The 65,102-nt window shown below is 59.1% G+C and overlaps 3 protein-coding genes across 7 annotated transcripts; 1 reads left to right on the plus strand and 2 right to left on the minus strand.

Annotated features, from left to right (window-relative positions):
- Positions 1-11,834: 11,834 nt before the first annotated feature.
- On the plus strand, positions 11,835-17,428 carry GPR37L1 (G protein-coupled receptor 37 like 1). The gene is given in 4 exon segments (XM_010404635.2): positions 11,835-11,989; positions 11,991-12,639; positions 16,136-16,778; positions 16,781-17,428. Coding segments are annotated over 4 exon segments (1,479 nt in total). The 5' UTR covers positions 11,835-11,969; the 3' UTR covers positions 16,948-17,428.
- A 1,705-nt stretch (positions 17,429-19,133) lies between these two features.
- Positions 19,134-34,757, minus strand: ARL8A (ADP ribosylation factor like GTPase 8A). Its single transcript, XM_039565331.1, has 7 exons — positions 34,292-34,757; positions 26,391-26,471; positions 25,374-25,447; positions 23,054-23,147; positions 21,813-21,880; positions 21,056-21,126; positions 19,134-20,932 (listed from the first exon to the last, which is right to left on the minus strand). The coding sequence occupies exons 1-7, from the start codon at positions 34,412-34,414 to the stop codon at positions 20,883-20,885; spliced, it is 561 nt and encodes a 186-aa protein (XP_039421265.1). The 5' UTR covers positions 34,415-34,757; the 3' UTR covers positions 19,134-20,882.
- Positions 34,758-41,783: 7,026 nt separating this feature from the next.
- Positions 41,784-56,856, minus strand: PTPN7 (protein tyrosine phosphatase non-receptor type 7). 5 transcript variants are annotated; one of them, XM_010404496.3, is made up of 11 exons: positions 56,485-56,856; positions 54,537-54,602; positions 50,137-50,365; positions 49,605-49,788; positions 49,106-49,190; positions 48,508-48,584; positions 46,164-46,301; positions 45,309-45,419; positions 44,621-44,778; positions 43,107-43,220; positions 41,784-42,576 (listed from the first exon to the last, which is right to left on the minus strand). In XM_010404496.3, the coding sequence occupies exons 3-11, from the start codon at positions 50,265-50,267 to the stop codon at positions 42,483-42,485; spliced, it is 1,092 nt and encodes a 363-aa protein (XP_010402798.1). In that variant the 5' UTR covers positions 50,268-50,365; positions 54,537-54,602; positions 56,485-56,856; the 3' UTR covers positions 41,784-42,482. The 5 variants fall into 5 exon arrangements, with proteins under 5 accessions (XP_010402798.1, XP_019144343.1, XP_010402799.1 ...); XM_019288798.2 differs by lacking the exon at positions 54,537-54,602 and having other exon boundaries at positions 56,485-56,665; positions 56,758-56,841; XM_010404497.3 differs by lacking the exon at positions 54,537-54,602 and having other exon boundaries at positions 56,451-56,856.
- Between the last annotated feature and the right edge of the window lie 8,246 nt (positions 56,857-65,102).

Genomic DNA, 65,102 nt, shown 5'->3' on the forward strand with positions numbered 1-65,102 from the left:
GCGCTCCTCAAACCTGCCCAGACTCAAGGAGGTCCAGGGAGAGGGGGTCTCCTGAGGGCAGCCAGGGCCGTGGTTCTGTGCTGCGGTTCCTCTCTGGAGGGCAGCACTGCTTCTGTGCCCCGGAGCCAGGGAGGGCTCTCCTCATTCTGGCTCCAACACTGTAGGAGGAGAATAACAGGATCAGTGCTGGTGATCACCCTGACCCTGCTGAAACCCTACAGATCCGTGGCTGGAGAGGCTTCACCCAGGAGAAGATCCCTGTGGTGTCAGCCCAGCGCAGGGAACTCTGGCTGCCTGGGAAAGGGGCAGCTCAGGGGATGCCGCTACCCCAGCAGAGATGGGGCGTGTGCTCACAGCAAGGTGCAGGTGTGGGCATGAGGGCTTGTGGCCATGCCACCTGCAGGGAAAGACATCACCCACAGACTCGGAGATCCCCTGCACCGTGGGTCGTGTTGTTGTCCTTTAGTTGTCCTTCCCTGCCACCCCATCCCGACTGCATTCCTGCAGCCTGACTCAGGGTTTGCAGATACTGCCTACGCCTGCCCAGCCACCCGGGAGGGCTCAGCCCCTCCTCCTGGCAGAGCAGGTTGGCAGAACTCGGTCAGTCAAGGTCAGAAAGGTGTTTGGAATCAGGGAAAAGGGGAGGGAGGAGTGTGGGTACCATCATGGGAGATTTGGAGCTACAGTAGATGCATCTTGCAGGGCTCCTTGCTCCTGTGGGAGGAGACCTGCTCCCTCTGCAGCGACCCATCAGCATGATCCTGTCAGGATATCCCAGGCTCAGCACCCCTCCAAAGCAGACTCCAAGGAAACCGCAGGAACACTGAGTGATGGCACCAGCAGTTAATGCTCCTTGTCACTTCTCAGTCACTGAGTGGGAAAAGACCAGTGGGATTAGAAGGGTCCTTCCATCTTTCAGGCTGAGGTTAGAAAACCTCAGCATCTGCAAATACTGGACGAGAAGAAGAGTGAGAAAATGGTGATAGGGAAAAGAGAAAAGTCATTTCAGCAAATCAGTCCATTTCAACAAAGCTTGGAGGAAGAGATGCCCAAAGATGGGTCCCAAACCTGAACATGGATGAGAGACCAGAGGTGTCTCTGCCAGTGGCAGAGGAGATGAGATGGGAAGAGTGACACTGTAGGCTAAAAACCATGTGGGACAGCAGAAATTGCAGACCTTTCCTCAAGTTCCAGGGACTGTTTGTGTCTGAAACTCTACCTGAAAGCAGGTATTGTCCCCAGTGAACTGGTGACCTCCTAACTGGGGCCATGGCATTGATCAAATTAGGCTGGTGAAGATCGGAGCAGGAGTGCAGGAGGAGCAATGACTTCCTTCCAAGCACGTACCAAAACTCAGGGCCAGACCTTGTTGACGGGATTTCTATTTTAAATGGAACTGACTCAGTCTCTCACTCTTCTTGCTGGTCTCTGTCACCCTCACAGCCGCCCCCACCCTGAGGTGTTTGCACAAGGGGCATGGCTGGGCCTTCAGGCTGAGACATAGGACAGGGCTGCCACGTCAGGTCTCCTCTGCATGGGGTTCTCTCAACTGGCAGTGACAAAACAGTTTTGGGGCAGGTTTTGGGTGCATCAGCAGTTATGCGGGATCTTTCACCTCCAAACATTGCTCTCTTCACCTTCCACAAGACTCAGGCAGAGCTACTGCTTTTTAGCTGTTCATTCTCATTCTGGGTGTCTTTTTTGACTGCAATCTGTCAAAGCGTTGGGAAAGGAGGAAGACATGGGGTATCTGCTGGCATCACCTCGCGCTACAGCAGTGGGCTGGCACTCTGGGCTGGCAGCAGCGTCCTTGCACCGCCTGGCAGCACTGCCACCTGCCTGGCAGCCCGTCCTCTCCCCGGTCCCGGCACCTGACACGGCACTAACTGAAATACCTGCCTGTGGTGTCTTATCTGCCAGCCTGCTGCACACTGGGAGTGGGGAGATGGCCCAGATATTCCATTTCATGGGTTTCCTGTGTCCACAGCCACGAGTTCGCCAGAGCACAGACACACAGGGCAGGAGCACCCTGGCTGTGCCCCACTGGCTCTGCTCAGCACTGGCCCTCTGCTCTCCCAGCCCTTCTTTGGGGCTCACTCAGCACCCCACAGACAATGGGATGGCAGGTCCTGAGGTGCTGGAAATCCTCCAGAGCTTTGTCGCGTGATGCTCATGGAGTATTGCCACTTGGATCCTACCCTCCTGCTGCCCCCTCTGGCCTTGCTCCCTGCTGGCAGCCCCAGGATTGCTCCTACAGAGAGAGAGCAGAGAAATTTTTTAGTATTCTGAGCATCCCAGACAGGAGAGAGAGAGACCTGCCAGACTGGGCAGGACATGGTCCCCTGCATGACCACGATTAGGAGTTAAGACAGCCTGGTAGGACCAAGGGACCATCTGCCCCGAATACAAATAGTCCCCAGGAGTGTGCTGGGGTTGCAGCCAGCCCTGGACCCCTGCTCCATTACACAATCAGAGATCATGGAATCTCCTGTGTTGGAAGGGACCCACAGGGATCATCCAGTCCAACCCCTGGCCCTGCACAGACACCCCAACCATCCCACCCTGTGCACCCCTGGGAGCGGTGTCCAAACACTCCTGGAGCTCTGGCAGCCCTGGGGCCATGCCCATTCATTCCCTGGGGAGCCTGGGCAGTGCCCAGCACCCTCTGGGGGAAGAACCTTTCCTGGTATCCAGCCTAACCCTCCCCTGGCACACCTTCATGCCATTCCCTCAGGTCCTATCACAAGTTAGGTCCTATCACAAGTTAGGTCCTATCACAGAAGAGGATGTGGGGCCCTGGCTTTGTTCCCAGGTGCTGCATCTGACTCTGTGGAGCGGGCAGGAAAGGTCCCAGTGTGATGGTCAGGACATGTGGGCAGCGGCCCATGCCCATGGCTGCGCTGTCAGGGACAGGGACAGAGGGGTGAGGTGGCTTCCTTGGAGCTCAATAGCTTCTCCCAGGGAAGAAGAGCCCAAATCCTGGCAGGCATTGGACATCTGCCAGCCAAGTGAACTGTCTCACCAGCTCCTCAGCAATTGCCCAAAGCTGTGAATAGCAGAGAGACATCCCCCACCTACAGTCACGAGCGCTATCAGCACCAAGCTGCAGTTGCTGCCTTGCCTCACATCACCCGTGGTGCTGCCACACCTGAGAGATACCAGCAGGATGTCGTCACCTGGTGACTCAGGGCCGCTGGCTTTGGCCCTAAGCTGGAGCCTCTCACCTGAGCCTAGAGCAAGCTGCTGGCCCTGCCTTACTGTGGCACTGAGGAGTTCCAGGCCTCTGCGGGTCGCTGGCTGAAGGCCGTGTGGGTCAGAGGGTCAGTGCTGAGCAATTCGCTGCGTAGGACAGAGTCACTGGAGACTGGGGAAGACTGCACAGGGAGCCTGGAGATTTCTCCATCCTCTCCCTCTTGCTCTTCTGCTGCCACAGCCGTAGCTGTGTCCTGCAGGTGGCAGGGCTTGGAGCCTGGGATGGGTGGTGGATGGTGCTAGCAGCCTCAGGAATCCCACTTGCACCTCTGTGCTTGTGACTGGCCTTGCTGATACTGCGGGTGTTGAGGTAGAGCAGTTCTGACACAGGTGAGCACATCCTGCCCACCCGTGGACGTGTCCTCGTGGCTGCAAAGTGGGTATCCCAAGGTGCTGAGAGTCTGCAAGGTAATCATCTTGGTAGGGAGGTTTTTCCCTTCCTGCATCACCCTTCAACATCCCAGGCAGCACTGTGGGAAACAGGACTTCTAAGGTAAAGGCTTAGGAGATTCCTGTTCTGTCCTCTGCCCTTCCCTGAGCCTGCTCTGTAGGTATCCTCAGAGCACACGATGCTGATGGGGTGCAGCTCTGCGCCCTTGGGGGCTCCTGTCCCCCAGTCCACGCAGCATCAGCACAGCGCCAGCACTGCAGTGCCCTGCAGTGGGCACAGGTACCAAACTTACAGGGCAGAGCACGGATGGATGCCTGTCTCCTCCCACGACCTCCTACCTCCAAGGACCCTGGCATATCCTTTTTCCCCGCTTGTGCACAGCAGTGGGGATGGGACCTGCTCCGTGGGACACCCCTGGTCCCTGGGCCCTCAGTATGGCCCTGGCTGTATGTGGCTTCAGCAAAGGCTTCTCTGGCTCCAGAGCAAGGGTCCAGTGGAACCGCAGTCTGTATGGCAGGGCAGGGGCACAGCCCACCCCAGGTGCATAGACAGGCTGTGGGCAGTGAGAGCTGCCCTGGGGACACAGCCATGCCCTGTGACCAGGACATCTCCAGGAGGAAAGACAGGTTTTGAGGGGCCAAGATATGTGATGGTGACCTTAGTGGGGACAGTATGGAAACCCCCAGCCTGGCTGGGGCGTGGAGAAGGGAGTGCAGTGGCAGGGGCGTGGGCACAGGATTCCCAGCTCTCATTTGCATGTGTGCAAAGCAGGGAATTTTCCATCCGCAAGCAGCTGAAATTTCTGCACAGTGACCTTTGTCCCCAGCTGGGCTGGGGAGCCCACGGCAGCTGACAAATGTCACTGCGGTGCCCTGCTCCCCCTGGTGCGGTGGGACAGCCTGAGCTGCGGGCAGCCAGGGGACAGCGTCCTGCCCCCACACCCTCGCACTGCCAGCTCGGTGCTAAACCAGCAGGACCCCCCAGAGCTCCCCCAGGGACGGCAGGGACTCTGGTCCCAGCCACCGCTGGGCATCAGAGGCCCCCAGTCCCCCCTGCCCCAGCCCCTGGTGCTGACCCGGCCCCACAGGAGGGGCTGAGCTGTGGCACAGGCTCTGTGGAGTCTGCTGGCAGATGATGGACAGACACATTTCTGGGCTCACTCAGCACATCACAGCATCAGACTCTGACCGCAGTGGTCAGGTGCTGCCCGTGGGTGCAGGATGGGCAGTATCCGGTCAGGATGGAGTGGGTGAACTGTCTGTTTGAGGGCAAGAAGTGGGGCAGCCGGAAGAGGCCACTCAGGAGACAAAGAATATGGGTTGGAGGTCTCTGAATAGAACCCCTGCAGCTGGGAGACCTGTGCTCACCACCCCCAAGGGTCTGACAGCCCGTGCAGGCAGGGCTGACGGCACACACGGAGCTCTGGATGCACCGCAGCCTCTCCCAAAGCTCCCAGCCCGCCTGGCTCTGCGCTGGGCACAGATCCCACAGGAGGGGGTGGCACTGGTCCACCCGCTGCCAGCCTTGAAGCCCCGCAGCCTTTGGGGTGTGTCCGTGGCCCTGAGAAGCACACAAAGCACAGTCTGCCCACACAGCACCTCCCTCCTCGCAGCGTTCTGAGGAAGCACAAACACAAACGGCAGTATTCCTGGGAAGCACAAATCACCTTGACTTTTGCTCAGAGCCCTGGAACACCTGGGGCAGAGCATGGCCAGGCACCAGCTCTGTGCCTGGCTCAGGGCTCCACAGCTCTGTGTGCAGGTTGCTTTCCACAGGTGCTTCCCCAGCCAGTGCCTTGGCCAGCAGCCACAGGTCACCCAGTCTGCCACCCCCAGCTGAATGGCAGCCCCAGCACGAGTCACCCAGCACAGACTCTCTGCTCTCAGAGCTCCCCCAGACCCCTCTGGTGTTTCTCTGGAGCCTCAGTGTGCACTATGGCCAGCTGGGCTTGGACCCCCGTGGCTGCAGGAGGTGCTGGGGTTCACTGAGAGCAGCCAGGGATGCCAAAGCACCCTGAGAGTGTGCTAGAAACAGAGGGAGCGTATCACCTTCACCAGGGTGGCTCCAGGGCTTAGGGGAGCTGCTGCTGCACCCCCGTGCAGCTGTGAGCCAAACCCAAGCTCCACAAAGTGCTGGAGCCCCTGGGCACAGTGTGTGATGGCCAGAGGGGGGGGGACACAGCAGCAAGGGAACATGAGGTTTACCCACAGCAGGATGAAGGATTTCTTGCTAGAGCCAGAGGGACTGAATGGAGACAAATGGAGAAACCAAATACTCATCCCAGAGGAAAGGTAGTGGACTTGAGGATGGTTTGTTTTCTACACTTAACTTAGGAGAGCTTTTGCTCCAAGTCCCATTTTTGCATTTGTGACTTTTCCCTGGCATTTACAGGGAACTTGGAGGTAAATCACCAAGGGGGACCCACCAAAGGGGAGAGCTCAGGGCCTGTCCCAATGGCCTTTTGCTGTTTCCAGACCATTCCTTGTTTAATTCCACAGGAAAATACTGCCTGTGCCCTAAGCTGGCCTTGCTGTGGGTTCTCAGTTCCTCTTGGAGCCCTACGTGACCACCCCAACGAGCCAAAAGAGCAGCCCCTGCTCACAGAGCTGGGAACGCTCCCCTGCACACCCGTGATACCGACCCACGGAGTGCCTGGATGTCCCTGGGTTGTTCCCTGGAGGCAGCCCCGGCAACTCACCTCCTGCTGTGGCTCAAGGACAATCCCACTGTGCTTTTGGTTCTACCGCTGTGGACTGGGTTTGAGTGTTCCTGTCGTGCCTTACACCCGTGGCTCCTGGGGAACCTGCTCATGGGAGCAGAGCTGGGATCCCACAGGAGACCACGGAGGCCACGGGCTGCAAGTTCACTCCAGCAGCGCTGGCAGCAGTGAGCTCAGTGCACTGGGGCATGGTCGGATGGGAGCAGCTTTTCATTACCTCCAGGGAGCAGGGCAGGAGAAACTGCAGCTCCAGAGCCTGTCCTGGCTCCTGGTTGGCACCGTGGTGTGCAGGTCAAACACTGAGGGTGCTTCACTCCCCAAAGCCCCAACTTCCATTGCACACCATCCCCGCAGGGAGCAATGACAGAGCCTGGGACTGGAGTGGACGAGTTCCTCTGAGTCCGTCCTTGCCTCTGCAGGAAGCCCCTGTGGTCCCCTCTCATGTTCCATCGCCACCGCCCGGAGGAGCCCGGCAGGGTGCGAGATCGGTGCCACGGGGACGCTGAGGGGAACCCCCAGGCTGAGTGGGGCAGGCTCAGCTTTGTGCACCTCTAACACGGGGGCTGGCACACACACTGGGCTGGCCTCAGCCCCCTGTGGCAGGGCTAGAAAATCACTGGGGAGTATTGTCCCTCGGGACCAGGGGGGACAGCAGCCCTGGGGATCTCCTCGGTGGTGCTGCCCTCCAGCACCAGCCGTCTGTGTTTACCGTGTCCCCTCCCTGCCCTGTCCCTCCTTTCCCGGGCAAACAGGCGTGTACCAGCCTGGTTATTGCTTTGTTCCCGAGGCCGGACTGTTTGGTGGAAACAAAAGGGAACTTTTCCTCCTCCCACGGGGTATTTGGGCCTCACGTGCCCTGACTCTCTCCAGCAGGAGAGGTGCCATGGGGTGAGGGGCTCACGCAGTAGCAGGGGGTGGAGAGGGTCTCGAGCAGTGTCCCCCGCCACCTCTGCAAGGCTACCGGGACAGGTCTGCTGTGTGCTGTCAGAGACAGCTCGTGGCAGCCCTGGCAGCTCACCAAAGCTCTCCAGAAGGCCAGCTGAAGCCTCACAGGGTTCTGACATGGATTCTGATTTAAGAAAAAAAGACGTTTTCGTTAACAGAGCAGGGGTGAAAGGGTCTGAGCCCTGCAGGGCTCTGGGGAGCTGAGCTACGCTGGGCCTGCTCTCGCTGTCAGGGTCTGATAAGGGACGTGCTTCTGCCAAGAGCAGAGGAGCTGGACAGCTCTGACATCCCCAGAGCTCGGTGTGAGGATGCTCTGTATGATGGCCATGCAAAGAGGAGCCTGAGGTCATGGACAAGAGCCTCAGTGCCAGGGTGTCGGGGTGCTGCACGCCGTGGGGGACAGGGTGGCTTGTCCCTGCCACCCTGCTGCCCTCCCAGCCTAAGGCAAACAGCTCAGCATCACTGGCAAAGGCACCTCCTGGCAAAGATGCTCCTCCTCCTGCACACAGGCAGCCCCATGTGCCTTCAGGTGACCCACCCCACTGTCCATCCCCACAGCCCACCCCACTGTCCATCCCCACAGCCCACCCCACTCTCCATCTCCACAGCCCACCCCACTGGCCATCCCCACAGTCCACCCCACTGGCCATCCCTCCAGCCCACCCCACTGGCCATCTCAGCACAAGCATCACTCTTGCAGGCACTGCTGCCTTATTGCTGCCCAGACTTTCTCCATCTCAGCCACTCTTCTGGGCTTGGACTGGAACAAGTGGCATGGAGAAATTCTCCTTCCCCCCAGAAATCCCCAAGTCAGTGAGCAGTGGCAGAGGGACCAGGCACAGCTCACCCCACTGGGATCCTCCACGAGGGAGATGCTGGAGCAGGAGAACACAGAGGCAAGGAGGGAGTCTGAGAAACTCATCAGAGAGACCGGGGGTCCCAGCTGTGCCCACCCCCTCCCCCTGGTGTTTTGGTGCTGGCACCCTCGCTATCCCCTCCAGGCAGGGAGAAAGAGCCCACCAGTGGGATCACACGTGTCCCTGTTCCACCACCCCCAGCACCTGGGGAGCTGTGGGGGTACATGGACATGGGGGATGGGGTGAGCCATTGCCAGGTGGTTTTGTATCTGCCCTTGGCTACAGCAGAGCTGCCCTGCCCCAGAGGAACAGCTTTAAAAAGCCTCAGAGTGGGGCAGACAGTTGGTGTGGTGCAGTGCAGGCTCAGGAACGCTCCTGACCTTGTGTCCCTGTTCTGTCAGAGTGTTTGGGATGTGTTCCTGAGGGGATGTACCTGTGGGCCACGGACTGGGGGATGGATGGAGGTAGTGTATGATTTTTATGCAGGCTTGTCCAAAACACAGAGGGTTGAGTGAAATATCTGGAAGGGGGGATGTAGGAAGAAACCTCTCCTGGGTCACAGTGGAATACTTGGGCTCTGAGGAGGCACCTCCCAGGAGACATCTGCAAAACACACACTCATCTCCCCGGAAACAGCCTCACCCCGCTGTGAATTCGGGCTGGAGAAGATAAATGTGCCCTTCCCAAACAGTGTCCAGGGCTGCTGTCTGGCCCCCGGTTTGGTGACAGCCAGGGAGCCTCACTGGCTGGGAGCTTCTGGAAAGAGGGAGGGAAGGAAGAGGAGAATCTCGAAGAGGCAGTGATTCCGTGGGTTACAGAGCCAGCCCAAGGTCGCTCCTGTGCCACTGAAGTGTCACCTTGCCCCAGTGAACTCTGCTGTTGTCTTCAGGCAGCTCCATGACAACGCCTGGCCTTTGTGCAACGACCACGAAATGAAACTAAAAATAGCTGCGGCTCCTTGCAGAACACCTGGCTGCAGCACCTGCCACAGCTGCGCTCCAAGGGCTCCCTCCTCCGAGCTGATGTGGGCACTGAGGGAAGACCTCAGCCTGCTGCTCTCCTGCCCCAGGCCTTGCCTGGCCTCTGCTCATCCCTTGCTCAGCAGTCTGGGGCGTGTTGGAAGGATGCTGGAGGATGCTGTGGGATGCTGGGACGTGTTAGGTGGATGCTGGGGATGTTAGGGTGTTGCTGGAGATTTTGGGGGAAAGGTGGGAGATGCTGGGGGATGTTGGAGGATGTCCAGGGGATGTTGGGGGCTGCCAAGCTGCCCATCCTGGCTCCTGGCACAGTGTGTTTTTTGCCCAAGCCTCGCCAAGGTGCAGTGTCATCACTCCCTGAGCCGAATATGGGGACTGATGCCACCCCCTCTCCTGCCTGACCTTTGCAGAGGGAGCTGGGGCCAGCACTGGGGGTTTGCTGAGGAGCAAGTTCAAGTTATTCATCTTTCAGTGAACCTGACTTTGTGCTTGGCTGGCCAAGCTGCCCCTGCCCTGCCTCTCCTGGCACCCCCACACCTGGGCACAGCACTGTGCCCTGTTCAAACTGGGCACAGTTCAGCTCTTTTGGGCATTTGTTCTCCACTAGGGAAGATCCTTGGCTCATTTTAGGTATGGGGCAGTGGACCAAGGCCGGAGCAGTCATGAACCTTGAGGTTGTCACGTGAACTTTTACAGATGCCCTGCAGTCCTTGCAGCCAGAGCACCTGAAGTACACAGGAGTCCTGTGAGATCCTTGGGCTGGCAGTGAGCTCAAGCTGAGCTGTCCTTCCTCTGTTGCAGTCAGGCTCGTCCAGCATCAGGCCAGGGATCCCTTGGAGGCAGCAGTGCCTCCCCCACCCGGGCCAGACCTCGAGCATTGCCACCGTCTGCTCCCATGGAGCCCAGCGAGAGCTAAAACCCTCCTCTTCTCATGGAAAGTTTCCAAATGATGCTCCAAAGTCCAAATGTTACTGAGAGTCAGGGAGCAGCACCTGGCTGCAGAAGCAGTGTGGGGAGGGAGAGCAGCTGGGCACAGCTGGGCACAGCTGGGCATGGCCGGGGCTGCCGCGGTGCCTCCGAGCTCTGTGGCCGCGGCTGACCCGCGCTGTCCCACACCGAGGGACGGCTCCAGCGCAGGGGTGGTGAAGGGCTTGTGCTTCACTGAGCCCATTGATCTGGGAGCAGACACTCACTCCTTCTGCCCCTGCCAGAGCTTCTGCCAGCCCAGCTGCAGTGGCCAAGCACCAAGTGCCAGCTGAGCACGACGTGACTGCAGTAGAGCAGGAGGCATCCCACCACCAAAGCACCTGTCAGCAACGTCCCACATCCCTCCACAAAAGCCCTGTCAGTGATGTCCTGCCATCTGGAGCCACCCACTCCCCTGGAAGGAGCACCCTCTGAGTCCCAGGACTCAGATTCCCTGCTCTGGCTTCAGTGGCATTGTCTGTCGCAGTTCCCAGGGACACAGCAGGAGGCCCCTGTCCCCCAGTGCTCTGGGATGCCAGCCCATTGTCCCTTCTGGCTCAGGCAGGGGCAGCCCCAGGTGGGGAGGAGCTGGGGTTTGCTGGCTGCCAGGGTTGAGGTGTCCTGGCCCTTGCCACTGCCCTGGGCAGGACAGGGACACACTCCTGGAGCTCCCCTGGCGTGGGGCAGCTCTGCAGCTCCAAGCCTGGCAGACATCCACCCCCACAGGCTGTCTGCATGCCACGGGGCGAGTCCCCAGAGGGATCCCCTGGGCCCTCCAGTCCCACAGGCAGAGAAAAAAGGGGTGACAGCGCAGGGAGGGATAACAGGTAGGGGAGCAGGAGACGAGGACAGAGGAGAGGAGGTGGATAAGGGGATAGGAGCGGGAGACGGAGAGATGATGGGTGAGGGAGAGAGCTTATGGGTCTGGGGAGGAGTCACAGATACAGGGGTCAGGCACCCCAGTTCTGTTCAAACCCGCTGTCCCGAGGGCGAGTCAGGAGGAAAAGCAGCAGCAAACCCTGGGAGAACCAGGCCAGCAGATCTGACCCCGCGCTGCCGCCAGAAGCATCACCTGGAGTCACTCGTCCTTCCTCCTGCCAAGGGCAGCCCTGCCAGCCCCCCATCCCCAGGGAGGTGGTTTGGCCATTTGAGGGTGTCCTGAGCCCAGGCTGAGTGTGCAGGGGATGTGCCACATCGTGTCCAGTGCCGGCCCTCAGGCTCCTGAGTGCCGCCTGCTCCAGGGAGAGAGTGGAACACCTGCCATGGGAAAAGCTGAGCTCAGCAGGCCATGGCCAGTGCCAGGCTGTGGGCATCCCTCACCCCTGGCCTGGTCTCAGGGGCTGTTGGGGGATGCTTGAGGCTGTTGGGGAATATTGGAGAAACTTGGGGAATGCTGGGGGATGTCGAAGGGTGGTGGGGTATTCTGGGGGGAGGATGCTGAAGGGACGTTTGGGGATGTTGGAGGATTTTTTTGGGATGCTGGGGGGATATTGGGGAATGTTTGGGGATACTGGGGGATTTGCGAGGATGCTGGGGAGAGCTTTGAGGATGTTTGGGCAATGCTGGGGGATGTTGGGGGGGTGTTGGGGGATGTTGAGGGAAATGCTGGGGTGGGCGTTGGGGGATGTGGACCTGCCCAGTCTGGCCGCTGTCCCATCTTCTGGGCGGTGGGTGACCAGCAGAGGGCTCGGCTCCCCTCCCGCCACCGCTTTATCCTGCCCAGCGCTCCCCGAGCGCCCAGAGCCGCGGCCGGAGCCGGACCGAGCGGCTGCGCCCGCACACAGCTCCCGAGCAGCCCCGGGGGCTGCGCCGCCTCCGCCGCACGCGCTCCCGGAGGGTGCGGGGACCATCGCGGGGGCACAATGCCTTCGCCACCGCTTCTTCCTGCTGCTGCTGCTGCTGGCCCCGGGGGCCGCGGGGATGCGAGGCACCGGCAGCACTCCCCACGGCCAGGGTGCGGACAGGGGCAGGACGCTGCCCACGGCTGCCCGGGACATCCCGGAGGTGCAGGGGATGAAGGAGCGGCTGCGCCGGGGCACGGAGGAGGACTCCAAGTCGGTGCAGCAGTACGTGCCGGGGGTGCGCGTGGAGTTCCCGCGGCCCCTCAACTCCGCCAGCCTGCACCCCACCAGGGCCCTGCTGCCATCCAGCACGGACCCGTCGGAGCAGCAGCCGGGGGTCCCCACGGACAGGGACAGGTCAGAGCCCCGAGCCAACCTCACCACGGTGTCTGACAAGCGGCTGCAAATCCACAACCCGCTGTACCCGGTGACAGAGAGCTCCTACAGCGCCTACGCTGTCATGTTCCTGTCCCTCATCGTCTTCACGGTGGGGATCATCGGGAACCTGTCCGTGATGTGCATCGTGTGGCACAACTACTACATGAAGAGTGCCTGGAACTCCATCCTGGCCAGTCTGGCTTTCTGGGACTTCCTCATCCTCTTCTTCTGCCTGCCTGTGGTCATCTTCAACGAGATCACCAAGAAGAGGCTGCTGGGGGACATGTCCTGTCGCATCGTGCCCTTCATGGAGGTAAGGGGCTGCACAGGTCCCTGCAGGGATCAAGAACTCAACTCCTCTCTGCCCTCTTGCTCCGGGGCAGTCCCTGCTGCTGGTGGCCTGGTGGCCAGACACCCGACTGGGGGGCACAGCAAGGAGTCGAGGGACAGTCCCCATAGTGATCTTCCCTTGGTCCCAGGCCATTGCTCAGGCTCGGCACCCACCACTGATGCTGCCAGGGCTGGGAAAAGCCATTAGACCCTCCTCCAGCCCGCACAGGGACTCCCTCCATTTGTCTGTTCCTGTCCCAGCCTGATGCCCCAAAGCCTGGGGGCTCAGCCCTGCAGTGTGCTGGCCCAGAAACTGGCCACTGGGGGCTGCTGAGGATGGTCCAGGGGCAGGGGGCTGCAGGTGGACAGTGCTGGTCAGCACTGGAATGGGACCAGCCCAGGAATTAGGTGTGGAAACCTGAAATCTGTGTTTGTCCTCAAACCCCACGTGTGACAGGTTGGCCACACTCGGGGAGAGCCAGGTACCCACTGAGAAGGCCAGAGGGACTGTGGTGACAGGGGATGGCAGAACGAGCAAAAATGCCCCAGATGGCAGGATTTGGCCTGATGCTGCTCTGGTGCTGGAAACCAACCCTTGCTGTGCTCATCTCCCATCCTCAGGGGAACCTTGGGGTCCAGCTGTGCCCCTCCGTGCCCTGGTGGGACAGACAGACCAAGCCTGGCTGTTCTCTGAGGTCAGCACCCCGTCTATCAAAGGGTGGAAGAGCTTAGAGACAGTGCCAGGTCGCTGAAGACCCTCTCAGGCTTGGTCAGACCAGACGGGGTTCAGAACCTGCCCCTCCCCCTGAGCACCCACGCCAGTGTTCAGGGGTCCCGGCTGCTGTGTGCCCTGCTGGCACCAGAACATCACCTGTGCGTGCCCCAGAACATCACCTGTGCATGCCCCGGTGCCCCTGTGCAGGGTCTGCAGCTGTGCAGGGGTCCCTGGCTGCTCACGGGGTCCCCACCTGTGCACAGCCCTAGAAGCCCCAGCAATGCCTGGGTCCTCTGGGTGCAGGGTGGTGGACCGGGGTGTCCCACTGAGCACAGCCCCAAAGCAGCCCAGCCCAGCCCAGCACGGGGATGTGGTGTTTGCTGGGGGAGCCCTGCAGCCCCCCTGCAGCCCCCCTGCTCCCCTGTGTCCCTGCCCAGGAGGCAAGAGCTGCTCCTTTCCACGGGTGTCCCACCCCATCCTCTCACTAAATGGAGAGTTTACCCCATCCCTGGCCTCCACCTCAGGCCTCCAACGCTGCATCTGGGTGGATTCAGAGAGGGGCAGGAATTTGCCCAAGCTGGCTCAGTGTCCCAGGGAGGGAAGGGGAAGAGAAGGGAAGAGAAGGGAAGAGAAGGGAAGGGAAGGGAAGGGAAGGGAAGGGAAGGGAAGGGAAGGGAAGGGAAGGGAAGGGAAGGGAAGGGAAGGGAAGGGAAGGGAAGGGAAGGGAAGGGAAGGGAAGGGAAGGGAAGGGAAGGGAAGGGAAGGGAAGGGAAGGGAAGGAGGAAGGGAAGGGAAGGGAAGGGAAGGGAAGGAAGGGAAAGGGAAGGGAAGGGAAGGGAAGGGAAGGGAAGGGAAGGGAAGGGAAGGGAAGGGAAGGGAAGGGAAGGGAAGGAAGGAAGGGAAGGGAAGGGAAGGGAAGGAAGGAAGGGAAGGGAAGGGAAGGGAAGGGAAGGGAAGGGAAGGGAAGGGAAGGGAAGGGAAGGGGAAGGGAAGGGAAGATGTCCCCAAAACAGACCCTGTCTTGAGGAAGATCTGCTGCTCATGGGCTCCCTGTCCCCGTGAGAGAACCCTGAGGGTGGCAGCACCAGGTGCAGGGATTCAGCAGCACCAGGGCGCCCTGGGACAGCTCGGTCCCAGAGGAGTCAGGAGGGAACAGGGTCGGTGGGATGTTGGTGCTGCAGAAGGACGAGCGTGCCACAGACGGGAAGCACAGTCCCGGTGTGGGGCTACCCTTGCTCTGCCCCCCAGCACCCAGCCCTACACTGCCCTCCTGCCCCCCAAGGCATGGGCAGAGAGAGGCTCCAGGGCTTCACCTGGGACCCAGCTGCAGGGAGCCTGGCTGGGAGCCACAGCCAGGCCAGAGCCAAATCCCCAGCAGAGGGTCAGCGATGAGAGGGGAACCAAGGGTTCGTGTCTGGTGGGACTGTGAGTGGCTCGAGCCACTGGATGGATGCAGTGAGAAGCAGATCTATCCTCTGGAGCTGCTCAGTGCTCTGGCACAGAGCCAGGTTTTGGGAGCAAAGCTGGTTACAGGGGCTGCTTGGGGACAGGCCCTGTGCAGGGATGTGCTGGGCTGACTGATGCCACCAGCTACATCCCTGCCAGGGCACTGGAGATGGGTGTTCTGCAGGACCAAGGGTGCCCAGAGAGACACCCTGTGAAGGCTGTAGGGGGAGGAGGCAGCAGCACAGCAGTGCCGAGGGCTGCAGGTGCCAGCCAGGGAACAGGTCCAGTGTGCTGGGTGCTGGCTGTGGGGCAGAGCAGGGTGCTGGGTGCCCAGGCTGGCTCTGGGCTTTGGGCAGAGGAGCTGGGACACGCTGGGAGGTGGTGCTGGGTGCAGAATTCTGGTGCTGGGCCGGTGTCCTGATTCTGTGTCTGGGGCGATGCTGCTGGGCATAAGCGATGGTGCTGCTGAGGGCTGGCACTGCTCTGGTCATCAGCTGCTGGAGTGACCAGCCCAGGGCCAAGGAAATGGCTGGGGGACCGGGGGGGCAGTGTTCCAGGCTGTTCCCCACGCACCACGTGGAGCCCTGGGAAGTTTCCTGAGAGCTGGGAAGGTCTTTCAGCACAGGGTGATGTTTGATGGCTTCGTGAGCCAGGAATGGCCACAGCACTGGGGGCACCAGCATGTGACTCTGCCATCATTTTGGCCAAGGGCTGTGGGACTTGGCTCCCAGCTCTGGGGCTGGGACTGGGAATGCTGACCAGTGCCTGGCCAGCCCTCCCAGAGCCACAGCGATTCCTGTCCCTCCTTTGGCCTCCTCCTTTGGCAGAGGGGATGTTTTTCTTGCTATTCTCAATGCAGCGGAAATTGCCCCAAGCTGATTTGGGACAAGAGTGCCTTCAACTCACTTGGCCTGTCCAGGCAGGCCTTGGGAACCCTGGGAAGGTGCTGGTGGGTGTGATGGCCCCTGCTTCTCCTCTGCAAGAGCCATCCAGAATAGAGGAAGAGCCTGAAAGACAATCCTGCTGTTCCCACCTTAGCTGGATGGACAGACAGACATCCAGCTAAACTTCTCCCTTCCTCAGAAAAGGGAGCTGGGCAGGGACTGAGGGTCGGGGGACATTTTTCAAAACCTTTCAGGAGTCACAGAAAAGTGGCTCTAAACCCTGGGATGCAGCCACAGGCTGTGACCTCCCTACAAGCTTTGAAGGAGAGGTTGTGATCTTAGGTAGCCAGGGGTTTGCCCCAAGCCTGGTAGAGCCCAGCCCCCTGTGATGTCCCTGCAGCAGGGCCCACCTGTTCTTCCTCCTCCCTCACCAGGTATCGTCACTGGGAGTTACCACCTTCAGCCTCTGTGCCCTGGGCATCGACAGGTTCCACGCAGCCACCAGCCCCCAGGCCAGCACGCGGCCCATCGAGCAGTGCCAGTCCATCATCGCCAAGCTGGCCGTCATCTGGGTGGGCTCCATGACTCTGTCGGTGCCAGAGATCCTGCTCTGGCAGCTGGCACAGGACACGTCGCCCGTGTCCGGTGGGGTGACGGAGTTTTGCACCATGAAGCCCTCGTCCAACCTGCCCGAGTCCATCTACTCCCTGGTGCTCACCTACCAGAATGCTCGCATGTGGTGGTATTTCGGCTGCTACTTCTGCCTGCCCATCCTCTTCACCGTCAGCTGCCAGCTGGTGACGCGGCGCATCCGCGGCACCGAGAAGAAGAGCGAGTGCCGGGGCACCAAGCACGGCCAGTGCGAGAGCCACCTGAACTGCACCATCATCGCGCTGACCGTCATCTACGGGCTCTGCACCACCCCCGAGAACGTCTGCAACATCGTGGTGGCCTACATGTCCCCTGACATGTCTAAGCAGACCTTGGATCTGCTCAACCTCATCAACCAGTTCTTCCTGTTCTTCAAGTGCTCCGTGACGCCTGTTCTGCTCCTGTGCCTCTGTCGTCCCCTGGGCCAGCCTTCATGGACTGCTGCTGCTGCTGCTGTGAGGGCTGCGGCCCCGACACCACCTCCAGCGAGGGCAGCGCCGACAGCAAGCTCAAAACGGAGATGTCCTCCTCCATCTTCTTCGACAAGCCCCGGGAGACTCCCCCACCCCTCCTGGCCCTGGGCACCCCATGCTAAGTGCCACTGGGGAGCTGTAGCGATCGTTTCACCACCTCCTCCCAAGACCAAACGTTGTTTTGCCATTAGTACTCATGTCTGGACATGGAGCAAGCAGAAGAGACAGATCAGGGGGCTGTGCTGTGGGCTTCAAACCCAGCACTGGGCAGGTGGGGCTTGAAATCCCAGTCCCCGTGGCTACACTGGTGACCCTCTTGCCTCTGCCCAAAGGTCAGTGAGGACAGCAGCACCCTCCTGTCCCGGCTGCCTGGTCGGGCTCCGTGGGGCTGCTGCTCTGGAGATGGTGTTGTGCCAGGAAGGTCTTACCTGAAACCACAGAGGCTGGCCATGATGGCTCACAGAGGACACAGCAAACACAAACTGCCCTCCTCCTGCCCCCTCCCCTCCTGCCAGCCCCTCCCCAAGAGGAGAAGGTCCAACTGCCCGTATCCCACGGGTTCAAGCCGTGCCCTGTATGAGCTCAATAAACCAGTAACCTAGAGCACGTCGTGCTTGCAGCCACTGGCACTGCTGGGCTGAGCCCTGTATGAGCACCTTGGATGGCTCTTCCCTAAACCTGGGGGGCTCTGGGGTGGGCATGGGCAGCTGGGGGGCAGGAGGGCAGGGAAGCAGCTGTGCCAGGGTGGGCAGCGGTGAGGGGAGATGGGGAAAGGCCCCCAGCCCCTGTGCTCCCTCCCTCTGGAGTGATGCTGAGCAGTGCCGGTGAGAGGGTGCCCTCTGAAGCGCTGGGCTTGGGGTGATTTGTAGGACTTGAACTGGTCTCAGTAAAGCCCAGCCAGCCCAGCCCAGGGCTGAGGTGCCCCACAGCCTGCTGGTTCCCCCATGTGTGCTGTGCACCACGGCGCGGTGCTGCTGCACAGTGCTGGGGGAAGATGTGGGACCACCACCCCCAGCACCCCTCAGGGAGCCTCGGGGTGAGTGCACCTCACCCAAACTGCCCCCCAGGGCTCCTGGCCCTCATCCCCCTGCCCGCTGCAGGGACAGCATTGTCCCAGGAGGATGCTTTCAGGGCTTCAGGGTTTCCAACCGCACACCCACCCCCTGGCCACGGCCCCTGCATGGGGCAGGGCGGGTCAAGGAGCAGGCGGGACGGATCTGCCTGAGGGCAGCCCGCCGTGGCAGCCCATCCACCGGAGCTGTTAGAGCTCCTTGTCCCAGCTGCTGGCAGCCGCCCCAGCCCCCGAGATGCCGGGGCGAGGGAGACGGTTGCCACGGGCAGTGAAAGCGAGGGGCTCACTGCGGGCTTTGTGCGCAACACCCACCGGGCTCCGCGCGGGCTTTGCTTTCGCAGACCCGTTTCCAGGGAAACAAAAGCCCCAGTTTTCTTTCGAGAGCACAAAACTGGGTTTTTCCTTTCATCCTCCTCCCCCCCACCCCGTGCTGGGCCCCACGGCTTGGGAGAAGAGGGGTCTCATCTTGGCACAGGGATGCAGGGGGGCTCAGAGTCCGGGCCGTACCTCCAGCGCCCACGGGGTGAGCGGGGTCCCGGTGAGGGGCAGTGGGGGAGGTGGGGGAGGGCATCTCCCACGCGCCTGGTCCACATCGCTCCGTCCTGAGCCCGGGCCAAGGGCGAACAAAGCCAGGCTTGTGCTGCGGGGCTGCACGCGTGGGGAGGGGAGCGCGGGCGGGGCGGGGGCTGCGGCAGCACAGGGACCCCCCCCAGCAGGCACAGCACCCCGGGGCTGCGCTGAACCCCGGCCCTGCTCCCACCCTGCTGCCCGGGCGCCTGACAAGCGCAGGGCAGGGGGCCACCCCCGGGCCACGGGGCGGTGGGAGCCCAGCAGCAATGGCCACACCCTCCCGAGGACATGGGGCCACCTCCAAAGGACACAGGGCAGGGGGACCCCAGCAGCAGCGGGCACAGCCCCCAGGAGGGAGCAGGGAGAGGGGGCACTGCAGCCCCCCCAAACCCAGCAGGGTTCCACAGCAGCTTGGGACGTGACAGGGGCAGAGGAAGGTCCAGCAGCAGGGATGACCACAAACAGAGTGTCCGAGCTGGCCTTGGCACCCAGGCCAAGGAAACAAAGCAACTGCAGCCGTCAGAGGTGCCTCCAGCACCTCTCGGGTGAGCATGACCCCACAGATGCCCAGTGGCACCCAGAGGACTGGGACCTCCCTTCCAGGCAGGGCCCCGAAGGATGGGTGGCAACGATGGGGAGGAAGAAACGTGACTGCAACCACACCCGCAACGCAAAATTGTTAATTTATTGTTAGGAGGCAAAAAAATTGTACAGTTACAAGAATCATTTCCCAACAGAGGTCAAATCTGAGTCAAAATATCTCTTACAAAAAAAAAGGGGGGGTGGGGGGTGACAACACTTTACAAGTCATTAAATTAAAAAAAAAAAAACAACAAAAAGAAACCTCTCTTTGTGCAATTCTGCAAAAACAAGAACAGAAGATAAATCCCTGGCCTGATGCGCTGGAGCTGAGTGGGAAGAGGCTGAGAGGGGGCCCTGCAGCCCCCCAGCCATCCCGACCCTATGTCCCAGCCCTGCACTGGGACCAGCAGCTGCCTCGTCCTGCACACCCACCCTCCAATGCCAGCCCAGTCCCCCCAAACTGGCCCCAAACAGCCTGGCCAGAGCCCCAGGCTGCACCTGCAGAGCCCCAGCCAATGGCACAGACATGGCACCGACAGCCACAGCCGTTCTCACCCCACACAACTTCCACAGACCTCCACCCTCTGCAGACACAGACCTGACCGTCGTCCCCACAAGCCCTGCTGCCCCCTGCCCCACGGCTCCTGTGCGGCCCAGCCAGGGCAGCAGGGCAGGGGGTGCCACGGGGAGTAGGGAGTGGGGAGCAGAGCACGGGGAGCAGGCACAGGGAGCAGGGCATGGGGAGCAGGGCATGGGGAGCAGGCACAGGGCACAGCCCCCTGGGTCTGGCGAGCAGCACTGACAGTGCACAGATGCTCTCAGTGTGTCTCCGGGCGCCTCCATGTGTCCCTCCCTCTCTGGCATCCCAAGGGATGTCCCTGGCCAGGGCAGAGCCAGCCGTCCCAGCCGGGCACAGGCGATGCCACTTGGCATGTGGGGAGCCAGCACAGCTGTCCTGAGAGGCTGCACGGGGTTGAGCCAGCCCCAGGACGGGTGGGAGGCAGGTGCCAGCCCCCTGCTCCCCCAGGGGCTGCTGGCATTGCTGGGCCCCCAGCACTGGTACCAGTGCCCCAGATCCTCCCCCCTGAGCAGCCAGGCTGGGCAGAGGGCAGGAGAGCAGGGGCCATGTGGGGCAGGGGGACAAGTGGCCCTGGGCCCCCAAGGGGGGGTTGGGGAAGTGGAGGCAATAGGGGGAGGCTGACGACAGTGGCTTGTGACCAATCCCTGTCCCCTGGAGGGGTGAGGAGCCTGCGGGTGGCAATGACACACCCTTCCCCCCCCACTGAAGCCCGAGGCAGGCAGGGCAGGGTGGGCACCTCCAACACCCCCAGGGTGGTCTCTGCCTGGAGGCAGCAGCAGGACACCCAGAGAAGGGGAGAGGGAGCCCCAGGGGACCCGCCTGCAGCTGGCACAGCCCCATTCCCAAGGGCTGCCTTCTGCTACCACCCTCCTCCTCCTCCCAGCGCTGACCCGTGGCTGGCCTTGGGGAGCCCCAGCTTTCCTACTGCTCACAGGGCCCAGTTCAGTAACAGCACTATCCCTTAAATTAAAAAATTAAAATATATATACATATATATATATACTGTATACACAGACAACAACAGAACAGTGCCAAAATGGAGGGAGAGAGAGAGGGGAGGAGAGGACAGGGGGAGAGGAGGGCAGTCGGACATCTTCTTTACAATAAAAACAAGGATTCTGCCCCAATGTGAGCAGAGTCTGGGGTCCCCTAAAAATACCCATCTAGAGAGAGAGCTGGAGGGACAGAGCAGGAGAGAGGGGCGTGGGCTTGTACAATGGCATCTTCCCAATCCGAGCCAGGCCCGCGGGACCTCAGCTTCGCCTGGACTTCGAGTGCTGGATAAGCCACTGTAGGGTGATGTCTGCAGAGGTAAGGGGACACTTACAGCCTCTGCCTCTGGCTGTCACCTCCTCCCACACCTGGGCAAGCACGTGGGCACGGGCTGCCCCCCACGCCCCCCATGACCCCAGCCCACGGCACTCACCGATGTTGTCCTTTTCTTTGCAGGAGATGGAATAGCAACAGATCTCTCGGTCCTGGATGGCGGAGAGGTTCCTGTGGGAAAGGAGCAAGTGCTGGCTGCAGACTCTGAGCTGTGTGGGGTGGCCATGGGAGACAGAGCACACTGAAGGGGCAGCAGCTCCCCAGGCTCTCCAGGAGCTGCACGTGAGCCAGGGGAGGGCACCATCGCTCCATGCCTGAGGGGCAGGGGTGGTCTGGGGGGGCCTATGTGACAGGGCAGGATGGACCCAATCCCACGGAGACCCTGGCCACCAAATCCCATAGGTCCCCCCCAGCCCTGCAGCCAGACGGGGCAGGGAGGTTTTGGGAGCGGCACAGGGCTGGCAGCATGGGAGCTGCACAGGTGCCCATGGCCAGGGGGGCTCAGAGGGGTGGCTGAAGGGGAGGAGATGCTGTGAGCCAGTGCAGCATCCCAGATCCCCAGCATGGAGGAGCCCAGTGCCACTGTCCAGTGCGGTATCTGGGGGAGACCAGCTCCACCAGCCAGTGCCATGCTGCGGCCGGGCCCCCACGCCACCATGTGGCACGTGGGACCCAGCCCTGGCACTGGTGGTTCCAGCTCCTCTCTGTCTCCACAAGGTGTCACCTAGGAGATCCCCAGCCACCCATGTGTGCCAGCCCACCCCAGGCACCACAGTGCCAGCCCAGACAGGTGATGGTGCTGGTGGGGACACGGCAGAACGGGGAGGGGTCACACTGTGTCACACTGGCACACTTACATCTTCTCAATGAGCTCCTTCTCATCCAAGGCACCGGGCAGGTCCCGCTTGTTGCCCAGGACGAGGACCTGCAGGGCAGGACAGGGGACACCTGAAGCACCGGCCACCAGACCAGGCAGGAACCTGCTTCTGCCACTCAGAAGCAGAGCCTGCTTGTGACACAGGACAGCCCTGGCTACCCCACTAGGATGTCCCAGACAGAGAAACCCCCTTCAGCAGCACTCAGGAGGCAGGGCACTTCAATTAACTGCCTTAATTAGCCTGTACACAGCATCTCCTGTGCACTCTCTATTCCCAGTGTGGAGATGTTCCCACAGCACATCCTCTCTCAAGGGTACCAGCATCTGCTGTGCCATCCAGGATGGTCTCCCAGGAGCCTCCCACTGCCTCTGAGCAAAAAGTCAAGTGAAATGGCCAACCCTGACGTTGCCCAGCAGGAGCAAGCTGTGGATGCTGGGTAGAACCCACTCTGCAGGCAGCCAGCCCAAACCAGGATCAGCCGTTTGTGCCATCAGTGATCTCTCCCTCAAGGCTCTCCACAGCCACAAAAGCATTCTCAGACTGTGTAAGGAAAATAACCACCCAGCAGGGCTGGTTTGTCCCTCCGGAGCAGCCATGTGACTGTCACCTGACGGGGCGGTGCTGAGGCTGTGGCTGCCCGGACTGTGCTGGGGCTCTGCAGCAGCACAGGATGCAGCATCCCCTGCTTCAGTCTGGAGGCTTGTTCTCAGAAGAGAGCCTTCAGAGGCCTGCAACTGCAGCGTGGTGTGTCAGGAGCTGAATTTAGCTGGCAGCGGACATTTGGGATCCGTGGCAAGATCTTCAGTTAGCTCCTTTCAAAGGATGCTGATTTGGGGGGGTTGGTGCACATCCCACCTGACACATACAGGGTGCCCAGCACTGCACCACGTCCCACCTCCTGCACGTGTCACAGTCCAGCAGCTCCCCTACCAGGAGAGGGGACCTTCCTATCACACCATAAATCAGGTGCAAATCCATGTGAGGGGACAGATTTCACCCAGGGGGCCTGATCTGTGCCCTAAAGCTGCCCTAAAGCTCCCTCTCTGTTGCTTGGCCCAGTTCTGACCTAGAAAGCGTCATTGCCCCAGCCGGCTCCCTCGGGAGTGCAGCGGGGAAGCGACGCCTCCAAGAAAAGGAGATTCATGGGATGTCCCTTCCTGAATCTGCTCTGCAAGCCCTGGCAGTCGCCAGCCTGGGGACCGACCGAGGCACCAGCTCACCGGGATGCCCTGGAGCTGTGGCTTGTCAAGCAGGTTGTGCAGTTCGTTCTTGGAGGCCTCTATCTTCTCCTGGTCAGCAGCATCCACCATGTACCTGCAAGGGAAGGGACAATCCTGAGCACAGGTGCCCAGGTCTCCACGGCCTCGTGCTGTGCTGAGGTCCGTGCCACCCCCAAACCTCCTCCCATGGCAGCTCACTGCCCCAGGACATGCAGGGGGTTGATAACAGGATCCTTCCACCAGGATGCCTCTTCCCAAGGATGGCTGTGGAGCTAAAAACCCCTCATGTCTCCCAGGGGAGTAGGGGACCACCCCAGCCTTGTCCCTGCAGGTGTCAACCTGCTGACAGCAGGGACAGGCTGGGCGAGGGAAGCCCAGGCAGGAGAAGCTGCAGGACACACATTGTCTCCATGTGCCCAGTGAGACTCGTGCACATGGCAGCTCCCATGTAAACAGCCAGGATAGAGGACAAGCAGAGAAGGCAAGAGAAGCTGAGGATGGAGAGGTGACAGTGACCCAAGAAGGGGAAGGAGCTCCTTGTCCCATCGATGGGGTAATCTTGGGAAGGGCCATGGAGCACATGGATGTGAAGCTGGTGGCCAGCAATGCTTCTCTGAGCAGAGCAGGAGATTTGGGAAAGGATTTCATTCTTACAGGGCAACTTTTATCCTGCAAAGAATGTCAGTGAAGCCAAAACTCGGGTGAGGAACGGATCAAAGCAGCCTTGATTTCAAAGATCAAGAAGCTGGGAGAGAAGGAGTGAGAAACACCAGCTCATCAGGCTGTGGGGAGTTACTTAAAAATAGGAAAAAAGCTACTAATGAAGTGCTTAACACAGGAAAATGGGAACGAGGTGCCAGAGGGAAAAACACCCCCAGGGACTGCCCCAGACCTTGGCATGTTGGGCAGGGGAAAGGGCTGAGAGCAAAGGGAAAGGAACATGACACAGCTCGAGGTGATGAGGGCAGACTGGAGTGTGACCTGGATGCTGACAGGTCCTTTTGTTTCCTGACAACTACGTGGGCCAAAATTATGACATTATGGAAGGAGGCAGCAAAAGGAGTGAGAAGACAGAGATTTTGTCATTTCCAGCAAAGCTCACTGTAATAAAAAGTGTAATAAAAACCCTCCTGCAGGTCCAAGGCCATGTCCCACCATGGTTACAATCTGCAAGGGCAGGAGCAGACACCACTGTCCCAGCATGCAGGACAAGCAGTACCACACTCCTCCTCACCTGCCAAGGCTTGGAGTTGGGAAGGGCAGCACAGAAACCAGCCCTCCAAATCTCAGGGCACAGTCACTTGGAAAAGATCCCATAAATCTCATTTTCTGACTGGATTTAAGGAACCCCAGTATGGTGTCCCAGGATCAGTATTTGTCCTTTGGAATAGGCAACCTGCTTCCCAAGAATGCCTTGCCAGGCTCACCCCGAGGCTGGACTCCCTGGGATTGCTTTCACTGTGCTGTTTGCAGGCAGGGGACGCCCAGGGACACTCAGATTTGCTGACTCAGTAGCGGGTGTTGCACTGAGACTCCTGCTCTCAGCACAAGATTTATCTGGCAGCACATGAATATCCTGACCTGGAAACCAGCCTCTGGGAAGGGCTGAGCCCCACCACTGGGCTCTGCTCAGCCCCAGCAGTGAGCAGCCAGCAGACAGGAAGCATGGGAGCCTGGAAGGGCAAGATCTGAGGAACAGAGCTGGACTGAGTGATGCTGGAAGGGAAGAGAAGGGTCTGCCACAGCTGGAGGGACCTGGCTGTCCTTTGCTCAAAGCCCATGTAGACATCAGTCCCCAGGGGAAGTATCCGGAAAAAAGGAGGCTCAGGGGGGACTTTCTCAGTCTCTCCAGTTCCCTGACAAGAGGGTGGAGCCAGGTGGGGGTCGGGCTCTTCTCCCAGGGAACAGGCTACAGGACCAGAGGAAACGGCCTCAAGTTGCACCAGGCGGGGTTCAGGTTGGATATGGGGGAAAATTTCTTCTCTGAAAGGGTGGTTAGGCCCTGGCAAAGGCTGCCCAGGGCAGTGGTGGAGTCACCATCCCTGGAGGTGTTCAAAAACCACCTGGGGACATGGTCTAGTGGTGAATATGGTGGTGTTGGGCTAACGGTTGGACCGAATGATCTTCGAGGCCTTTTCCACCCTTAACGATTCCGGGATGATTCAGTGATTCCACCCCTTGGCACAGGTGTCTGGCTCTGGCAGCAAAGGCACCGCAGCTCCCCTGTCCCCCCAGCACCCCGGGGTGGGATGATGCCCCCAGCCAGCAGCAAGGCTCAGCATCAGCACGTGGGTGAGAGCAGGGTCCTGGGGATACTCACACGATGGCACTCACTCCACGGCAGTATCGCTCCCACATGCTGCGGAACCGTGGCTGCCCCCCGATGTCCCAGAGCTGTGACAGGGAGACGGCAGCGTTACCCCCACAGTCCTGCCCAACACTCTTTCCTCCCCCATGTGGCCACCCGGAGCATTTTGGCCACGCACCAAACCCACCCCCATCTCCTCCTCTTCAGCTCAAATTTCAGGAGGAGGCTCCTGACTTGATGAAGAAGGGAGAAACCTCAGGAGGGGCAGCTGGAGGATGCTGAATCCCCCTGTAATGTGCCTCTGCTGGCATGGAGGGACCCTCTGGCCCAAGCTGGCTGCTCCTCCCCATGCCCATCACATCTCCTGGCACTGCCCTGAGACATTTCCCATTTCAGAACATTCGGCACACTCTCAAAAGTGTTCCTGCAGCAGCCACAGATCCCCAGCCAGCTTTTCAAGTCTGTCCAACAGCTATTTCCCAGTACAACCCCAGGCCCTTGAAAGATCCAGAAGAGGTAGAACCCTCCTTTTCCTTTGCTCCCAAGGCAGAGGCCACCACTGCAAGCCACGACCTGTTTTTCCCAGCACTACCACCCTCAGCAGCGTGACCACATCCGTAAGTCCCAGAGACATAAGAAACCTCCAGCTTTGCAGCCTGAACTGGCTCTTATTGCCCAAGTCTGGATCTCCTACACCCCTCCCCACCACCTCCCCTGGTGGGTACCTGCAGGACCCTAACAGGCAAATCTTTCCCTTCCAGATGGTGGAATCACAATCCCTGGAAATGTTAACAAAATGTGGATGTGGCACTTGGAGACATGGTTTAGTGGTGAACATGGCACTCCTGGGGGAACATTTAGACTCGATCTTAAAGCGATTATCCAGCCTTAATGATGCTGTGCTTCTATTCTATGAGCTGCATCTGGGGTGCCTGGAATTCTTCCACCTCCAGCAGAACAGCCACCAATCTCCCTCACCTCCACCTTCCATCCCAAGAGCCCTCACCAGCAGTAACAACTGCATCTCACCTTTATGGTAACATTCCCTTTGGTGATCTTCCTCATGTTGAAGCCCACTGTCGGGATCATGTCTTCGTTGAACTGTCCTGACTGCAAGGAACAAGGTGAAACAGCGTTAGGAGGCAGAGGAACGGGGCCAGCCTGCCCTGGCAGGGCAGCAAGGCTGACAGCCTGGGATAACCCCAAAGGCTCTGCCAGCCCTGCCGTGGGCACAGCGCAACCCTCCTGCAGGTCCACGCCAGGACGCAGAGCCCAGGAGGCACGGTGCCACCAGGAATGCTGTGCGTCCTGGTTCCGCCCAGAGGGATGGGATGTGGCCAAGACACTGTGTTATTCAGTACCACCTGACATCATTGCCATGGCCAGGGAAAAGGGACTGAGCTCTTTTCCAGTTGGGAAAAAGCCTGGTGGGTGGAGGGAAGCCATTGTTTCATTGTCCCGGGCTTGGTGAGCATTTTGCATGTAAATCACCCTCTCTTTGTACACTGTTGTTATTAGTAGTGTTGCTCTTACTGTTTTCTTATCTCGTTGCTGTTTCTAGTAAATTGTTCTTATCTCAACCCGTGATCTTTGCCTTTTGTGCTTCCAGTTGGAGGGGGAAGGGGAAGCAACCGGGAACATCGGGAGCACCAAACTGGGGACCACCATTCCTAAACCACGACGCCGACGCCGTGGCTGCTGCAATGGGCACAGGTGCCCTGGGTGCCCCAGTGCAGTCCCCAACCCTGCAGCGAGCTGCCAGCCTCAGCCCTGGACACCCTGTTGTCTCGGTGGGCTCGGGGCTTGCCCATCCCAGCTCTTTCCAGGTGTGACTCCCAAGCCCTTCGTGGGAGGAGGCTGAGACCTTCGTCCTGAGCAGTGACCTCTGGTGAGGCAGCCCTGCAAGGACCCCCGGGGTTTTAGGCTGGGCTTTTCACCCAGAGAGCCACCTCCTGCTCCAGCTCCTTTCCAGTTGCAAGTCCTGGGGGCACCAGCAGGTTTCATGCTTCCGATCACTTATGGTCTAGCTCAAACCAGACTGACTTCTGCTTTCAAGAGACTGCTGTCTGCGCTGGTCCCCAGTCCTGCATCCTGCCTGTGCTGGGTGACGTGGGGGGTCACAAAGGGCCCCCCTCCCCAGAAGCTGCTCTCATGCAGCTCCAATGTCTGCTGAGTTTATGCATCAGATGCAGGAGATCCCTGGGGGGTCGAGCACCCCAGTGCTGCTGTGGATGGGTCAGGCCTGTCGGAGCAGGGACCATCCCTCTGCTGAAGCTGGCTCACAAGCCCACATGCCCAGCACCACGCCGAAGGCTCTGCTAATGCCCACCCCACCGTCCAGTTTGCTGCTCCAGTTCCAGCGCTGCAGGACGGGCCCAGGCAGAGCAGGGATGTTAGGGGCAGTCCCAGCAGTGATGTGGCATCGCTGGGGCAGGACAGGAGCTGGCACAGCCCCTCAGCCACTGCCTCCAGCAGCTTCCCTGGGACTCACATCAGGCTTATGGCCTGTAAATGCATCCTGGGGAATGCTGAGGAGCCAGTAGGGAAGACTGTTTGATAGCCAGGATAATGCAGCTGCGGGGAATTTGGCCATCAATGCCAGAAACTTGCAGGAACCACCAACCATGGCCAAACTCATCCTAGCAGGTCCTTACTACCTTAAAACCTCCGTTTCTTGAGGGCTTTTCTGTTAGTTAACACAAACTTCAAAACAGGAAGTCAGTTCATGCTATTTTCTCATAAGCAGATTTTTGTGCCTGGTTGAGCCTGTGGCTCCTCCGGATGCACCACATCAGCAAGTCACCAGGGTTTTCCTGACCTCTTCCAAACGCTCTGCAGTACACACTGCTTCCCTTTTTCATATCCCTTTTGCATTCAGCAGTAAAACCCAGCAGCCAAGGGGTGTTCAGGCCCCGCTGCACCCAGAAAGGACTGTGGGTAAGGGCACGGGGAGTGGAGGGGAAGCAGGCAGGGATCCACAGGGGATGTCTCCTATGGACTGAGGTTCAACACACAACTGAGCTTTATGAAACTAAGAAATTCTCAGGCTTTGATCAGTGGGCACAGAGAGCAACTGCTGAAGAGCTTCTTGGAAGCTGCAGGCACCTCCCTCAGGGATCCCAGACCACACCACGCGATCTGCTGGCTGTGCAAAAGCCACACAAGATATGGTTCTGGTGTGATAGAAGCTTCTTCCAGGAAGGGGTGGGCTGCAGGAGCCAGGAGTCACCTCTTCTTTCCTCCATGGGTGGGAGAGAGCATGTCTGTGTGAGTGACCACAGCCTTGCTCCCTGCCCCAAACCCCTCTCCCTGCAGCACCTGCCTCCAGGCTGCCCACAGCCAAGGGGCCGAAACAAAACCACTTGAGCTGTCCAAAACAGGCCAAGCTGGGAGTGCAAGGCCTTGTGGTCCAGGATGGCTCACACGTGCTCCCTGCTGTCCCAGCACCCACAGAAGCATCTTGCACGTGCTCCTCCTCCATCAGCTCCTCCTGCATCAGCTTCTCTCTGAACACAACTCTCAGTGGTGGAAACACGATGGTCCCTCTTCCCTCTCCAACCACCCCTGGTGCCTTCAACACATTTTCAACTCCCTGCAGGGTTCAGCCATCCACAGGTCCACTGCCAGGAAAGCAGTGAGCACCCTGATGGAGACAAGCAAAACCTTCACGGGACACATTCTTCCCCCAAGTTTTTGTTATGTAATGAACATAGCATCCATGCTGACTCTGAAGATGATGCCAAGCCACACCAATTGCTTAAGAATGGGATTGCACTGGGAAGCACAAAAATCGTTGCAGGCAAGATGGATTTTGTGGCTACAAATGGCAGATCAGGTCTTTACAGACTCGAGCTCATCACTGCTTTTGCCAGGGTCACTCACTGCTCTGCCCAAGGCCCTGCCTGGAAGGCAAGTGACCTTTCCACCCAGCCCCAACACTTTCCAGTTGGGTTACTGGCAGAAGTGGCCAGAATTCAGCTTTTGCCAGGGCAGGCAGTGTCCCCAGCTCACGCTGAGCCCCATCCCCTGACACATGCACAAGGATTCCACACCACCTGCCAGTTCAGCCATCATCCCTTGCTCAGACGGGCCCAGGACCTCGGCTTGCTGGCACATGCAGAGAAGCCACCTCAGCCTCCCCCAGCTCTGGTGAGCAGCATGCAGAGCTGAGGTGGCCAGGCCCTGCTCCTCACCGGATGACATTGAACTGATGCGACCTGCTCTGGATAAATCACTGCTGGCTCTTCTGCAGCCCTGTTCCCCAGAGGGCAGAGATGGCAGTGCTGGGCCATGCAGTTGTGTCTCCACCAAAGCATGGCCCTCTGTGGGACAGAGGCAGGAGCCCAGAGCACCTCGGGTTGGGTGTCTCCCACCACTGCCTGGACCATCCCCACAACTGGCACTCCTGCAGGCATCTCCTGCCATACCCTGTCCAAGCTCTAACACGGAGGGAAACTTAGATATAAAAGATAGAAGAAAGAAACTTTTTATGATGTGAGAGGTGAGGCCCTGGCACAGGTTGCCCGGAGAAGCTGTGGCTGCCCCATCCGTGGAAATGTTCAAGGTCAGATTGGATGGGTCTTGGAGCAAACCAGTCTAGTGAAAGGTGTCCCTGTATGTGCCTGCCAATGGTAGGAGTGTTGGACAAGGTCATCTTTAAAGGTCCCTTCCAACCCAAATCACTCTATGATCCTGTCTCAGGAAAGCCACACTGTCCATTTTTCTTGGCTCATGTTGACAGAGCTTGCAGCAGCAACACAAAACCATGCCCCAGCCAGATTCTCCTCCTCTTCCAGAAATACCGAGAAACCCCCCAGAAAACCTACCACCTTCTGCATTATGAAGCTAAGGTGCAAAGACACACCTGTGGAGGGCCCAGGGGCTGCATCTGGAGGCAGAAGGACCGTGAAGCAGCATGAGAGCCCACGGCCACCTCCCACCCACCCTGGCCCTGCCAGACCCCACACAAGGGGCACATCCAGAGGTGGGTGTCAAGACAGACCGGTCCAAATGCATCAGAACAACATCTCCCTACTACTTCCTCAGCACCTCTCTCTCCTCTACCTCCCCAGCAAACCCTGGGGACCTTGCAGACCTGGAGCTGCACCTTCCCTCTCGGGCTCAGGCACCAGAGCACATCCTGCCAAGATGGGTCAAGTGGCTAGTGAAGGGGTTGGCGTGTGTCTGAGGATGGCCAGGAGCAGGCGCTGAGCTCTGCAGTGCTCTGAGCCACTATCAGGCTCACTGTTGGAGCACTGGCTACCTGCCACACCAGCCACCAGCCTACCTGGTGCCAAATATGAGGCTGATGTGGTTTCATAGGATGGGTCAGGTTGGAAGGACCACAGTGGGTCATCCGATCCAACCTCCCTGCTCAACCACGTTCATCCCAGAGCACATGGCACAGCATTATTCCCAGACAGTTCTGGAATATCTCCAGTGAGGGGGACTCCACACCCTGTCTGGGCAGCCTGTTCAGTGCACAGTCACTGCACAGGAAAGAAGTTCTTCCTCATGTTCAGGTGAAACTTCCTGGGCATCATTTTCTGCCCATTGCCTCTTGTCCCATTGCTGGGCCCCAGGGAGCAGAGCCTGGTGCATCCTCTGACCCCTCCCTGCAGACACTGACTGACATTGATGAGGGCCCCTCTCAGCCATCTCTTTTTGGCTGTTTGGCTCAACAGCCCCAGCTCCCTCAGCCTGTCCTCATAAGAGAGACGCACTAGCCCTCTCAGCATCTTCACAGCCTCCACTGAACTCACTCCAGGAGCTGCATGCTTCCTCTTGCAGCACTGCTCTGAATCACTTTCCAAGCAGGGCTGAAGCACAGGATGATGCCCCAGCGCTCCCACCACATGTCCAACACCCCGGCACTTGTGGCTTCACTCTCCTGGAAGGCTCTAGCACAGATAGAACGCGTGTGATGTTAAAAAGCAGCAACACCCTCTTGTTCTAACCATGGCCTGCACTGACAGGTTTTGGGCCCCAGCACCTGCTGAGGAGCTCTCAATGGCCTCGAGTCACCCTTGTCACCACCAGACTGGGGTAAAGGCAGCTAAAAGCCCACTGGCTTCAGGTTAAATCAAGACCACATGTATTTGCAGTTTTCACTTCTCCTTACAGGCAAGACTTCAAGCCTCAGCTCTCAACAGCCAGGAAAAGAAAATATAAGTCCTGGAAAATCAAAGTCCCCAGACAGGTGACCCAGGAGGAGTCACCCTGATCATAGCTGCCTTCAGCAAAGCCCTTGCCTGGCACAACCACAGCCTGGCTGCTGGAGGGAACCAGCCACCTTCCAGGGAACCAGAGTCCACTTTTCAGTCAGGTGCAGCTACAAATCCTGAAAGAAAAGGACGGTGCCAACCCCCCCAGAGCAGGTCCAATCCCAGAAAGGCTTCTTTTGAGATCTCTCCAACAACACCAAAATCCCATTCTTCTTCAGGTTTTTCCCGCCCCACAAAGCCCAAATCACAGCTGTTTCCCCTTCTGACAACCCCATTGCAACACCCTAATGCCAGGCGCCTCCAGACCTTCTCAGGCAGTTCCTGTCGGGTTGGCATTTTCTGTCATGCTTCTATTTCACTGTGCCCAACAAGTCCTTCTTTCCAGGATGTCTTCTCAAAAGTTGGTGCCCCTTTTTGTGTGCATCTGCCACAAAACTTGAACTTTCCGAATAACTTGAGAGGTCGAACTCAGCACCCTGAGCCCGACTGCCGTGTGAGGGTCTCAAACACCCCACCCCAGACCTGACAGACCAGCAGGCTATGGTGCCAACTTCAGCAGCCTCAAGAGCTGCTATAATTCCTCAAAGTCCCTTTTCCCGACACCAGCAATCCTGGCTAAGTGGAGAGTGTCCTAGTGCATGGGTCTTGCCAGTGGGGTCTTGCCCACAATAAAACTGCCAGGCACAAAGTATTTACTCGCAGAAGCAAACCCCACAAAGCCCACACTGAGCCCTGTCTGCTCCAGATGCAGCTGGGAGAGGAGGAGACATGTGGGGAACACGGAGCCGAGCAACACCAACCCTTGGGATTTCCAGCCCTGTGCAGGCAGAACTGTGCAGCAGGTCTGGGATAAAGCTCCACCACCCTTCGCAGCTTATCTGGGTGATTAAAACTGACACTAAATTACTTTGCCATTTTTAAGGTAGTCTGGGTGCTGTTAACAGGCAGCAGCATCCAGCAGATACAGAGCAGGAGCACCCCACACGTGGCACTGCCGCGTCCCACCCTGGCACGGGATTGCAAAAATTGACTATTAAACACACAAATAACAGGGAGAGGTCCCCCGAAAATAGGATTGGTGCTCAGTCACTGCCCCAGAGCCGAAACGCTCCCTGTCCCCAGAGGCTGGTGTTGTTTTATGGAGGAACCAGCAGGAGACCGGAGCACTGAGCAGTGACTTCCAGCAAAACAGCTCAAGAGCAGGAGTGCCATCGTCTCCAGGAAGAAAAGCATTTTAGGGTGTCCTCTCTCTACCCCTAGACACTTCAGAAAGGACATTTTCATCCCTCAGCACCTCCCAAAGAGCATGGCTCCAGTGCAACGAAGCCTCCATACGAGCTGGAAATCCCCTCTGACAGTCCAGCAGCTTCCAGCACCCTGAGCAAGCAGCAACAACTCACTCTGCTTTGGAGCCATGGCGAGCATGGACTTTGGAGCAACGTGCAGGGACCAGGGGGCAACCAGGATGGATCTGCATCCACTTCCTTCCATGAAACCCCCTGGGAGCAACAGCCCAAATCCACCCCTTCAGGATCCTCCCGCCTCGAACGATCACGTATTGAGAGGACGAGAACAACCCAAAAAGCAAGAGGGGAGACTCTGCCAAGCATCCCCATGGGCAAAGCCACGCCCTGGGCTTTGGGATCCAGGACATGCAGCTCCTGATCCACAGCAGGGACCCGGTGGACGAGGCAGCGCAGCCAGGGAGAGGCCAGGGCTGGAGGAGCCTAAGGCGGGTGCCGCTGCCCCGCTCGGGTGCGGAGCGTGTGCTGCTGCAAGAGCAGCCGGCACCCACAGGACGCTGCTGCTGGGGAATGCTTCCCGAGGAAGGTCACCAGGCAAACACCTCCTACACCGGCCCCCAGGCAAGGAACCCCGGTGGCACCGAGCCCGGCAGGGTCGCCATGAGGCCCCACCTGCGCGTCCCGGCGGCGGCGGGGACGATGACAAAGCGCCTGCTGTTACGGGTACGAGAGCAGGAGCTTCCCGGCTCCCGGGGCCGAGGCTCCCGCAGTCCCGTCCGGGGCACCGGCACTGGCTGCTGTCCACTGGCCGGGAAGGGCGAGGCGGTGCCAGGACCCTTCCCCAGGCCCTGCTCCGGCTGTGGCCGCGAGCACCGCGCTCGGCTCCGGGGATGCGGGGAGCAAACACTGCGGGCTGCCTGGGCCGTGCCGGGCCTGCACCCCGCACCCCACACCGTACCCACTGCTGCATCCTGCACCCCACACCGTACCCACTGCTGCACCCCACACCGTACCCACTGCTGCACCCTGCACCCCACACCGTACCCACTGCTGCACCCCACACCGTACCCACTGCTGCACCCCGCACCCCACACCGTACCCACTGCTGCATCCTGCACCCCACACCGTACCCACTGCTGCACCCCACACCGTACCCACTGCTGCACCCCACACCCCCTCCCCAAAGGCGTTTTCAGGCTGGGGTGCGATAGGGCGGAGACATTCTGAGGAGCACCCAGGGCGTGCAATGGGGGCATGTAAAGAGGGTGCAGCAGGGGTGCGAAGGGGGGGTGGAAGGCGCAGGGGTGCACTGGGGGTGCACTGGGGGGGTACTGGGGGTGCACTGGGGGGGCACTGGGGGGCACTGGGGGGCACTGGGGGGTCCAAGGCGCAGAGGTGAAGCCCTGGGATGGGCACGTGACCCGTCGGGGATGGGGGGATGCGGGGTGTCCCCCGGGCTCACCGCGATAACGTTGACGAAGGTGGTCTTGCCCGAGTACTGCAGCCCCACCAGGGTCAGTTCCATCTCCTCCTTCCAGAACAGCGCCCGGAACCAGTCCAGCAGCTTGTTGAAGAGTGCCAGCATGGTGCCGGCCGGGCCGGGCCGCGCTGAGCGGGGCCGAGCTGAGCCGTGCGGAGCCGGGCCGGGCAGGGCCGGGCCGAGCCAAGCCGGGCTGGGCCGGGCCGAGCCGAGCCAAGCCGAGCCAAGCCTAGCCGAGCCGAGCGGGGCCGGGCCGGGCAGGGCCGAGCGGGGACGAGTGGAGCCGAGCGAGGCCGAGTCGGGGCGGGGCCAGTCGGGGTGGAGCCGGGCAGTGCCGATCGGAGCCGATCGGAGCCGAATGCGTCCGGGCTGCGCCGAGCGGTGCCGATGGAGGCCGAGCCGCCGCCGCCGCCCCCCGGTATTGTCCGCGCGCCGCGGGCCCTGCTGCCGCACCGCCGCGCCGGGTGGGGCCCGCGCGCCGCCTGCCCCGCCGCCGCTGCCGCGCCCCCTGCCGGCCCGGAGGACCCGCCGCACCGGGCACCGTACAGCCCTCCGGACAGCCCGGACAGCCTGGAGTACCCCACACCCCTGCCCTGGTCACTCCCTGCAGCCTCGCACCCTCGGTAATCTAGGCCTTCTCAGATCATAGCACGGCCTGAGGGAGGGGGGATGCACCACTGCACCCCGGACCCGGCACGTCCTCCCCGGGACCTCTGCTCCCCGACACACCTGTACGCCCCGGCAGCCTGCACCCAAAGCCTTCCGCAGCCTTCTCCCCATGCCCCCTGCACTTGCTGCACCCCCAGTACCTCCGCACCCCCAATATCCCTCCGGCCTGCACTCCTGTGCTCCCAGCTCCTCCTGGTGCCCACTGACCCAGCACCCCCGGCACCCCCATCTCCATCACGCCCTGTGCCCTTGTGCCCCAGTGACCTCCGCACTGGTCACCTGCAGCCCTGGCAGTGCCCTCCAGCCGTGCCGCTGGGCACACCCCAATCCTGCACCCGTACCAGCCCCCCTGGACCCCAGCCCTCCTGCACACCTGGGAGGGCCACTGGGACCCCTGGCACACACAGCAGGACTGAGCCAGCCCGTGGGGCTCCTCTGCCCTCCTGCCCCACTGCGGCCCATGCCACCGTCCCCCTGATATTACCTGCCTCTCCAGACAAGAGCACGTCTGACATTCCCAGGAGGTTTTGATGTGGTTGCTCAACCGAGTTCCTTAAGGAAGCTGAGAGGTCAGGGCTGTGCCAGCCCATGTGGGTAAGGGGTGGCTTATCCTTGTGCTCCCCTGGCTCAGGGTTTAGCCCCTGAGTGACCAAGGACCAGCACAAAGAGGTGTCCCTGCCATGTCCCACAGTGTTCCTGGTACCCCCAGGAACCTGCCAGAGTACAGCTGTGGCAGAGAAAACAGCACCTGGCCAGCAGCCAAGGCAGGAACTGCCCCTGGCCACAGGTGCCCCTTGCCCAGGGCTGGTGGCAGGTGCACCCGAAGGATGGTGTGGCAAGGTAACACCAGTGGTGGCCCAAGCAGGGACCCTGGCTCCTGAGACTCGGGGAACAGCAGTGGGTGAGGTGGGGGGACCTGGAGCTCCAGGGAGATGCATCCTGCTGTGATGGGACCTCGATGGGCACAGAGAAGACCTCACCCACTTGCTGTTTCCTTCACTCATGGCTTTTGTGGCTTTGGAGGCTGTGCTTTGACCTGGTGCTTGGCCTCAGGCCTCAGTTTCCCCAGGTGATGCCTGTGTGTTGGTTCGGGTGCAGGGTGCAGTGGGTGCAGTGGGCAGGGATGATTCGGGTGCAGGCTGCAGGGATACTGGGAGTACTGGGGCTGCAGGTGTTCGAGGGGTGCAGGCGGTGTGGGCAGTGCTGGGTGGGGGAGATGCAGGGCACAGGGGTGCAAAGGTGCTGGAGTTGCAGAGTTCCTGAGGCACTTGGGGGTGCAGGGTGTGATCAGTGCAGGAGAACTGGGGGTACAGGGCTGTGGGGTGTATAGGGGTGTGTAGGGGTGTACAGGGGTGTATAGGGGTGTACAGGGGTGTATAGGGGTGTGTAGGGGTGTACAGGGGTGTGTAGGGGTGTGTAGGGGTGTATAGGGGTGTGTAGGGGTGTACAGGGGTGTGTAGGGGTGTATAGGGGTGTGTAGGGGTGTACAGGGGTGTATAGGGGTGTACAGGGGTGTATAGGGGTGTGTAGGGGTGTACAGGGGTGTGTAGGGGTGTGTAGGGGTGTATAGGGGTGTGTAGGGGTGTACAGGGGTGTATAGGGGTGTGTAGGGGTGTGTAGGGGTGTATAGGGGTGTGTAGGGGTGTACAGGGGTGTGTACGGGTGTGTAGGGGTGTACAGGGGTGTACAGGGGTGTACAGGGGTGTGTAGGGGTGTGTAGGGGTGTGTAGGGGTGTACAGGGGTGTACAGGGGTGTGTAGGGGTGTACAGGGGTGTGTACAGGGGTGTACAGGGGTGTACAGGGGTGTACAGGGGTGTGTAGGGGTGTACAGGGGTGTGTAGGGGTGTACAGGGCTGTACAGGGGTGTGTAGGGTGTGTAGGGGTGTACAGGGCTGTACAGGGGTGTGTAGGGGTGTACAGGGGTGTGTACAGGGGTGTACAGGGGTGTACAGGGGTGTGTAGGGGTGTGTAGGGGTGTACAGGGGTGTACAGGGGTGTGTAGGGGTGTACAGGGGTGTACAGGGATGTGTAGGGTGTGTAGGGGTGTACAGGGGTGTGTAGGGGTGTGTAGGATGCTGGGTGCCAGCAGGCAGGGTGGGCAGTGTGGGGTGTGCTGAGTGTGCCAGGAGCCCTGAGCAATCCCACAGAAGCCGACGATTCCCACCTGGAGAGCGAGACACAACCCAAAGGCACAGCTTCCTCGAAGGATGTTCCTGTGAGACCTTTACCCAGCCTTTCGCCATCAGGCCGGGCCCTGCAGGCTCAAAACCCCTTTTCTTTCCCCCTGCTCAGCTCTGCTGGGTTGGGGGGACACCGAGCTGCTCCAGCTGTGTGTGCTGGCCGTGCCTTCGCTCTGCTGAGCGCTCAGGGCAGGGCTGCCTGGCTGTGCCATGCCAACAGGGTTCCATCCATGTGGGATTTGAGCCAGTCCTAAAGTGAGGACTGGCACACTGAAGGTGCAGTTCCCTTACACCAGGTCCTTTATTCCAGCAGTTGCTGGGGAGAACCCATGGGTAGAGGTTGCTCGTGTTCTCATGAGAGACAAAGATGCTGAATCCACTGCTGGGGCTGCCTGAGACAAATGTGTGTGCACAGAAAATAGGGAAACCGGGCTGGGGTTCGATTCACCTCACAGGGGCTATGTCAGCCCCTGACAATTAATGGTGGGAAAGTTTTCCTCGTGTGCTGTGAGTCACTGGGAAGCTGCCTTTGTTTTCAGAGACACAAAGCATTTTGCTTTCCAAGCTGCTGCAGCCTGCTCAGGATCCCAGTGCTCTGCAAGGGAGGCCTGAGGAAGCAGAAATATCATTGTTTTCTGTAATCACCCCATCATAACTCCTCATACCAGTGAAAAATTCATCATCCCCCAAATCTTGAATGTAATTTCTGCTTGAAGATATTTTCTTTTCATAGAATTCAGAGAATTGTTCAGGTTGGAAAAGACCCCTGATATCATCGAGTCCAACTGTAATCCCAGCACTGCCATGGTCACCACTGAACCATGTCCACAAGTGACCATCCTGCAGGGATGGCAACTCCACCACTGCCCTGGGCAGCCTGTTCCAGGGCCTGGCCACCCTTTTGGTGAAGAAATTCTTCTTAATATCTAATCTAAACTGCCCCCAGTGCAACTTGAGGCTGTTTCCTCTTGTCCTGTCCCTGTTCCCTGGGAGCAGAGCCCGACCCCCCCGGCTGCCCCCTCTTGTCAGGGACTTGTGCAGAGCCCTGAGCCTCCTTTGCTCCAGGCTGAGCCCCTTTCCCAGCTCTCTCAGCCCCTCCTGGTGCTCCAGACCCTTCCCCAGCTCTGTTCCTTTCTCGGGACATGCTTGAGCACTTGAGGTGTCTTTCTTTTCATGGGGGGCCCAAAACTGTACCCAGCATTTGAGGTGGGGCCCCACAAATACAGGAAGAAAAGAGATTTTTGTTTAACATTCCAGCCCAAAGAATGTCCCTGCACCGGTCTGGGGCTTCCCCCCCTCAGGATTCCTGTAGCACTGAAGCTGTCAGAGACTGCCCTGGCATCATAGGGATGTTCCTGCAGCCCCTGCCACAGAAACTGCCCATCCAGTGCTCCAACCAAACTCACCCCTCACAGCAGGGACAACAGCTGGGTTGTTGACCATCCCCACGCTGGGAGAGGCATGAACAAATGAGCAAAAAAGATCATTTTCATGCACCATCCCCACTCCACCCATCCTATTTCCCTTATTCCCATCAAGGGGAGCCATCCCTGACTGGTTTGGGGACATCTGGCTGTTTCCCACTGGTTTGACCCAGGGTCCCAAGCTCTGCTGCCTGCAGAGGGTCCGTGGTGGCACATGCAGAGATGGGCACACCAGCTCTGGTCCCCACGGCTGCAGCTCTGTCCCCCACTGTGTCACCCTGTGGTCTCCGTGCCAGGAGCTGGGGACTGGGCAGAGTCTTGTGCAAGGCCCAGCACCACCCCAGGGCCTCTCCAGACAAGAGCACGTCTGACATTCCCAGGAGGTTTTGATGTAGTTGCTCAACCGAGTTCCTTAAGGAAGCTGAGAGGTCAGGGCTCTGCCAGCCCATGTGGGTAAGGGGTGGCTTATCCTTGTGCTCCCCTGGCTTAGGGTTTAGCCCCTGAGTGACCAAGGACCAGCACAAAGAGGTGTCCCTGCCATGCCCCCTGCCACCAGCTCAGCCCTCCCTCTGATGCTGGGTGAGTGCTGCTGGGTGAGCCTCATCCTCTGTGGGAGCTCTCATGGGTCCTTCTTGAGATCCTGGGCTCCCACAGTGCTGCCTGGAAATGTCAAAGCATGCCACAAAAAAGTGTCCTTTCCAGGTGATGGCTTGGTCACTGATTACTTGGAGTCCACGGGTGCTGTTGGGGCCTGTGGTTACCATCACTCACCTGAGAACAAAGCTGTTATTAAATACTCAAGACCCTGGATTTTGGCATATGCTCTGCCTTTCCCAGGACCTGCTGGAGCAGTGCTGTGTTTGATGGCATTGAAGCTTTCCAGCAGCTGCAAGTGAATTTAGAGCATTCTGGGTCTACTTGCCACCACCAATGCTGGTGTGTGCCACAGCTGTGATGTGTGCCACGTGGCCACCACGTTTGTTCCTCCCATCCCAGTGAGTTGTTGCAAGGGGAGGGGATGGATTACCAGCCTGGAAAACCCCAGGCCAAAATTACAGTCATGTGGATAGGACATGATCTTGTATCTTTATACCTAATATATTTTCTTAGATGTAAGAAAGTAATGTTTTACAAAGAGGGTGGGGAAGCTCTGGCACAGGTTGCCCAGAGAAGCTGTGGCTGCCCCAGCCCTGCAAGTGTCCAAGGCCAAGCTGGATGGGGCTTGGAGCAACCTGGGATAGCGGAAGGGGTTGGGAGTGGATGGCCTTCCAACCTAAACTGGTCTATGGTCCTGCAGAGGAAGGATTCTCCTGAGCCCTGGGCAGGACCTGGCCTCCTGGGAACATGGTTCTCAGGATGCTGCAGCCCAGGGCCCTCAGTGCCAGCATGCTCTGGGCTGTCCCTCCCGTGAAGCACAGAAACACCATGAGAAGGATAAGGACAGCTGGGTCCATACCTGGGCTTTGAGTGGGGGAGTGAGGAACTGGAGCAATCTTGGCTGTGCTGAAACCCCTGGCTGAGCTCAGGGGCTGAACCCTAGCCCAGGGCATGGGGAAGCATGAGATTTTGGAGAGATTCCTTCCCTTTGTCTGCTGGGCACCCTGTGCTCTCTATGGACAGGGTGAGGCAGTTTCTCAGAACACTCAGGACACAGCCAGAGCAGATCAAACCCTGCTCACCCCTGACACGGGGTGAGCCCAGGATGGGGTTTGGCAATTACACAGGTGGTGGTTCGGCACAGCCCCCGGCGCTGCTCAGGGAGTCAGCGCACGGAGGATGGAGAGAGCTCACATAGCGGCCAGGTAAGTGTGGAACAGATGGAGCTGGTAGAAATTGCGGTCAAAAGGCAGGAAACTGATGATAATCTGCATCAGACAGCTGAACTGGAAAAACTCCCAGCACCTAATGGGGAATCTGAGAGGGGGAGACAACAGCCCTGGTCCAGCTGTGATCCTGGCGCTGCTCCTGCATGCCTCGGGAGACCCTTGTGCAGCTCCTGGCCTGAGCCTGAGCTCCCTATGAGCTCTCCTCTGGATAGAAAACTGAAAGCATGAGGAAAATGCTGTCTGTCCTGCTGTCCAGGGAGTGCAGGAAAACTGTACACCTGCAGTTTGCAAGTCTTCAAGTTCTCCTGCCTGATGGCAGTGGGGGAGGAAACACTTGAGGAGGGGAATGCTGAATAAAGCCTGTCTCACAACTCAAACCTCTGTCAGTGTCTCCAGAGGCACCATTAAAGGCAACAGTGTTACACTAAATTACCTGAGAAGGCAAGGTCCTGAGCCATGCATCCACCTACATGAGCTTGCAGGAGCTCCACAGCCTCTCCAAGAGCCTGAGCATCGTGCAGGAGTCCCACAGAGAACACAAATCCCCCTCAAAGCACCTGGCTGGGCAGGCTCGGGCATGAGGAAAGGCTGACCTGGCACTAGGAACAGGGGGATTTCTCTGCCAGGATGATCGAAATGCAGCAGGTGAAAGGACATTACTTGAGATCTGTCCCTTTTCCTGCTGCTGGGCCAGGGAGCAGATTTGTTCCTGCTGCCAAGCGAGGAAACTGGACAGGGAAGACCATTGGGCAGCGATTCAGCTGCATTTCGGGGACCCATGGAGTGGTGAAGGGGTAGGTCATGCACACAGCCCTGAGCTGGGGAAGCTCAGGGAGCCCAGGAAAGCAGGAAGACTGGCCCTTTCTTCCCTGGATCTCACACTGGGTCATGTCAGGGCTTGTGACATAGGCTGGCACAGACTGGGCAGATCCCATCTCCTTCCCAGTCCTCACTGCCCAAGCAGGTGTGTGATGTGCATCAGCCAAGGGCAGCTTTGAATAGCTTCAAAACACGTCACAGAATATTCCCATCTCCGTGCTTTATGCCAAAATGTTTTTCCATCTACTATTTCCCTCCCCCCCTGGATTTATCAGTTAAAAGACAACCGAATAAAACCCAAATATTATTTTGTTCTGATTTCAGAAAAAAACCCCAAGAATTCAAAATCCCCACCCTCATGTAACAACAGAAGGCAACTGGGGACACATCAGTTGCAAACTGAGCTTGGGACTCTCCCCTGCTAGGGAGAGGGCAGGTTCAGGTTGGGTATTAGGGAGAATTTCTTCCCTGAAAGGGTGGTGAGGCACTGACACAGGCTGCCCAGTGAGGTGGTGGAGTCACCATCCCTGGAGCTGTTCAAGAAACAACTACACATGGCAATTCATGATACAGTTTAGTGGGCACAGTGGGATTCGATCAGAGGTTGGACTCAATGACCTTGGAGCTCTTTTCCAACCTTAATAATATTCCATGGTTCTACTTTAAGGCTGGTGAGAAGGTGTTGGCTGAAGGTGGAGAGGAAAGCAAGCTACGGAACGCTGTTAGCCGACCATGCACCAAGCCACCAAGGTGTCTTCAGCAAGAAGAGCTTCATGGTGCATGTTTGGAGCAAGCCCAGCCCTGCCCACAAAGGATGCACAGCCAGGACAGAGGCTCCGTTTATTTCGGGGTAGTTCTACCAGCGCTGCGTCTCACGGGGTGAACATTTGAGTGCAGCCGAAAGGCAAACCGTGCTCCTGGCGCTTGCCAGCTGCAGTTCCTCTGCACAGCTTGCTCTTCTGCTTCAGGATCTTGCACCTCTCAAAAGCCAAAGCTTCTTTCTATGGGTGAAATCTGCCTCGAGCCGGCAGCAGTGGCCACCTCGAGCACCCACCGCACCACCACACCTTGCTCATCCCCAGGGTCCAAAGCCACCGTCCCCATGGGTTCACTCAGCTGTACTCATCCTGAGGGACGTTCGTGCTGCTGCTCTGTGGCCTGGCAGCATCAGGAGAGGTTTTGGTGAAGGTGTCCCCCGAGGCTGGTGCAGGAGAGGTCAGAGCAGAGAGCCAGAAGCCCGGTGGGAGCCCTGCACTAGCGGCCTCCCCCCTCTGGCAGCTGGGAAGCGTAGAGAGCTAGTGTGTGATGGAGGAACTGGTACTGCTCGCTCGTCTGGATCATCCCACCTCTGCAAGGGAAAGGCAGGGCTTGCTGACGCTTCACCAAACACAGAACCCTGTTCCCAGCTCTCTGCTCCCAGGGCACAGATATTCCTGCTTCACCAGCCATGTCAAGATGCCTCTGAAACAGGCACCAGAGCAGCCCAAAGAGTGCAGAGGTTCAGAAGCATTGCTGAGCTGTTCAAAATGAGATTAGCAACTGATTTGGTGCTAATTTTCACCTGTGCTTCTTGAAAAGTGGCCAGATGGAGTGTTTCTGGGTTTAGTGGCTGAGCTGGAAGGGAGGAGCAGACAGCTGCCAGGTTCCCAGCCCCTTTACTCTCCCTCATGTCCTCAGGTCAGAGCTACAGCAGCTCTGACAGCAGAACCAGCCCAGCACTGGGAATTGTTTGCCATCCACACATCTGTATCCTCCAGCAACCCTTCTGGTTTCCATCAGAAATAGTCGCCTTGGGATGCCCATCCCCATGTCTCTGCCACATCCCTCCCACACCCCTCCTCCCAGGCCTCCAAGGAGCCACGTGCTCTGAGTACCCACCTGTCTATGCGGAGACGGCACACGATTCCAAGGATATCCACCTCCCCCTTGTCCTTCAGCTGCTGGCACCCGATCCTGGTGGCGATGAAGCAGCCGGTGCGGCCAATGCCTGCGCTGCAGGACAGACACAGCTGTGCTGAGCACCGACAGCATCCACTGCCCACACCTGCATCTTGCTGAGCTGGATGCACTCCTGGATTGGTTTGCTGCTGTGATTTCTTCCTAGAGGGATGAGGGGGTCCTGGCCCCAGCTGCCAGACTAAGCTTCTCAGCCAGGCACCAAAAGCCGTGGGCTGGGGTCACTCTGCCATGGCAAGGAGTTCTTGCCGTGTTGCACAGCAGCTGAAGCTGCTCTGGAAGCACACCACCAGTCTGTGCCCCGTCCTTGTGCAGTGCAGGGGGCTCTGCAGCCTCTTCCCCTCCCAGCTGGGCTCTAACCCCAGCACCAGTGGTTTGCACTCAGCCTGCAGCAGTGCATGCTGAGCGTGTTCCACAGGGACAACTGGGTGCTCTGCTCCACTGTCCCCAAATTCACTTAGCAAGGAGAGGAAACAGGCAGAGGCCACATCCTGCAGGAGGGCTGTCCTGAAACATGGCTCCACATCCAAGCCACAGGCCATGCTTGGTGACACAGAGAGCAGGAATCACAGAATTACAGAATGGGTCAGGTTCGAAGGGACCGGCCTTGTGATGCCATGATTTTTTGCCTTTTCTTTTTATATACCTCTTATGTATTCCCAGTATTCTTAGCATACATACTTGTAATACTTTAAGCCTGATATCTTAACATAGTCCTGGTATTCTGCTAAGCGAGAAGACCAAACATCCTAAAGGCCTCACAGCTGGAGGCCGAAAAGCCTTACGCTATCTTGAGAAAGCAAGGCCCCTCTAGAAGATATCCTGTAAACTAGGATTAAGCCCATCTGGGAGGAAATACTTTAGAATAAGGAGATGTCACACCATTCATTTAAGCTCCTCATTGGGGAATCTTGGTCAGATATGCTAATTTATAAGGTGTAGAAGATTATATATGTGATATACCGTGTGTGTGCATTTTGGTGTATTCCACCTTCACGAACTGTTGCATCATAAGGATCCTTATTAAATACCGAAGTAAGAACCCTTTCATCCCTTAACTGTGTCTGGCTCATAGTTCTAGGACCAGGGAAAAGGCATCACATGGGGTCATCTGGTTCCATCTCCCTGCTCAAGCAAGGATCTTCCAGAGCCAGAGCTGTGGGTGTACGGTGGGGCTGGTGACTGGGTCCCAAATGCAGACCTCTCCTGCTCCCACCCAGCTGCCCATGGATGCAGGTGCAGGATCTGCCACCATCCTGCTGCCAGGACAGGAGCTGCTGGTTGACAGCTCTGCTGTGGGGTGGCTGTGCCCCAGGATATCTGCACCACAGCAGGACTCGTGCATGAGGACTCACGTGGGATTTTCCCCTCAGGCATTTGCAGCCTGACCCCGAGGTGAAGCACAGACGGGGCTCAGGTGAGGTGCAAGCCCTTACCTGCAGTGCACCACGATGGGCCCTGGGCTGGCTGCAGTCTGCAGAGTCTCCTCCACCTTGGACACCAGGTGCAGCAGGGGCTTGGCTGACTCAGGTGTTTGCTGGTCCGGCCAGGAAGGGAAGAGGATGTGTTTGACCTTGCGGCGTTCCTTTTCAAGCTTCTCCAGCACAGAACAAAGAGAAATCGGGATGTGAGAGCAGGGGCCAAATGAAACGTGGAGCGTAGCTCCAGCAGAGGCCAGGCAGCCTGTACCCATCTCTGCCACCCTCCTCCCAAATCCCTCTTTGAGCCTCTGCCAGACATGAGGGAGAGACCCCCGGGCCAGAGAGGATGGATGTGTCCCATCCCAGAAGACGAGAACAGATGCAGAGTGTTCCAACACTGTCACCAGCGTCCAGGCAAAGCAGGATCCTTTAGGCTGGTGTCAGCCAGAGAGTACAGACAGCCCATGGGGCAGAGCCCGACAGCACAGCACACAAACACCGGGCTGGTGGTGCTGCCCAGCTGACCCCTTCTCCTCTGTAGCCCAGGGCTGGGTCCTGCTCCCTCCCAGCCTCCCCAGGCAGGAGGGGCTCCTGAGAATCATGGACCCTGCTCTTTCCTGTCACACAGCATTGCCATCTCACTGGACATCCCAGGGGTGTCAGGGGCACTGCTGGGCCCCAGCGTGCTCCCTCTCTGACCCACCTGGATGGAGAGCTCCCGGACCACGTACTCCACAGACTCGCTCACTGCCTGCACACGGATGGTGAAGGGGCCATAGGTGCCCTCCTTCTCGGGCCAGTAGTGGACGCATTTCTGGAAAACAAGGCAGGCTTGTAGCTGTGGAGATGCTCAAGGCACCCCCTGGATGTCTGAACTGTGCTTGGGTCAGTGCTCTTGGGAGGGGGCATCACTGTGGGGGTGGTAGGAGAGCAGGGAAGGTGGATGTAGGGTGATACAGAGGGAAAGCAAGGAAGGGATGGATCCCTGTCCCTGCACCTGCTGCTCTGCACCCTCTCCCGTGCCCTGCCCTGGCTTTCAGGCCCCAGGGATGCACAGCCTTCCTCAGCCCTGGAAGCTTCCAGACGCAGCAGGACCCAGGGCACAGGGAGGCTGTTGGGAGAGAAGGGAGCAAGGACATGGCCAGGAGAATTTCCAGTTCTCAGTTCCCCCAGGCAGGTGCTGTCAGCTCCATCCCGGCTGGATCCTCTGGCTGAGAGCTCCCAGCCCAGGGGAGAGCTCGGGGGGCCAGAGGGGCACTGCTGCCCACTGCTTCTGCCCCATCCCCAGGGGTTTTTATCCTATTATCCAGCTGGTAAAGCGTGCCCAGGGCACACAGCCATGTGAGGAGGAAAAGCTTTGCCAGGTAGGGCCAAGGCTGCAGCCCTGGGGCTCTCTCCTCCACTTGTGATCCATCAGGGAATCCTCTGAGATGAAAGCACACTAAGTGGGTGCACAGACCCCACGTTTGGCCTCACACAACCCTCTGCTGTCATCAGCACCCCGCTCCCCCTGTGCCCTGGCCGGGCGGTGCCTGAGCCCGGGGAGGGTCAGCGGTACCTCCTTGCGCTCCTGGAGCTCGGTGATCATGACGATGAGAGGCGCCTCCTCCTGCCACACCATCTCCCAGAAGTCGGTCACGGTGTTCAGCAAGGGTCCCTGCGTGGCAATGTACTCCCGGGGCCGCCCCGCGTAGCCCTGCCCAGCACACAGCCCGTCAGGGAGGCTGGGGGGCCTCGAGGGGAGGGGGGCCTGTCTCCAGGCCACTCCGGCCCTCATGAAGCTTTTCTGCCTCTACAGTTTAGAGGCTGAGCCACACATGCTGTTTCCTACTAAACCTGTCCCTAAAATGCTTTTATAGATCTGCTGAGGAACCCCCAGGCTTCCCCCCCATCCCGCTGGTCCCCTCACCCAGGAGCAAGTCCTTGAAGCTGGCCTTGTACAACCAAGTGCCTGCAAGCATCCCCAGGCTATCAGTGTGACAAGAGCCAGCGTGATGGATGCCTTGGCGAGGCAAAGCTCACACAGGGAGCTGCACTCCTCACTGTGGGTGTTTCCACAAGGACAAGCAGGAATCCCCGTTTCACAGCTCCAAGCATCTTCTGTCTCCAATCACTTCCTGTCCTAGTATAAAACTGCTAAAGGTATCAAAAATCCAGGCCTTCCCAGCAGTCCTGCTAATGGTTTGGTCTCACAAGAAGTCGCACTGGCCCAGCTAAGGGACAGGAATGTTCTCAGGAACATTTTGCAGAGCCCTATTTTCAGGCCTCAGGATCATTTTTTTCCTAGGAAACATGATTTTCCATTCAGGAGACCTGGAGGTGTCAACCCTGGGAATTCCACCTTCTCCCCACCACCCCATGCTCAGAAACACTTCATGGAACACCAGCAGCAGGAAGAGCATCAGTCCCAGGTGGGGCTGATCAAAGGCCTGCAGAGCCCTCCCAGATTCCTGTGCCTCCCAGGCATGCCCAGGCAGGCTGGGTTGCTGATTTTTCTGATGTGCCCACAAATTCCTGCACTGCTACACCCTTGGAGAGGTAAGGGGAAGGAAGGGGTCAGGAAATGCCAGCTGCACACAGGGGTGTGTGGGCACAGGTGTGCTCAGGTGTGTGTGCCAGGGGGACGGGCAGCACAGTCAGCACTCATGTGAGACAGAGGGGATGCCAGGCACAGCCTGGGCTGTAGGGACAGAGTGCCAGTGTCAGCTGGCATGCAGCTGCACGCTGCCAGGCTGCCTCGGGAAGGCACAGTTCCTCTGCTGCCCGTGGTCACGCTGCCCTCGGACCAGACAAGCCTCCCAGCAGCTTTGGGCACAGTGCTCCTGTCCCAAAGCTGCTCTGACCCTCCCTGCGGGGTGCTGGGTGCTGCTGTCTCAGTGGATCTCAGCCACAAGCACCATCAGAAAAGAAATGCTCCTCAGTGCCCTCCAGCTCCAACCCACACCCTCCGAGCACCTCCCAGGGGTTTGTCTGCCACCCCAGACAGCATTTTCTGTGGGCTGCTTTCCCAAGCCCTGCTTTCCCTCACTGCCAAGCACTCACAGCAGCCACGGCCCCACCTCTGCTTCCCAGTGCCCTGGCCAGCCCCAAGGGAAGGGTGCTGAAGATTAATTGCTCAGAAAGAAGCCTGCCCACCAGGCAAAGCTGGCACCTGGCTGACACGAGATCCCGTCGTGGGAGAGACTGCAGCCTGGAAGGTTGGCACAGGGATGGATATCAAAATCAGGCTGTCTCAGTAACACCCTAGGGTCTGGGGACTTCTCAGTCGCTGGAAAGGGACCCCACTGGGTGCCAAAAATAAGCCACACCCCACCTTCATTAGCTCTCCTCCTGGGAAATTGCCACAAGCTCCCTGAGCAGAGAGGAAATCCCAGGATGTGTGAGGTTTGAGGATCTCTGAGCTGCCATAATCTGCTGACACAGCTTGCCTCCCATGGCTTTTCCAGACCATGGGCTAGTGTGTGAGGAGGAGATGGAGCAGCCCCTGCAAGGGAGCCTCTCGGGGTGCTCGATCTGCCCAGGAGCTGAGAGCAGCTCCCTCAGGAGACTCTCCCCCCCAAAAGGAACAGCGTGTCTGCCCTGCACAGCTGGAGCCACATCTCTCCAGCCCCAAAAGGGCTGGCAAGTTAAGTCTGCTGCCCCAGGGTAGCCACAGCACACAGGAATCCCAGTTTCACAGCTCCAAACATCCTCCATCTCCAGTCACTTCTCCTAGTATAAAACTGCTAAAGGTACCAAAAATCCAGGCCTTCCCAGCAATCCTGTTATGGTTTGGTCTCACAAGAAGTCACACTGGCCCAGCTAAGGGACAGGCGACAGTGTCCAGCACATGTGACCCAGTGTGGCAGCTGCAGCCCGGTGCCTTGTGAGTCCTGGTCTGCAGGCCCTGGCAGGACACTCACCGTGATGTAGTTGGCATTTATGTAGCTCTCTTCCTCCTGGCTCCTGGCCCTCCTGAGGCAGACCCGGCTCTCAGGATCTGAAAGATGTTGCAGGTATTGCCCAAGGGACTGATCCTGCCTGGAGGCTGAGTCCTCCTGCTGCATGCCATGCTCAGAGCTGCCTGCACCCTCCCTCACAGCTGCTCTTGTCCCATTCAGCCTCCCTGACCTGGCAGGGCACAGCCTGGCTGCAGCCCAAACCTGCAGGTACCGTGGTGAGCAGGTGGGATAACTCATCCCCAGTGACCCCTCAGGACATCCCCACAGCACCTGACCAGAGCCCAGCTGAGTCCTTCCAGAACATGCTCAGCCTTTACACCGTTAAGGCCGTGCCCTGGGGACAAGTAACACCCACCCCAGGGACAGCTCCCCATGTGCCACCCCACAGCACTGTGCCCACCCCCTGGAACACGGCACCCAGCTCCTGCAGCACGGGCAGTAGGAGCAGGCATGGCAGAACCCCAGGAGTGCCCACCCCAGTGCCAGGGCTGCTCTGAGTCACCCTCACCCACAAGCAAACACAGGCAAGTGGGAGGCAAAGGGTCACAGTGGCACATACTGGGGAGAATGGTTTTATATCTGTCCTTGAAGGCACGTCCAGGGATTTCCAGCTCCTCCGGACTCACGAAGTTGGGTGGGATTTTCTGCAGGGGGAGAAACCAGCAATAAGGAAAAGCCCCTCACTGCCACTTGTGTCCCCTGGTGGTGGCAGACCTGGTCTCCCAGCAGGGTAGAGCTAACCCAGGGGCATCACCAGAGGTGCCAGCTCCTGGGATGAGTCCAGCTGTGGTGGGACTCCTTCCAGAGATGCAACCTTGGGAGAAGAGGGTGGCATGGGAGGGCAGGACAGGGTTTTCCAGGCACCCCAATGGGACATGTGTGCACCGAGGAGCAGGTGGTACCCGGGCACCCCTCCCCTCTGTGTGCCCACACCCCCTGCCCTCCCACTGGGGCCGTGGGGCACAGCCGGGCTCAGAGCCTGATGCTCACCCCTGTCAGTCCCACCACCGCCAGCCCCTGCCACCCTTCCTGTGAGGAGAGAGAGGGAATCACCGCACCGAAAACTCCTCCTGGAGCTGTGCCAGGCTCTGGGCGTGCTGCTGGAGCTCCTGTTTCCTCAGCACGTGGCTGGATGTCCTCAGAAACTTCAGCGTGATGTCCCGTGGTGTGCAGACAGGCTGGATGGGCTCCACATTCCCTAGAGAGCTCATGTCCAGCACTAGTGACACATTGGAGCCCCTCCTGGAAGGCAGAGGGGTCCCTGGCTGACCTACTGCCCCGCTGGGAGAGAAGGACAGCCCACCCCCCGTATCATCAGATAAAATCACCCCACACTGAGCAAAAGCCAGATAGACACCCCGGCAGATGGGGAACAAGGAACTAGCTGATCATTTTGCCTTTTGGCTGGGAAGCCCCTGAAGGACGGTGTCGAGATTTGTCCTGGGCTGGGTGGGGGCCAGGGCTGCCCCCACACTCAGACCTGGCACCTGCACAGGCTGGCAGGCAGAGGGCTGGCAGGAAGGAATTTTAGGGGAGCCCTGGGGATGAGCAGTGCCATGGGTACCCCGGCCAGGGGGGAGCCACACTCACCTCTCCTGGAGGCGCACGTGCTTCTTGGCAGAGGGACTGGGCTTGTCTGGCTTGTCCATGTCTGCTGCAGCTGCCTGGGCTGCCAGGCTGCCCCTATGAACTCTGGAGCACACCAAGCAGGCTTGGACCATGCTGCAGCAGCCACGGAGCCCTCGTCCTGAACCACAGCGGGGGGACACGGGGGGCCCTCAGCTCCTGGGAAATCATAGAGCCATCAGAGGAAAAGCAGCTGGAAAAGAAAAGGCAGATGTGAGACGCTGGGTGGAGCCCCTGGCAGATGGTCTGCAAGCAAGGGATGGGTTTTAAGTCCTCAGTTGTCCTGGAACCAGGACCCCCAGCCCCCGTATCCAGGCAGATGGAGAGCTCCCAGCACACCCACCCTCGGGGATGCCTGCAGCACTGCAGCCCACACGGGCACCACTGGTGATGCTGGGCATGGCACCAAGGAGCACCTGCTTCCCCTGAGGGGAGGACACCCACTCTGTGTGGTGGCAGGGTGTGGTGTGGTTTGGGGGAGCCCCAGAAGCTCTTCCCCTCCATGGAAGCACATGCCCTGAGCTTCCAGCCCTTCCCCATCACATCCCCCTGCTTCGGCCTGGGGACACGGTGGGAAGAATGAGAGCTGGAACGTGTGAGCACAGCAGCGTCCAGCAGGTGACACGAGGTGGCTGTAGCCACCACACGGAGTCTGGCCATCTCCTGCTGCCCAGAGACACAGACCAGGCACCCTCAGCAGCCTCATGGCTCTGGCAAGGGAGGGATGGCCCTGGGACAGCCTCCTCCATCCTGTGGGTCTCAGCAACTGTCAAGAGGAAACTGCTTTATCTGGGTGGTTGAGCAAGAGGCGATGGGGCAGCCGGGCTGGGGAAGGTGCCAGGCTCTCCCCATCACCAGCTACGGGTCAGCCCCTGGCAGGGCTGGGGAGGTGCAGGTGATGCTGATTCACTTCCAGGCAGAGCTCCTCATGGGGCAGGCAGCACCCTGGGATCCTGAGCCTCCTGCTCATCCCCAGCTGCCTCCATGAGGAGGAGACAGACCCACAGAGACAGGGAATGATGCAGAGTCAGAGCTCTTGGTGGGCTAAGAGTGGGATCCCAGGCAGCCCATCTGCTCAGGGAGGTCTTGTGGAGAGCCGGGGTCCACATGGTGCTGGGAACACAGCTAGGGCAGGAGCTGTTCCCCATGATTCCCTGCTGCCCGGTGGCATTTCTGGGGGTGGCAATGCCACCACTGCCACTCACACCATCCCTATACCCCATGCAGGGTGTCCCGGTGTTCTCCAGACAGGCAGGACAAGAGCAGCTCCTTAGCAGGAGCAGCAGCACCAGGAGAGATCCTGACCAGAGACAGCCCAGCTCCCATCCCAGCAGCTGTCCCTCGCACTCCAGCCAGGAAACACCTGGGAGATGCCCTCACCAGCAGAGGGGCCCTGGGAAGTACCTCAGCTGCCAGCACCTGCAGGGAGAGTGCTCGCATCACCTGCCCAGCATCCCAGCCCTGCCTGGGGCTGCCGGTCCACGAGCACATGCCCACCGCCCCTGGGCACCAGGGCCCGGCGCTGCCCGGCGGGGGTCTCCTCTCCAGCGGGCAGCGTGGCTGGGCTGGGCTGGGCTGGGCTGGGCTGGGGGGCTGCCTACCTGCTGCCCTGTGGCGTGGGCTGGTCGGTCCCGGCACAGGCCGCAGGCACCGCGCGTGTCGGTCTGACACCACGGTTTGAAAGTGTTCAGGAAGCTGCTTATCAAAGGAGCTGCTGCTTCTGCTGCTTCCTCTCCCTCCTTCTCCCCCACCCCGGCTGCCGCCCACACACATACCGGCCACATCTCTGCAGCTCGGCTCTGCTGGGCCGCCTGCACACCCAGCCCTGCTCCCCACCGCCCGACCTTCGTCCTGCGCCTGTGGGCACGGCCTGGCCTCCCCCAAAACCCTGCAGTGTCTCCATAGGCATCTCCGATGGGGCTGGTGGGGTGTGCTTGATGCCCTCTGTGACAAGCCATGACCAGCACTGGTGCCACCCGTGGGGCACGGAGGGATGGGCGAGGCTCAGCCATGGGGGGCCACTGGCAGGAGGGGTGAGGCAGGATGCTTGGCATGGTGCAGTGCTGCTGCTCTGGGGGCACCAGACCCCACCTGCCCCGCAGGGAGCCAGAATGAATCCTCCCATGCCTGCTGTCCTGCCCGTGTCCTCTCGCCCAGGCCGTGCCCAGCTGTCCCCATCCCGCTGTGGAATGTGCCAGGACTCGCTCAGTGCCTCCCACCTCAGTGCCTGCCCCTGTGCAGTGTGCTCCTTGTGCCACCCCACCGTCCCCCAACCCATGTCCATGTGGGGACACCCCTCTGCACCCACAACCATCCCTGGATACCTCGGGGGAAGACGTGTGGGCTCCCCCTCCCCAGCAGGGCAGGGCAGGGGTGTATCTGGGGAGGAAGGTCCCTGGCTCAGGGGTCTGGCTCAGGTAGGACAGGTCTGCCCTTGGGGTACTGCACATCCTTCCTGACGCATCCCCACGGTTCTTCCTGTTTGCTCTTGCCCGGGCTCTGCACGCTTCCTTCCTCCTCAGCCCCCACCCCGCTGCGCTGCAGCAGCTCCCGCTGCTTCCCCCAGCCACACGCACCCCAAACACCTTTCCCGTGTCTGCTCCGCGGGCTCCTCCCGCTGCCCCGGGGAGCCCCGGCCGGAGCCACCCCAGCCCAGCTCACTGTGGCGACCGTGCTGTCCCTGGGCCGTGCGGTGCCCGCTCACCTCGCTGGAGAGCTGTGTCCGTGCACGCCTGTGTGTGCTTGCAGGTGTGCCAGGACATCTTCCCTGGGCAACCCTGGGAGACCGTGCCAGTGCCACCTTCTACCCAAGGGTTAGGAGATCAGAGGGCCCAAGCTCCAGAGCAAAGTGCTGGGCTTGGCCAGCAGCAGAACAGCCTTATCCTGGAGGAAAGGCCACCAGCACCTGTGTCTGACCTGCAAATCCTGGAGTGGCCAGAGGATAGACTGACTGGGGAATTGTTCCCTGCCCTAGGTGGGATGAGAGAACACAGCTGTAAGGCCTAGAGGCAGCCCCACCACACACTGCCCTTCCTTCCCACCTGTCCCTGATGGAACTCAGGAATTGCTAGGATGACCAGCAGGACTTAACAAGGTGGCTGCATAAACTTGCTCTCAGTAGGAACCAGAGTAAACAAACAGGGTTCTGTGCTGCAGTAGCAGGCTGTCAGACATGCAGAAGTGTCCTGAGGCTGGGACTGTATCTGCCCTCTAAGTGCAGAGGGCACCCGTCCCATCTGGGTGTCTTTGAGCTTAAGGGATTCCTGAGGATGCAGCCAAGATGCAAACCCCTGGAGCTGCTTTTCCTGCCTTTTGCTGATCTGATCTTGCTGCCTCCTCACTGCCCTGTTCCTCTGCCACTGGTGGACAAGCGGGGGACAAGCTCAGTGTGGCATTGGGGCAGATGCCACAGGGCCGCCAGCACATGGAAGTCACTGGGAATGTGTCAGTGACACCTGTGCGCCCACACTCCCTCCCAACATCCCCACCTGTGACAGGGAGGGTGGAGACAGCTGGACCCTCACAGACCTCATAGGGTCCAGGGAACAGCCACAAATCTGCCAGCACCCCAGAGGAGCAGAGCAATGGGGCTGTGACAGCGGGGCTGTGACAGCGGGGCTGTCCAGGGTCCCTCGCTGGACCCAGGAGGCACCACAGCACATCCTGATCCTCTGCACAGAGCACAGTGAGCAGGAGACCCGGGACAACACAGGCCTTTGGGAGCTGGGTTTAGGCTGGTTTTCCCCAAAGGGAATGGGAACCTTTTACCAACACATGATTTTCTGCAAGACGCAAACTCCAGCCGCAAAAGGGGTATGGAACAAAGGCTTTTGTGGAGGCCAGGAGCTCCCTGTGCACTGCTCATCTCAGTGATCTGTGGCCCAGTGTGATTTAAGAGATTTGATGGGCATTTCAAAGGATTTCAGCAGTAAATCCCTTTTTCCTCCTGCCAGGTTCCACCTTGGTCATGAACTGCCCCTGGATGCTTCAGGAAAGATGCTGATGCACTTCCTTTCCAAAATGGCTTATTTGGTTCCACTCGAATTTGGTCATGACAATGGACCACGCTCAGGGTAAAAAGAGGAAACTGAGATGCTGGGATGCAGCGTATCCTCTGCCTCTCAAGCATCACAACACCAAGGTACTCATGCTCAGGGATGTCCCCAGAAAAGCCCTGCAGCACTTTCCCTGTGCTGCTCACAGACCTCCCTGTGCTGCTGGCTTGGCTCTACCAGTCATGCACGTGCCTGTGCAGGACACCCAGGATACAGCCTCTGGAAACCACACCTGGCCCCCTTTGGCTTTTCCTTATGCAGAAAACTCCAATGGCGACTGAGGGGCCTGTCCTGGCCATGGCAACTCACCCAGGATAGAAGGAACGCAGGAGGGAAGTAGGGATGTAGTCCAGAGATGTGCCATGGCCCAGGCTCCTAGGAGCAGAAAAGTCTGCACTGCTGAGATGTCCTGACCCTTAGCTGCCTCTGACGGTGCACAGCTGGACCTCACTGTGCTCCCACCTGCCAGCATGGCTGCTCTTCCTCCCTTCTGCCGAAGCACCAGCATGCTGAGGAGGTGCATTTGAAGGGAGAGCATGGGAGGGGACACAGACCTGTGGAGACCCCCAGCACGAAAATGAAGGTACTGGTGGAAAACAAGGCATGAGCTGGTAGAGACAGACTGGATATGAGAGAGACCAGAAGCAGATGGAGCCAGAACACACTGCTTGACCCAGGGCATTTTTCAGCTCTCAGTGCCACTGGGGCAGCAAGCTTTCCCCTGTACCTTGCTGCACCCACCTACGTCTGCTGCCCTCCTGGGAATGACACCTGCCCCCTCCTGCCTCCCTGCTGGGGCACACAGCAGGTGCACACCCACACGTGCAGAGCAAACATCCCTGGTCACTCATCGGTGCCCATCCGTGCGGGCGTGCACAGACCTCGGGCAGTGAAGTCCAGACATGCCCTCCCTCCCTCCCCCCAAATGCACTTTAGGGCACATCACTTCCAGCCACCTCTGAGCCCCTGCTTGGAACATGATGCTGCCAGCTGGCTGCTCCTGAGGGACACCAGCTGGGTTTGCAGAGGGGTGCAGTGGGGAGCAAAGAGCTGGGAGATGCTCTGGCCATGGACTGTGCCTTTCGTGTGCAGCCATGCTTGTCCCGTGTCACATCACCAGGTCTGCACCAGCTGCACCAGGCTGGCCCAGGGAGCAGAGAGGGAGCTGCTGGGGCCTACAAGCAGGGACTGCTGGGGCCAGGGAGGACCTGGCTTTGAGGACAGACGGTGTCCAGTCTGGGGGCAGATCCCAAGCCAGGGTCAGTGTGCTGTAAGGACAGGACCAGGACGCCAGGACAGCCATTGCAATCTGGTGTCAGCAAAGAGGAACCTGACAGTCTCCAGAGGGTGAAACCCAGGAGGGGATGGGAGGAAGCAACACTGAAGGAAATGGCTCTGGGCAGGGGGTCCCATAGGGTCACTGCTGTGCCACTCACCTTCCTGCCTCCCTCCCCTGGTGGGGAAGGACTGGTGAGGTCTCAGAACAAGAACATCCCTTGTCCCCCAGCACTCCTTGCTGCTCTGACCTTGGTAGCAATAGGGTGTCAGGGGTGATGATGATGCCCAGAGTGGTGCTGGGAGGGTTGGCGACGGAGGGATGGACATGGAGGGAAGAGTCCTAGCTGTTACCACAGCAGCCATTCAGCCTGGCCCAGGGATGTGCCAGACATGGGATCCCCTGTGTCCTCTGTCCGTGGACATCTGTGCATTAGGATTATCTGTTGGAATGTAAGGACTAGAGAGCTCTGTGACAGAGTCTCAGGGGCCTTGAAGGGTCTGTATAGCTGTGGGTTTACTTCCTGCAAGATATGGGGACCCTATGGAGTAGTTGCCCTGGGGAGGAAGATCTGGATTTATCCCTGACTGGTACTTGCTGTTTGTTCACTTGCATTTTAAAACTCCACTTCCATGGGGTCATCTCTCATCTCTGGCCATGATTTCACAGCCAGTTCCCTTGGTGCAAGGAGCACCTTCCAGCCCCAGACTGGGACCTGTTTTCCCACTAACGACCAGCCAATCTTTATGCCCATTTCTGCCCCCCCCAGCCCCCTGAGCACAGGGTTCCTCATGCAGCCTCCCTGCCCTGATACACACACCCCAGCACCTCTCCTCACCCCCTCCAGACAGGAGGTAGCCCCAAAGTCACCTCAGCCTAGGCAGGCACTGAGCTGGCACCCAAAGCACAGGCGCTTCCCAGTGGTCTCGCTCCCCAGGATTGCCTACCACACCACGGCTTGGTCCCATCAGGCCCCTTCACCTCTGGGTCCGGCACTCAGGAAGGGCTGGTCCTGCTTCCGTTGACACGACTGGGAGTCAGGATGTCCTGCAGGCTTTTGGAAATTAGCCCATCTCCTCCACTGCCGAAACATCGCTCGCAGGCTTGAAGGTGAAGCAGCTGCCTCGGGACCGAGCAGACGCTGTGCGAACTGGCCGATCGGCTGCCGGCGGGGCAGAGGAGGACGGTGCGGTCATCCCGAGCATCCCGCGGAGCCGGCCTGGGGCAGCGAACAGCCGAGGTGGGGCACCTTACCTGGGGAGCCCGAGCCACCCGCCCGCCGGCCTGGGGACAGCCCGGAGCCGGGAGCGGAGGGAAGCAGCTCCGCGGATTGCTGTTCCGGGGAGCAGCGGCTCGCTATTCCAGCGTCCTCCACGGGAGCGCGTTCCCAAGGACAGCCCCGGCAGAGCATCCTCCCGGGCTGGCGGGGCTGCGGGAGCTCAGAGCCCGCAGCGCAGCGCTGCCGGCCAGCCTGGACGCTCGGGCATCCCGCCGGGATGGAGCTGACCTGGGCAGCCACTCGGAGGCAGTGGATGTGTGACCTTTCTCCCGTGGCCGGTGACGGTCTGTGCAGAGTTTGCTCCTGCTGTGGCTTGAGCTGGGAGAAATGAAGCAATTGCTGGTTCATTTTGGCAAGGTATTGCCGCTGATCCTGCCAGCCCCTGTGCTTCTGCCCTCTCCTCAAGGAGAACCAGAGGAAGAGTTCAGGACCTCGATTTCCTGCTTAACTGCTGGGTTGTTTTCTTCTTTGAATCCCTCGGTTTGTTCAGCCTGGAGAAGAGGAGTCTGACAGGAGATCTCACTGAGCTCTTCAGCATCCTCATGAGGGGCAGTGGAGGGGCAGCTCCAGTCTCTGCTCTCTGTGACCAGGACTAGCAGGAACAGCTGGATCCGTGTCAGGGGAGGTATAAATTAGAAAGGAAAAAGTTTTTCACCCAAAGGGTGGCTGAGCACTGAAACGGGCTCCCCTGGGAAGTGATCACAGCTCCAAACCCGTCTGAGCTCAAGGAGCACTTGGACAAAGCTCTCAGGCACAGGGTGGGATTGTTGGGGTGTCTGTGCGGGGCCAGGAGTTGGACTTGATAACCCTGATGGATCCTTTCCAACTCAGCATATTCTGTGGTTCCATGACTGCTGAGTAGAACCACTTTTGGTTTCTGGAATTAGATACCCTCCTGTATCTCCTGCAAACAAGCTGAGCTTTCGTCCAAATTTGCCAGCAGAAGGGCAGAGCAGGTGAACCACCAGCACTGCTGGGCTGGGCTAACAGTGACGCAGAGCTGGTGTTGCTGTGGACTACAGAAGGTGCCTTGGCACAGGAACAGCTCCCCTGGGAAAGGTGATCTCCCAGACTGAAAGTGCTTGGTTTGTTCCTCTCCTCGTGTGGGAAGAAGCTCCCCCCGTTCATTCTGCAGTGGAGTAATTGCATGGAGGACTGTTCCTAAGCCAGGAGTATAGAACAATGAAATGACAGAAACACTAAGGTTGAAAAATCCCTCTAAGATCATCAAGTCCAGCCATTAACTGAGCACTGCCACATTCACTAAATCATGTCCCCAGGGGGTGAGGGTAAAGGGGATCTAAGCCAACACGTGGGACCAGACCTCCAAGTGCTGAGACTTTGACAATCTAGCCAACAAATGCCACTGGAGAAGCCACAGAGGGACGGCAAGAGCCACAGAATGACTTGGTCACCATGACAGACTGCTGGGGACACAGCCCCAGCACCTGTGGCAGCACCTGTCTCAGCCACGTGTCACTTGGGCTTTTTTATGCTTTTAGAAGATGCTGTGTGCTTCAGTTTCCCTTGGGGAGTGAGCTGTCCGCCTTGCTTGGACACCTGCAGGGCACACACACATCCTCTCGAACTGCCTGCAGAACCCTGCGAGCTGTGTGGGCAGGAAGAAGTCTCCTAGGAACAGAAAAACCCCCAGCTCCTCTCATTCCTCACAGCACACAGGGCAAAGCAGGTCTCAATGAAAAAGGCACAAAAAGGCCTGAAAATCCTGAAGACTCATCACGTTATTCCTGTTCTGCGTCCCTTGGCACGCTGTAGCAGCGGGGACCTCGGCAGCCAGCACGAGGGCTGAGCCTTGTGCCCTGCTGGGTTTGCCCAGCACAGCCCTGCTGGCCCAGTCCCTGGGCTGCTCCCTCAGGGGAACTCTTGAGCCTGGTGACCTCTTGCTGGGTGCAGGGGCCATTATCAATAACAGGAAACGAGCTGGGCAGGAGGGGCAGGGGAGACAGAGACCCAGAAAGAAAGGAAGCGGTTAGAAAGCCGTCACTTCCATTTCTGCTGCAAGAGAACCTGCGCCCACGCACCGACGGGCGCGGGGGAACAGTGCTGCCCTTCCGCAGCCTGATCTGCTCTGGGATCTCCAGGGAGTGCTTGTGATGAGGGCCCAGATCCTCGTCTGGCCTTTGATAACAGCTAGAAAGGTGGTTAAAATAGCCCATGCTCAGCCACTGTCTGGTGCAGAAACAGTGTGTGGTGAGCCCAGCCGCTGGCAAGGGAGTCACTGCTGGGGGGTTAGGATTCTTAACCTTGCTAAAGACAGACTGTGCATGTGATGCTGCCCGTGTCCTCCGGTGCTGGCACAGGAAGGGTCTGTGGATGCAGCTGCCTGGGGCCAAAGGGCCAGGGAGGATGTGCCAGCAGCTTTTATTTCAGGACAAATATCTTCACTGAAAGGGCGATCAGGCACTGGCACAGGCTGCCCAGGGTGGAGTCAAAGGCACATAAATATGGCACTTGGGGACATGGTTTAGTGGTGAACATGGCACTGCTAGGGCAGTGGTTGAACTTGATGATCTTAGAGGGCTTTTCCAACCTGAACAACTGTATGATGATTCTTGCATAGCAAGAGGCAGTCCCTGACAGCCGTGGCACGTCCCATCTCTCTCTGGAGGAGACTGGCCATGGATGAGCAGAGGCAGCCAGAGGGCAGCAATGCAGAGACGATGGATCTGCCCAATGCTGCTCCTCCGGCTCTGAGCCACAACAGAATGTGGGCCTGGCTGCTTTTGAAAGCTGTTCTGGATTGTGCTTTCTGGCCTCAGAAATTCAAGAAGCTGCTGTGTTGGGCCATGCATGCTCCTGCTGAGAGATGCTGTGCTATTCCTCTGAGTCCTCTTGGTCTTGCTGCAACTGTGTGGCCATAGGCGTGAGCCATGGGAGCTTGCAGAACATGGGGTCTGCTTTGTCCCAGTTCCAGGCACCAGAAATGTTCATGTCTGCTCACAGTAGGGAAGCTATGGTGCTTGGAGCCACAGCTGCCCCAGATCTGGAGGAAAAGCAAAGAAATTGTGAGTTTTTTAGTTTCTTTTCTTCTGCTGTTGGGGCTGAGAGGGGTCCCTAGCTGCTCTGGGGACTTCCTGCCAGCAAGTTCAAGGATGGAGCCATGGAGCTTTCAGCACTGGAGGAGAAATCGAGGCAGCAGCTGGTGTCACCAGAGCCCCAGATGCAGCAGAACTGCTGGGGTGCTTGCCCGTGGTGCTGGGGCCCAGGCCTGTGATACCAGGACAGGGCAGGAGAGATCTGTGCTGCTGGCAAGTCGGGGAGAGGATGGAGAAGCACCAGCTGAGCACTCCCAGGGCTGAAGAGAAGGGTGCAAGGCAGCGAGCTCTGCTCTCAGCTGGGGCAGGCCACCCCTGCCCTGCCATGCCACCAGCCAGCTTGGCATCATAACACTGTGGCAGATCACGTCCCACTTGGGCACTACTCCTGCCAGGGGCATCTCCAGCTCCTCTCACAGCCCCCTGGGCAGCTCTGCCTGCCCCTCTCCTGTGGGCCTCCTGAGCCCGTCCCCAGAAGCACTAGTGGGGACAGTTCAGTGAGCTTTAGGGTTGCTCGACTTTGGGGAGCTGGAGTCCAGCCAGAGGCCCCACAGAACCCTGATGCAGCACTCTGGGCAGATGTTGTGTGTGGGGCTGAATCCTGCAGAGCTGCCTGGCTCCAGGGCTCTGACAGGACCCCCCATATGTGCCTCTTGCTCCATCCCTGCAAGGGGCTGGTTCATGTTTTTGTCATGGTCAGGGATGACTAAGCATGTAAGGATCCAGGACTGGACCCTGAGGAGGTCCAGATGGATCCTGTCTCCCACGAGGAGTCAGGAAAATTCAAGCAGTGACAGCCCCCCTGCATGTCAGCGTCCTCCTCTCTGCTGCCTCTTCCCCAGGGATCAGCCAGGCCCCAGGGGCTGACGAAGCGCAGACTCTGCCATGACCTCTTTTAACAATGTGCAGTGAAGGAGGGGAAAGGTATGTTTGTCAAGGGAGAAAATATCTGTGTGTTTCCCTGGAGACCTGGTGGGACAGTTCCACCAGCCCTGGTACCCTCCAGGGCAGAGGGGAGTTTCAGTGACAGGCAGGGACAAAGAAGGAGAGCTGGGCAGAGGGCTCCAGGCTGGAACAGAGGAGCAGCGGCAGGAGCTGGGTGGGCACCACCAGGCAGGGTGACCTTACCTGTGTGCACCACTGCAGACGGGCTCAGGGGGAGCAGGGATGGACCCCAGGCTGGAACAACACTGAAACTGCTCAGCATCCTACACACAGTCGGGGTGCATGACCTGGGCTGGGTGGAGCAGGGCTGGGGGAGATGGAGACAGCAGGGATGTGCCATGGGGTTCCCTGCCCTGGTCTCCACCTTCAGCAGCACCCTGCAGATCTGCAGCACTGAGCTGTTCCTGCTCCCCAAGCACCAGCCAGAGTGCACTGAGCCCAGGAATGCCCGCTTCCCGGGCTGGGCAGCCTGAGGAGCTGCTGGCCATGCCTGTGATTGTCAGGCCATGGGAAGCTGTCGGTAAGAATCACCAGCCAGGCTGTGCTGCAAGTGGTGTCCTTGGCCGGGGTTCGACCACACATTCACGGATGCTTTTGGCCCAGAGGGGAAGGAATAAAGCTGTCTCCTTGTCTTGGTTTGAAAGACAGGTGTCAGCCGAGGAAGACGGGAACCTCCCTTGGAATGGAAAATATGACCCCTTTCCCTCCGAATTATTATAACTTTGAAATTATGGGGCTTTCGGGCAAAGCTATGGAAAAGGAATAACAGTTCTTTATTAGTGTATATACGTATAACAAGACAAACAAACAACAGCAGTGGCAGCAACGCCAGACAGAACCAGAACCTAGTGCCAGAACCAGAACCCGGTGCCAGAACCAGACCCGGTGCCAGAACCACAAACCCGGTGCCAGAACCAGAACCCGGTGCCGGAACCAGAACCCGGTGCCAGAACCAGACCCGGTGCCAGTACCAAACCCGGTGCTGGTGCCAGACCCGGTGCCGGCACCAGCCCCCGGTACCAGCCCCGGTGCTGGTACCAGACCCGGTTCCGGTACCAGACCCAGTGCCAGACCCGGTTCCCGTTCCAGACCCGGTTCCAGACCCAGTTCCAGACGCGGTGCCGGTTCCAGACCCGGTTCCAGACCCGGTGCCGGTGCCAGACCCTGTACCAGACCCGGTGCTGGTACCAGACCCGGTGCTGGTGCCTCTCCCGCCGCGGGCCCGTTCCCCTCGCTGCAGTTCCGCTCGCGGCCGCCAGGGGCGCTGGCGGCTCCCGGCCGGGCGGGGCGGGTGCGGTGATTCCCCCGCGCCGGCAGGGGGCGCTGTGGCGCGAGCTCGGCCGCGTCTCCCCTCAGGCGGCGATGGCGGCTCGGCCGGCGGGAGGGATGGAAAAGCAGCTCCCTTTACAAACCCATGGGCAGCTGAGCCCGGTGCCCTCGGGATGGCAGAATGGGCTGTAGCAGGAACCCCGGAGCGGCCGGCTGGAACAGCAGAGGCGGCCACACCCGGGATGACAAACAAAATGCAGCAGAAACTCCGAAGCCATAGCAGCAGCTGCGGGGTGTCCCCGCAGGCACGGGGTGTTGGGTTATAGTGTGACGAAAAACCCGGAGCAGCGGCACAAAGCAGCGGGGCTGGGCAGCGGCAGCCGGGTTTTTGCAGGCAACTGCGGCAAGCAAAAGCCGGGGAGACGCGCCCTGTGGGAAGGGCAGGGGGTTGGGGTCCCGGGTTTTCCCCTGAGGCACCTGAGTAGATGGTGAGGGCCCTGTTCCAGAACAGTCAGGTGTTAATAAGGTCCCAGTTCGACAGCAAAGGCTCACCCGCGGTAAGGAAGAAAACAGTAAAAGGGTTGGACTCTGCGGTGGCAGCGAATTCTCCCAGTGGTAGCAGCAACTTGACCGTTCCCCTGCGATCCGAGAGCGGGAGAGTGAGGAGCTGAGCCCAGCCCCTGACCCCCCAGCCAAAATCTCTGGGTATCTCTGCCCTTCCCAAAAGAAAACCCCCCCAGCTAAGAGAGTAGCCAGCTGCACCCTTCCCTCCACCTTGGCCACTTCTTTTAAGTACTGGTTGTTACAATCTCTTAGGCAACAAATGGGACAAAATGCCCTGAGAGAAAGGAAAAAAAAAAAAAAAGGAAAAATCCTGACCTCCAACAGTCCTGCTGCAGGTCTCTGGCAAAGGTCGCAGCTGATCTTTTGCAACCTCTTCCTCTGCCAGATGTCAAGCAGCAGAACTTGCCTCCTGGACAGGGGTCTGCTCTGGGACCAGGCTCTGTGCAGGCAAGTCCTCTGCCCCAGAGGTGCTGGAAGAGCTCCTTAGAAAACAGGAAACCACTCAACCAGAAGAAGCAGTGAAACATTCCCTTGTTCTGCGATGTTTGTTGTTTTAGGCTCTCCCAGCCAAGCGGCTCAAGCTGAACAGCAGCTCGGCTGATCCCTCTGAGCCGTGGGGCCATTCCTCCAGGCCTTGCCGCGAGCCCAGCCCAGCCCAACCCAACCCAGCCACCATCCACGAGAGATGCAGGACAGCGTGGCTTTGCAGCCCAGATGCCAAACGTGCTGTTAATGAGAGCCCAGGAGCAGATGAGTAGGCTCGCAAAAGCTTGATGCATCCCCGTTACCAGCCTTCCCTCCAGCAGCAGAGCGTCTCTGCTTCCTGGTGTGTGAGTGGTAAACTGAGGCAAGGCAGGTGTGTTCCAGCTCAGAGGTGAAAATAGCTTCTGCCAGTGCTTTGGGTAGGGACCAGCACTCCAAGTCTGGCATCTGGGCAGGTCTCCAAGCCTCACAGGTGCTCCATGCTCCCAAACCCTCAAACCAGGATGTCCGGTTCAATGGACACCTCACTGGGGACTCCTGGAGAGGCAAGGCTGAGCTGTGTGTCACTCTGGAAGGCCTAGTGAATGATCCCAGTGACCCTAGTCAAGCAGCAGAGGTTGTGGCTGAAAGGAACAGACAGAACTGTCAGCAGGCAGCAGTGGAGGGTGCTGATCCTGCATCCCTCTGCGACCGCCTCACCCATGCTCCAGAACTGCAGCAGCCACCAGGCGAGGCTGAGCCCGTGCCAGCAAAGCCTTTGGCAATCAATGGCTGTGGGACCCGAGCCTGTGGCCAAGATGTGTCCCAAGAAGCAGCTACCGCTGGGATGTGTGACTGCCCACAGCAGCGCCCTGGGGAGCAGCCAGGCTGTGCCAGCCCCAAACATGCCTCAGCCTGAGGAGGGTGGTGTTGGGGCTCCCTGCAGCTGGGCTGGGGGAGTAGAACCCAGAAGGGGTCCCCCAGCTGCTCCTGTGAAGAAGCAGAGCTGCTTCTGCTGGGGTCTGGATGCAGAAAGCAGCAGGCACTGCTGACAGTCTACAAGGTGGACTCGTGTTTGGCTCCAGGAGCTGCAGGAGATGCCAGGGAGAAGCCGAGGAGCTGCATAAGCAGGCACTGCCAAGGCTGTGGCCACACACTGCAGGGACAGGAACACCCCTGGGTGCCACACCACAGCATCCCAGGACTGCTGCAGTGCAAAGGCCTGTCCCCGTGCCATGGGACACTCAAAGGTGGCACAGCTACAGGAATGGGTGTGAAAAGCCTCAGTCCAGGGCTTGCCACTGGATACGGTGGTGGTGGTAGCATTGGTGGGGGCATTGGTGGTGGCATTGGTGGGGGCATTGGTGTTGGCACTGACACAGGCCAGGGCACATGGGAGAGGGACAGCAGCTGGGCAGTAAGAGGGGACAATGCCCTGCCTGTGACCACAGCTGCCAGGCAGATCTCTTTCCTACCCTGTGACGTGAAAGATGGGCAGGCTTTGTGTTTACTCCTCCGAAAAAGAAACCTTCCTCCTGAAAACAAAACCTTTTGTGTGCAAATGCACCCATCTGCAGATTTGTTTTTATACAGGAAACTTTGAACCAGAGGCTGGGGCTTGTTTCGTTTTGACTTGGGATTTTCAGTTCATGGCAGTATTTGGAACTGAGCTGCTTTCCAAATTTGGAGGCTGGGTTTTCACATCATTGCTGAGTGTGGCAGCAGTGTCCAGGGCTTCCTGTTGCTGTCCCTCTCCCTGTTTGCAGAAAGCTTAGCCCAGCTGAGGTGGGGATGGGTGCCCTTTGGGGAAAGGTTGAATACCTTGAGTGGCAGCTGAAATGTGTGACCCTCCTGTGTGGGACTGAGAAGGGTTGGGTGCAGAACTCCTCCACCATGAGCTGCACAGCCATGCAGGAACCCTCTGCTCCCATGCCAGGCTAAGCTGGGTGCATCCTGCCAGTCCCTGGCAAGGAGATGGGACCTGTGAAGTCCAGACCTTGCTCACAGCTGGGACTGAAGGAGAC

Source organism: Corvus cornix, chromosome 26, assembly GCF_000738735.6.
Source record: "Corvus cornix cornix isolate S_Up_H32 chromosome 26, ASM73873v5, whole genome shotgun sequence".
In the NCBI taxonomy this organism is placed as follows: domain Eukaryota; kingdom Metazoa; phylum Chordata; class Aves; order Passeriformes; family Corvidae; genus Corvus; species Corvus cornix.

Excerpts from the sequence above, each read along its gene's own strand:
- PTPN7 (XM_010404496.3), bottom strand. The coding sequence starts at position 50,267 with ATGGTCCAAGCCTGCTTGGTGTGCTCCAGAGTTCATAGGGGCAGCCTG. Across the intron at positions 45,420-46,163 it reads AGCTCCAGGAGCGCAAGGAG|AAATGCGTCCACTACTGGCC; the intron begins GTACCGCTGACC and ends CTTGTTTTCCAG. Across the intron at positions 44,779-45,308 it reads TCCGGGAGCTCTCCATCCAG|CTTGAAAAGGAACGCCGCAA; the intron begins GTGGGTCAGAGA and ends GTGCTGGAGAAG.
- ARL8A (XM_039565331.1), bottom strand. The coding sequence starts at position 34,414 with ATGCTGGCACTCTTCAACAAGCTGCTGGACTGGTTCCGGGCGCTGTTC. Across the intron at positions 26,472-34,291 it reads CCTTCGTCAACGTTATCGCG|TCAGGACAGTTCAACGAAGA; the intron begins GTGAGCCCGGGG and ends TGTTCCTTGCAG. Across the intron at positions 25,448-26,390 it reads AAGGGAATGTTACCATAAAG|CTCTGGGACATCGGGGGGCA; the intron begins GTGAGATGCAGT and ends TCCCTGTCACAG.